The 72089-nt window shown below is 46.5% G+C and overlaps 2 protein-coding genes across 2 annotated transcripts; both read right to left on the reverse strand.

Annotated features, from left to right (window-relative positions):
• Positions 1-32089: 32089 nt before the first annotated feature.
• On the reverse strand, positions 32090-32889 carry LOC123141873 (uncharacterized). The gene has a single exon (XM_044560941.1). The coding sequence runs from the start codon at positions 32639-32641 to the stop codon at positions 32312-32314; it is 330 nt and encodes a 109-aa protein (XP_044416876.1). The 5' UTR covers positions 32642-32889; the 3' UTR covers positions 32090-32311.
• Positions 32890-38629: 5740 nt separating this feature from the next.
• On the reverse strand, positions 38630-39381 carry LOC123141874 (uncharacterized). Its single transcript, XM_044560942.1, has one exon. It carries the CDS (start codon positions 39210-39212, stop codon positions 38889-38891), a length of 324 nt encoding a protein of 107 aa, XP_044416877.1. The 5' UTR covers positions 39213-39381; the 3' UTR covers positions 38630-38888.
• Between the last annotated feature and the right edge of the window lie 32708 nt (positions 39382-72089).

Below are 72089 nucleotides of genomic sequence, written 5' to 3' on the forward strand. Positions count from 1 at the left end.
GTGGGTATAAACCCAGCGCTACTATTATCAACCCACCGACACATGTATAAACATAGCGCACGGAGGCCCAATCCCACACCCACACTCTCTCGATTTCACTTCTCCCTCCCACCTGCGACGCCCTTCCTCGCCCACCGCAACTGTCGGCCTCGCAGCTCGACGTCTCCCTCAAATCCGGCGACCTCCTCTTCCACCGTAGCCCCTCCTTCCTCCTCCTCCTCCTCCGCTGCTGGAAGGAGAGGAAGATCCAGCAGAGCGCCGCCCATGACGATGGCCAAGTCTCTGATGGACGCAACCCATGGCGTCATCTAGGGTTTCGGCTCCAATTTCGGTGGCCACTGGTGAGTTGCTGCACCTACTCCTCTCTATCTCTCTCTTCCTCTTATAATCCTTGTCTCTTTTTTTGTAGCAGTAGCAAAGGAGAGGTGTGGAGAAGAGTTGGATGGGGAAGCACCCTCTCCATGGACGACTTCATCCCCTCTAGGATCAGCATCGGCCATGGATGAAGAGGACGATGACACCTAGCAGCAGCAGCCATGGCTGGAACTTATTTTTTTTCCTAATTAGTTAGCAGTAGCGAGGGTCCAGAACCACGCTACTACTAGTTAGTAGTAGCGCGGGTGGTATCCACACTACTACTAACGGACGTAGTAGTAGCACGGGTGGCACCCGCGCTGCTACTACCAGTTAGCTGTAAGACCGTATCAGTAGCGCGGGCACCCGCGCTGCTACTACCAGTTAGCTGTAACACCGTATCAGTAGCGCGGGCACCCGCGCTACTGATATACCTAAAACCCGCGCTACTGCTAGGCTTTTCCCTAGTAGTGTTATCTTAATTCTCTCTCTAACACACCCTTGATTGGAAATGTCCATGCATGCTTTAGTTATTAGTATAGTTGATTTCACGGTTACGCAAGAATGCTAAAGAAGACCATAAGGCCATGAACCGGTAATGTTAATTTTACTATGAAAGTATTGGAGTTCCCTAAAAAATAGAAGTATTGGAGTACTAATTCTTTTTCTACAATTCAAATTAATATATTATCATTAATGCCTCGCGTACTTGCTCTGGTATTTAGTCACAAGATCATATATTAATTCACGCTCACCAACTCCTTCAAAGATAGATGGAGAAAATATTTATGTCCTTATTTTGTACACCTTCTAACATACATATAAGTATTGAGACCTCCATTGGTTGGATAGGGTAAGATGGGAGCACATTGCAAACTTAGATCTAGTTAGAAAGGTAGAGCCGGGCAAGGATCTCCTAGTTTGCACTACTAGAGAAACTAAAGCTTCTACATATGATGGTTTAGAACTAATGTTGGGAATGAGGGGAGCCAGAAAATATTCTCTTTGGATGAGCCCACGATATGGGGAAGCACCTCCTGATCATGAAATCCATTATCAACTCGTCACAAAATAGTCTTAGCACCATCACTTTATGTGTGATACCTTATTGGTGTGTAACCATTCTGAACTATTTATGTCTTCTCTGGTTGCGGGTGGTGAGTGCCATCAAGAAGATGGTGATAACTTCTCCGCTCGTGAGTTGGAGCTCTTTTACATCACTCTTTTGCTCATCAACCCTAGATATGAGTATCAAGCCATTTTGACCATCCATACGTAAGGGTAACTTGGTCATTTTTGATAGGGTATATTAGAAATTTCATGTTATTCCAATACACCCCACTACTCCACAAGTGCCCCTAAACAAATTAATAGCTTGCAATTGTTTGCCCTTGCGTAGCATCGATTGACTAGTGCTTCCGATGCTAATGTCGAGCCACCACCATCCTTCACCAGCATTGACTCGCATCACGGCCACCTCTAAATCAAGTGCATGCAAATATTTAGGGAGAATGCATGCGTATTTTCTTTACTTACATAACAAAAGTAAAGCAGGGCAACAATTTATGTTGTGACACCCAAAAATCCAGTACCTGAAAGTGGCTCTGAAGAAAATCATCTCCAAGAACGATACAAAAAGTACGATGTCAGTTCTCTAATATATTTAATTAATGCAAAATGAAGATGACATGGACATTGCTTCAGTTGACAATCTGCACACTTTATCAGTGCATGAGCTTATAGTTATTGTAGTTTTCTGAAGGAGAGGTTTTGCCTAAGCTTGTAGATATAGTACGATTGAACCAATATTGTAACAAGAGAACTAATGAATCAAGACGTTCGAAATGGATTATCTGATTGCAGTGAATTGCATGTTAACATGAAAGTTTTCATTTATTGTTTTCACGGTGCAAAAAGTTTTCATATTTTTCTCCAATATGCAGACAATCTGTGCATCCTTATATAATGTAAAAAGACAGAGTAGCAAAGATTTCTATCGTGTTCAATATTCCAGAATGTATTCTATTTGGCACTTGATTTTAACACGCTATGTGAGTTCCCGCAAAAAAGAACATATAGAACATGTTATGCAGTTTTGTTGACACCATTATTTGTCATTTTGCTTAATCATATTGATTTGGTGTTCAACTAAATAAATTTTATAGCACATCGTATTTTATCATTTGGATGCTAGAAATTGTAAGATGTATGTAGCATGTGTGTACGAAATTGTGTAGTGTATGCGAAAGATGTATGGAATATATATTGTGAAATGTATCTTATGATGCCCATGTTTGACTCAAGGTACGTGTTGTGCATTTTGCAAGCTATCATTGCGTGAATGCCATCATATCCAGTTGGACCTCACTTAGCTCATGATAAACACACTACCTATCATTTAGCAACAAATATCACATCAACTTCAGGTTGTTCTTTTCATCACCTTAAGTAGTGTATCTTAATACTTCATTGTGGTAAATCATGTGGAAGAATTGTAAAATATAACATTTGTTGTTATTGTATATGCTTATTGTTTCGGGTTTAAAAAAAGCATGCCCACAGATTTTAAAATGTTGATTTAATTATAAAAGGTGTCCACGCAATTAAAAAGATCATACAACTAAGAAAACGATTCATGAATTTAAATAAAGTTTGCATAAGTGCTCACTCATTAACAAGAATGTTTATGTAAAATTTCAAAATTGTTCTCTCATTTTAATAAAATATGGTCACACATAAAAGGCATGCATATAATTTTATAGAAGAGTTCAAATTTTTTAATGTTCACATAATTTAGAAAAGTTTCGCATATTATCGAAGAAATGTGCACATGTTTAGGAAGTGTTCATATATTTTTCTTAAAAGTCATACATTTTGAAAAACTTAGTGTAAATTTAAAAAGTATTCACATATTTTTGACAAAAAAATTACGTAATGTTTGAAGATGCTCAGTCATTTTAAGAGATGTTACAAAGGTATCACACATTTTATAAACAAATCATGCAAATTCCAAAAAAAAGAAAAATTAATAAAAATGCAAAAAAATAAAAAGGGAATGATAAAAAGAAACTTAATAAGGTAAAACAGAAAAAATGAAACATGGAAAACGAAATAATTGCGGTCTAGAGAAAACTAGAGACAAGTTTTTCTTAGAATCACATGGTCATTTCGCTCTATAACAAGGGGTGCAATAGAGGGATCTCATGGCTGAAGAATCCACAAGAATTGACCATGTTCGAGGGACAAAGCACTCTTTAGAATATTGTGAGCAAGAACTAGAGGCAACTAATACCTCCAGAGGATAAAAGGAAGGAAAAATGCCACTACTGGGGCACAACCTAAGTCGGGAACACTAGAGGAGTGTGTGGCGTATGTTTCACAATAAGCTGGATATAGCCTTTGCATCAAAACATGACCGTCATAATAAGTAATGCACACACACTCCTTTAATTGACAGGAATTATATAAGATTTTTTTAAGATTTGGACCCTTAGGTATCTTTCCAATGATGCGGATCCCTAGGAACTTTTCCACATGACTCATCTGTGCTCCATTTTGCACGAAAAATTCCATGCACTCAAATCTCTTAGTAAAGTTCTGTTTTTTCTCCATGATATTGAATAATCTTCAATCCAAATTCCATTAGCTTTGTGATACTAGGATGCAAGAGTATAAGGCGCTCTAGTCCTGCATTTTTCCTGCTTCCGTGTTTTGAGGATCCACTACCAATCACTTCACCCCACGCGCGTTTGCATCTTACACATGCTTTGATGCTCATGTCGATGTATATCTTGCATAGAGCTAATCACACGACACGCATTTCAGCACAGGATCATATGCTCTATGTCCATATGAAACACTCAAGAATGTGGTGTGTGTCTCCATGATGGTTGTCGTTATTGTTGCAATCTTGAACATGGAGGAGCAGCATGTGGGAGATCTGGCCCATTCGTGGTCATAAGTGGGGAGGAGGGAGATTCATCATCAATGATATGCAAGCGTATTGCCAACTTGGATTGATGATGTGACGCCCCCGATTCAATCGTACACTAATCATACACGCAAACGTGTACGATCAAGATCAGGGACTCACGGGAAGATATCACAACACAACTCTAAAATAAAATAAGTCATACAAGCATCATAATACAAGCCAGGGGCCTCAAGGGCTAGAATACAAGTGCTCGATCATAGACGAGTCAGCGGAAGCAACAATATCTGAGTACAGACATAAGTTAAACAAGTTGCCATAAGATGGCTAGCACAAACTGGGATACAGATCGAAAGAGGCACATGCCTCCTGCCTGGGATCCTCCTAAACTACTCCTGGTCGTCGGCGGCAGCCTGCATGTACTAGTAGGCACCCTCGTTGCAGTAGGAGTCGTCGAAGGTGGCGTCTGACTCCTGGGCTCCAGCATCTGGTTGCGACAACCGAGAAGGACTGAAAGGGGGGAAAGAAGGAGAAAAGCAACCATGAGTACTCATCCAAAGTACTCGCAAGCAAGGATCTACACTACATATGCATGGGTACCTGTGTAAAGGGGTAATATCGGTGGACTAAACTGCAGAATGCCAGAATAAGAGGGGGATAGCTAGTCTTGTCGAAGACTACGCTTCTGGCAGCCTCCATCTTGCAGATGTAGAAGAGAGTAGATGGTAAGTTCACCAAGTAGCATCGCATAGCATAACCTACCCGGCGATTCTCTCCTCGTTGCCCTGTGAGAGAGTGATCACCGGGTTGTATCTGGCATTTGAAAGGGTGTGTTCTATTAATATCCGGTTCTAGTTGTCATAAGGTCGAGGTACAACTCCGGGTCGTCCTGTTACCGAAGATCACGGCTATTCGAATAGATTAACTTCCCTGCAGGGGTGCACAACATTACCCAACACGCTCGATCCCCTTTGGCCGGACACACTTTTCTTGGTCATGCCCGACCTTGGAAGATCAACACGTTGCAGCCCCACCTAGGCACAACAGAGAGGTCAGCACGCCGGTCTAAATCCTATGGCGCAGGGGTCTGGGCCCATCGCCCATTGCACACCTGCATGTTGCGAGGGCGGCCGGAAGCAGACCTAGCCTCCCTAATACAAGAGCAGGCGTTCCAGTCCAATCCGGCGCGCGCCGCTCAGTCGCTGACGTCAAGAAGGCTTCGGCTGATACCACGACGTCGAGTGCCCATAACTGTTCCCGTGTAGTTGGTTTGTGTGTATAGGCTAGTGGCCAGACTTAGATCAAATACCAAGATCTCGTTAAGCGTGTTAATTGATGTAACCGCAGACGCCGACCAGGGCCAGGCCCACCTCTCACCCAGGTGGTCTGAACCTGCCCTGTCGCTCCGCCACAAAGTAACAGTAGGGGGCCGTCGAGAACCCAGGCCCACCTCTACTGGGATGGAGCCACCTGTCCTTTCAGCCCCCACATCGGAATCACTTGCGGGTACTCTACGAGCCGACCCGACTTTAGTCACCACATGTATCATATAATATGTATGTAAGTATATACACGTGATCACCTCCCGAGTGATCACGACCCGGTAGTATAGCATGCCAGACGGACAAGAATGTAGGGCCACTAATGGAATACTAGCATCCTATACTAAGCATTTAGGATTGCAGGTAAGGGTAACAACTGTAGCAACAATGGCAGGCTATGTGGCAGAATAGGATTAACCGAAAGCAGTAACATGCTACACTACTCTAATGCAAGCTGTAGAGAGAAGGAATAGGCGATATCTGGTGATCAAGGGGGGGGGGGGCTTTCCTGGTTGCTCTGGCAAGAAGGACGGGTCGTCAACACCGTAGTCGAACTTGGGGCCGCCGGCAGCCTCAGGGTCTACCGGAAAGAAGCAACGGAGGGGGAACACAATAAATAACAGAGCAATCAAAGCATCACAAAGCGTAACATGGCAATACGCGGTGCTAGAGATGACCTAACGCAGTAGGAGGTGATACCGGCGAAGGGGGGAAACATCCGGGAAAGTATCCCCGGTGTTCCGCGTTTTCGAACTGACGGACCGGAGGGGAAAAGTTGCGTGTTCGCTATGCTAGGGATGTGTGGCGGACGAACGGGCTACGCATTTGGATTCTTCTCGTCGTTCTGAGCAACTTTCATGTACAAAGTATTTTCATCCGAGCAACGGATTATTTTATATTAATTTTCAAAATTTTAATTCATTTTTAGAATTAACAGAATTAATTTAATTAGAAAATGTAATTATGACGTCAGCATGATGTCAGGGTGATGTCAGCAGTTAACTACTCAGTTAACCTAGTCACACTAACGTGTGGGTCCCATTGTCATTGTCTAAGACTAACTAAATAGGTTTAATTAGTTTAGTTAATTGATTAGTTTACTTAAACAAAATTAATTAATTAATTAATATTTTTATTTTATTATTATTATTTTTAACCGTTCAGGGGGCGGGGCCCCACTTGTCATAGGCCCCAGGGGCCTTAACGAGCGTGCGGGCTACGGGCGTGTGGGCGCTGGCGCCCAGCCCGAACGGGCATCGATGCTGGAGCGGGCGCCTGCAGCGGGCGCCGGGCGGCGGAGGAGCAGCGAGGCACTGCGGTGGTGGAGCAGCGCGGGGCCGGTGTCAGAGAAGGCGGGCAGTGGCAGGGCAGCGGGCGCGCTGGAGCAGACGAGCAGTGGAGCGGCGAGCAGGGGGGCAGGCGGCGCGTGGCGACAGCGCGGTGGAGCGGGGTGAAGGGCGCGGGCAGGTGCGGTCGCGCGCGGTGGCGCGACGACGAACCAGCAGAGGCGAGGCATGGAGAGCGATGACGGCATGGCACGCGTGGCTGCGGGCGCGGCCTTCGTCACAGCAGGGCGCCGTGCATGGCGGCTAGGCGCGAGCAGAGGGGCCCGCGCAGGTGCCGGCGAGGCAAGGGCAAGAGGGGGTGGAGCGGCGAGCGAGGCCGTGGCGGATGGGATAGCGCACCAGGGAGGCGGCCAGGGTCGGGTGAGCGTGGATTCGGGCGCGCGGTCGTGTCGCGCGCGCCGCGTACGGCGCCTGGCAAAGAGGAAAAGGAGGAAGGGCGGCAGCTTACCGGGCCCTGCAGATGTGCGTACGTGGGCTCGGGGAGGAGGATGAGAACGGGCGAGGTCGAGGCGGCGGTGTTCCGGGGAGGTGGTCCGGCGAGGAGGAGGATGGGGACGAGCGACGGTGGGAGGAGATCCGGCGAGGAGCCAGGGCGTCCATCCAGCGGCGAGGTGGCGTGGTGTGAGGGATCGGCTCGATCCGCGTGAGGCATGGGTCCCGAGCTCCAATGCGTCCACGTAGTCGATGAAGACGACGGAGGCGGTGCTCCCGGCGCAGTCTGAGGCGGCGGGGAGGACGCCGGGCGCGAGGAAAGCGGGGTCGGGGCGTCGAGCGCGACCCGATCCAGATCTGGATCGGGGGGGAGAAGAGGGGATCGTGGGGGGGGATGTTAGAAATATGCCCTAGAGGCAATAATAAATTGGTTATTATTATATTTCCTTGTTCATGATAATCGTTTATTATCCATGCTAAAATTGTATTGATAGGAAACTCAGATACATGTGTGGATAAATAGACAACACCATGTCCCTAGTAAGCCTCTAGTTGACTAGCTCGTTGATCAATAGATGGTTACGGTTTCCTGACCAAGGACATTGGATGTCGTTGATAACGGGATCACATCATTAGGAGAATGATGTGATGGACAAGACCCAATCCTAAGCCTAGCACAAGATCGTGTAGTTCGTCTGCTAAAGCTTTTCTAATGTCAAGTATCATTTCCTTAGACCATGAGATTGTGCAACTCCCGGATACCGTAGGAATGCTTTGGGTGTGACAAACGTCACAACGTAACTGGGTGGCTATAAAGGTGCACTGCATGTATCTCCGAAAGTGTCTGTTGGGTTGGCACGAATCGAGATTGGGATTTGTCACTCCGTGTAAACGGAGAGGTATCTCTGGGCCCACTCGGTAGGACATCATCATAATGTGCACAATGTGACCAAGGAGTTGATCACGGGATGATGTGTTACGGAACGAGTAAGGAGACTTGCCGGTAACGAGATTGAACAAGGTATCGGGATACCGACGATCAAATCTCGGGCAAGTACTATACCGGTAGACAAAGGGAATTGTATACGGGATTGATTGAATCCTTAACATCGTGGCTCATCCGATGAGATCATCATGGAACATGTGGGAGCCAACATGGGTATCCAGATCCCGCTGTTGGTTATTGGCCGGAGATATGTCTCGGTCATGACTGCATGGTTCCCGAGCCCGTAGGGTCTACACACTTAAGGTTCGATGATGCTAGGGTTATAGGGAAAGTATGTACGCGGTTACCGAATGTTGTTCGGAGTCCCGGATGAGATCCCGGACGTCACGAGGAGTTCCCGAGGTAAAGATTGATATATAGGAAGTGAGGATTTGGCCACCGGAAGTGTTCCGGGCATCACCGGTAATGTACCGGGACCACCGGAAGGGTCCGGGGGTCCACCGGGAGAGGCCACCAGCCCCAGAGGCTTGCGTGGGCCAATAGTGGGAAGGGACCAGCCCCTAGGTGGGCTGGGGCGCCCCCCACCAAGGCCCAAGGCGCCTCAAGAGAGGATGGGGGCAAACCCTAGGGCAGATGGGCCCTAAGGCCCACCCCAGGTGCGCCTCCCCCTCTCCCCCCTTTGGCCGCCACCCTAGATGGGATCTGGGGCTGCCGCACCCCTTGGGGTGGGAACCCTAGAGGGGGCGCAGCCCCCTCCCCTCCCCCTATATATAGTTGAGGTCTAGGGGCTGCCCAACATGCGAGTTATTCTCTCCCAGGCGCAGCCATACCTCTCTCCCTCCTCGTCTCTCGTAGTGCTTGGCGAAGCCCTGCTGGAGTTCCGCGCTCCTCCACCACCACCACGCCGTCGTGCTGCTGCTGGACGGAGTCTTCCCCAACTTCTCCTTCTCCCCTTGCTGGATCAAGGCGTGGGAGACGTCACCGGGTTGCACGTGTGGTGAACGCGGAGGTGCCGTGGTTCGGCGCTTAGATCGGAATCAACCGCGATCTGAATCGCTACGAGTACGACTCCTTCATCCGCGTTCTTGCAACGCTTCCACTTAGGGATCTACAATGGTATGTAGATGCACTCCCCTTTCCCTCGGTGCTAGATTACTCCATAGATTCATCTTGGTGATGCATAGAAAATTTTAAATTTCTACTACGATCCCCAACAGGGGAGTGGGCGTGACCGGTTAGGGTTTCGTCGCCCCGAGGGGGTTGTAGGCGCCGGCTGGGCCAGCCTGGTTGGCCCCGAAGCCAGCTGAGCCGTGGCCTAGGGCGGGGGGGGGGGGGTGTTCTCCTTTTACCTTTTTCTTATTGACATTTTGTTTTTCTTAATTTTTTTCCTTTACTGTTTTATTGTTAGATTCTCTTTATTTTAGTTTTATAATTATAATCTTAGTTCCTAAAATAGTATTACTACTTATTCTAATGCCACATATCTCAGGCACCCAAATAAGTTAGTTTAATATTTTATATTTATAAAAGGCATTTAATTATTGGTTTTGGCTGATGTTCTATTTAATTTGGAGTATTTAAACATTTCATAAAAATGTGGTTTCACCATCATAATCATCTATGATTTATTTGCTATAATTTGAACATTTTAGATTTGACATTTGAAAACTATTATCGTTTGACTTTTATTCAAATTTGAATTTGGTTCGGTTCTGAACTAACGCGAGATTAACAACAGTAACCGCGGTGATGTGCCATCATTAACAGGGAATCACTGTAGCTTAAATATCCGGGCGTCACAATTCTCCTCCACTACAAGAAATCTCGTCCCGAGATTTAAGAGGGGGAGTGACGGGGAAGGGATTTGGTTACGAAATTCTAACAAGCGTTCTCGATCTTGGTTGCTCTTCTCGAAGCGATCGATCCATTACGTTGAGGTCTTCATTTCTCTGCTTCAGGTCATCATGATGAAGTCGACATCCTTTCTTCGGGAACTACATCGTACTTACGAAATAATAATAATAAAAAGAGGGCTATTCCGGGAGAACAAACCTCGGCAATGTTGACTATCTGGCCGATAACATCAGGGAAGGTGACGGAAAGTAACTCCCAAATTGAAACTTAAGAAAATATCGAGAGCAAAGTAAGGAGATCTCATGGGAACTTTCGAGCGGGCAGGCAATCGTTCGATGCCTGTAACAGGGCGTGAAAGGGGCTCAAAGCAACGGGAAAAAGTATTGTGTCTGGTACCAGAATTGATGATCTCTCGAAAGGTGGCTCGTGAATTACATACGCGGCCACGCGTGAGGACTAACTATGGAAACATGGGGTGTATAGGAGATTCAGGTTTCGATCCTGTGGAAGTGTGGGTTATGGGCCCGCCATTTGGGTTAAAAGTAGAAAGGGCGCTGACATCTGGCATGATCATGCAAGCAAGGCATGTCAGAGAATAGTCTGTCAGTTATGTTGGCGACAACATTGGTACCAAGGGCGAGGGACGAAGAGAATCATTTTCCGGCTCACTGAAACGAGGCGGACCAATAGGCAAAGTTCTCGTCCATCGGTGGTTACCGAAATGTCATCAACAACAGTAACACGGTCTTACTGACAAGGTTGTACACCAGGGTGTTTACATAAGCAGCGAATCATTACTGCTTAGATCATACAAACACCGAGAAAGGTTAAACAAGACAATGGAAAGGAAATGTGATTATCAGATTAAACAGAACAATGGAAAGGAAAATGTGTTTAAACACATATTTCAGGGGGTATATCCTTCCCAAGGACAAGCAGAGCATGATATCCATGACAGGATAGAAAGTAGAAAACCATTTAGGTAATGGGAGACGAATTTCATGACATTACCCATATAATGGTGTTAGGATAATTGATAAAGAAAATTTAGCATTGTGCTTCAAATGTTCTTATTGAAGATCGGAGTACCACAGACATGCTTCGAGATAGCATTGGCAAGGTCTTTAAGCAAAGGTCAAATTTCGGATACATGACGGACCCATCAGGAACAACTTGTATAATAAGTCTTACAATTTCCTCATGGAGAATGGCTAACCTTACAAAAAGAATACCATAGCAATAGGTCCTCCGGCCAGGTGTGCTAGGCATGACACCACCTTACTGGGTCATATAAAGACAATTGTTATAACTCTTGGAAATAGGGAAAATTTTGTTTTTGCCACTCTAGATTTCGCCAATTTTCCTTATGCCACTCTAGATTTTGACATTTCACTTTTGTCATTCTTAGTTTTTGACAATTATCACAATTGCCATTCCCGTGGCAAAAGCAAAATTTTCAGAGTGGCAATTGTGATAATTGTCAAAAGCTAAGAGTGGCAAAAATGAAATAAAATTATTTTGCTTTTCCCACAGAATGGCAATTGTGATAATTGTCAAACACTAAGAATGGCAAAAGTGAAAGGTCAAAATCTAGAGTGGCATAAGGAAAATTGGCGAAATCTAGAGTGGCAAAAACAAAATTTTCCTTTGGAAATATGTTCCAACCATCATATCTGACCAAGATTCATATCTGATTGGTGTCAGGATACCTCAGACTCAGGAGGCCTGAGAAGGAAAGGTGCAACACAAATTGTCGAGATGACATTGCAAAATTCTCGGGGAATGAACTATGGAAGCGAGTTCCGAAACAAGAGTTCATCGTTAAACCAAGGAGAGAGTGAGGAGTTGGCTGATAGACTCACCGAAATTCATTGAGATTTCCAAAAAGATGGGTTTCCACAATTATGTGAACAAGGAGATAACATTTGTCAGATCAAATGGTATAAGATAATGATGTGTGTTCAAGGAAAACATACACAATTAAACATTGGTTGAAAGGTGCGCCCGAAATATGGGCCAAGTAGCAAGATCAATGTTGGAATGGTGATTCAATAACCAAAAGACTTAGAATGAAACTATCGACCATTCACTTCAAAGCAATAGGGTTGCTAGAAGTTTTGAAATCACACATCATAGTTAAATGGCCGGTATCCCGGTTAGAAACAACATGGGGACCAAGATATGAACGGAGATGATGAGAAGTATTACTATATCAAAAATTATTAAGAGGTGGAGCAATCCTTGCAACATCCTTGACATAAAGGATAGTAATACTTCAAGGTAGAACATAATACAACTGGATAGCAAGTTGCGTCCATAACATGAACAAGTTTCTGATGAAAGGAAGGTAAAGACGTTGTCGATGGTAACTCAAATTACCAAGGGACGAGGATGGCACTTACCATCGTGAATTTGATTGATATCCTGGAAGATCTCCGAATGCTGATGATGATCATGCCACATTTGTCGAGAGATTTCATGAAGATGTAATCGATCGGCAATGACATCAAGTTAAAAGAACGATGAAGCGAAAGGTTACTGGAACCATGGCTACGACACAAACTCGAAATCAAGTTTGCTGTTCAAGGAGAAATGATATGACGAGGAAGATTGACGTAAGATTAGCTCACCGTCTAAATTTGTGCTCCGGGAAGAAGGACCAGGTAGCACAATTAAAATTAGCACGCTCATGAAGTAACCGATCGGGCTAGGAGTGACGTGATGGAGTATTAAACATCTCAACAAAAAAGTACCGGGAGTATTGAATCACAATGTTGATTCGATTCACTAATTGGTGTTCTCGGTTGACGACAACCCAGAACCCGTGGAGTGACTATGATGGGGAAAGCTACTACTTCATCATAAATTCATAACATGTAGTGCAATGGGGGTGATATCCTCGAGATAACAGGGGGTAATACTCGAAGGTAGATCAAAATAGAGGTTGGTCAGGCGTACTGATCTGAGAAGGCAAGTATTTTACTCGTCTGAGAAATGGGACCAAAGAAAGACAATATGGTTGAAACCATGATTGCAAAAGACCAAATCCCAGATATGATATGAACCTATACCAAGGGAATAATTAATTTAAGAGAAGTTTCCATGATAAGATCTGCATCGTGTCCATGGGCATGAACACAAAGTTCAAGGTCGACTCCCACTTCTCCAATGCATAATCATTCAATCACCTCTCGTATTTCGAAAATGACATTAGTTTTTGAAAGTTTTACCTGGTGCAATACTAGATAAGTATGGCCCGTGAAATCTTTCGGGTTCACACAAATTAGGGAAGGCGTTGGTTCAACCCATCGGGGCATCTTAGGAACAAATACCACAAACTTTGGAGTAAATAGTACAAGCTCGAAAGTAGAGTATGGTTATCAAAGCAGAGGATACAAATTGTCAAAGGCATTATATATCAGGGAAAGAACTTCTCGAGGTTTTTGTATACGGAGGACACTGTCGAATGATATTTCAACAAAGGATCCAATGGTCCATAGCGAAGCTCATGTGAGTATCGGCACACAACCAGAGGAAGAAACAATGCGAAAGCATTGGATGATAGAAGCAACTGGCTAATTCAAAGCTCACATGTAAAGGAGTTATGATTTCCAAATCAAAGGATTGGAAGCAAACGCTGTGATTAAGGATGGATAAATTGAGTAACCTTAGGGGTAACATCGACAACAATTTAATTGGTCGAGATTCAGCTCATGTTTAAAATGACGTCTGAGCCGAAAGGATTAATTCTAGGATCTGATTAAGGATTGCGAGCATTCGCAACATATTGAATCAATGGACTCAAAATGGGAGTGACAAAGGCTGCCAATAAGATTACTATACTTATGGGATTAATCATAATGCAAGCAAGCAAGAATTTCAAGAGCAATAGGTTGCTGAGGGTTTTCGAAAGATCGAAGGGTATTTTGAAGACTTGTGTGAAATACGTGAATCAACTGGGGATGAGCGGATACTCGGTAAGTGTGAGAATTATCCGTAGGGGTATTCAGGTGGCTTAGAACTGCAAGGCAATAAGCTCAAAGGATTCTCGGAACAACAGATACTCAGATAGTATTTCGGGGCATCTTGTAATAACAAGATCAACGGGGAATGATTGTATGAATGGCAAGTGTATGCAGTTTTCATAGGGGTTGACGGTGGAAGGAAATCGCAAATGCAATCGCACAAAGACTCGAGAGAACATCATAGAGTAACTTTGGAATCTTCTAGTGCAGCAGGCGATCATCTGAAGTGAGGGGCTCTCCGGAAGAAAGTATTTTCGAGAACCTAAAGTTAGTTTTGTTTTTAGCAAACTCATTTAACCCGAATAGAAGAGAGCTCAGAGTCCCAGAGTATAGACGAGGAATAAAAGATCCTAATGTCACCCAATGGCGACGTGGGCCCGTAAGCCACACAGCCATGTTAGTAAAAGTTTTTTTAATGACTAGACTCTACTTCGGCCAAGGAGTTGGAATGGGGGATTCCTACAGGCAGTCGGCTCTGATACCAACTTGTGACGCCCCTGATTCAATCGTACACTAATCATACACGCAATCGTGTACGATCAAGATCAGGGACTCACGGGAAGATATCACAACACAACTCTAAAATAAAATAAGTCATACAAGCATCATAATACAAGCCAGGGGCCTCGAGGGCTCGAATACAAGTGCTCGACCATAGACGAGTCAGCGGAAGCAAAAATATTTGAGTACAGACACAAGTTAAACAAGTTGCCATAAGATGGCTAGCACAAACTGGGATACAGATCGAAAGAGACGCAGGCCTCCTTCCTGGGATCCTCCTAAACTACTCCTGGTCGTCAGCGGCGGCCTGCACGTAGTAGTAGGCACCCTCGTTGCAGTAGGAGTCATCGAAGGTGGCGTCTAACTCCTGGGCTCCAGCATCTGGTTGCGACAACCGAGAAGGATGGAAAGGGGGAAAAGAAGGAGAAAAGCAACCGTGAGTACTCATCCAAAGTACTAGCAAGCAAGGATCTACACTACATATGCATGGGTATCTGTGTGAAGGGGCAATATCGGTGGACTGAACCGCGGAATGCCAGAATAAGAGGGGGATAGCTAGTCCTGTTGAAAACTACGCTTCTGGCAGCCTCCATCTTGCAACATGTAGAAGAGAGTAGATGGTAAGTTCACCAAGTAGCATCGCATAGCATAAACTACCCGGCGATTCTCTCCTCGTCGCCCTGTGAGAGAGTGATCACCGAGTTGTATCTGGCACTTGAAAGGGTGTGTTTTATTAATATCCGGTTCTAGTTGTCATAAGGTCAAGGTACAACTCCGGGTCGTCCTGTTACCGAAGATCACGGCTATTCGAATGGATTAACTTCCCTGAACGGGTGCACCACATTACCCAACACGCTCGATCCCCTTTGGCCGGCCACACTTTTCTGGGTCATGCCCGGCCTTGGAAGATCAACACGTCGCAGCCCCACCTAGCCACAACAGAGAGGTCAGCATGCTGGTCTAACTCCTATGGAGCAGGGGTCTGGGCCCATCGCCATTGCACACCTGCATGTTGCGAGGGCGGCCGAAAGCAGACCTAGCCTCCCTAATACAAGAGCAGGTGTTCCAGTCCAATCCGGCGCGCGCCGCTCTGTCGCTGACGTCAAGAAGGCTTCGGCTGATACCACGACATCGAGTGCCCATAACTATTCCCGTGTAGTTGGTTAGTGCGTATAGGCCAGTGGCCAGACTCAGATCAAATACCAAGATCTCGTTAAGCATGTTAATTGATGTAACCGCAGACGCCGACCAGGGACGGGCCCACCTCTCACCCAGGTGGTCTCAACCTGCCCTGTCGCTCCGCCACAAAGTAATAGTCGGGGGCCGTCGGGAACCCATGCCCACCTCTACCGGATTGGAGCCACCTGTCCTTTCAGCCCCCACATCGGAATCACTTGCGGGTACTCTACGAGCCGACCCGACTTTAGTCACCACATGTATCATATAATATGTATGTAAGTATATACCCGTGATCACCTCCCGAGTGATCACGGCCCGGTAGTATAGCATGCCAGACGGACAAGAATTTAGGGCCACTGATGGAATACTAGCATCCTATGCTAAGCATTTAGGATTGCAGGTAAGGGTAACAACTGTACCAACAATGACAGGCTATGTAGCAGAATAGGATTAACCGAAAGTAGTAACATGCTACACTACTCTAATGCAAGCAGTAGAGAGAAGGAATAGGCGATATCTGGTGATCAAGGGGGGGCTTGCCTGGTTGCGCTGGCAAGAAGGACGAGTCGTCAACACCGTAGTCGAACTGGGGGCCGCCGGCAGCCTCGGGGTCTACCAAAAAGAAGTAACGGAGGGGGAACACAATAAATAACAGAGCAATCAAAGCATTACAAAGTGTAACATGGCAATACGCGGTGCTAGAGGTGACCTAACGCAGTAGTAGGTGATGCCGGCGAAGGGGGGAAACATCCGGGAAAGTATCCCCGGTGTTTCGCGTTTTTGAACAAACGGACCGGAGGGGAAAAGTTGCGTGTTTGCTATGCTAGGATTGTGTGGCGGACGAACGGGCTACGTATTCGGATTCGTCTCGTCGTTCTGAGCAACTTTCATGTACAAAGTATTTTCATCCGAGCTACGGATTATTTTATATTAATTTTTAAAGTTTTAATTCATTTTTAGAATTAACAGAATTAATTTAATTAGAAAATGTAATTATGACGTCAGCATGATGTCAGGGTGATGTCAGTAGTCAACTAGTCAGTTAACCTAGTCAAACTGACGTGTGGGTCCCACTGTCATTGTCTAAGACTAACTAAATAGGTTTAATTAGTTTAGTTAATTGATTACTTTACTTAAACAAAATTAATTAAGTTAATTAATTAATTAATCAATTAATATTTTTGTTTTATTGTTATTATTTTTAAACGTTCAGGGGGCGGGGCCCCACTTGTCATAGGCCCCAGGGGCCTTAGCGAGCGTGCGGGCTACGGGCGTGCGGGCGCAGGGGCGTTGGTGCCCAGCGGAAAAAAATCCTATACGACCGGGTCGTACGGACCCGATCGTGAGACCCAGTCGAGCGTGCGCCAACTGGCCGTCCGAATCTCAATGCAACAACAGTCTCCTTCCCCACTTTATTTCTAAATTAGTACGATTCTAATCTCTCCAACGCCTCGAAAATCCAGCCGCCGGTCATGCCATTCTCGTCGCCACCGCCTGACGGCACGATGCACCCGCAACACCTTCCCCTGGGAGCCTTGCCGCCGACGGTGCCGGGCGCGGTGGTGCCAATCAGCGGCGGCCATGGCGTGCTCCCGTTCGGGTTGGGCATGGGCACCATGGATAAGGGCAGGTGGTGTTCGGGCAACCGCTGGAGATCCGCACCAGAGTGGTACGGTAATCCTGTTCTGGAGGTCATGTTACTTGACAATGACGAACCTACGAACTTTGAGGAAGCGATGATGAGCCCAGATTCCGCGAAATGGCTTGAGGCCATGAAATCTGAGATGGGATCCATGTATGAGAACAACGTGTGGACTTCGGTTGACTTGCCCGATGATCGGCAAGTCATAGAAAATAAATGGATCTTCAAGAGGAAGACGGACGCTGATAGTAGTGTTACTCTCTACAAAGCTAGACTTGTCGAAAAATGTTTTGACAAAGTTCAAGGTGTTGACTACGATGAGATTTTCTCACTCGTAGCGATGCTTAAGTCTGTCCGAATCATGTTAGCAAATTGCCACATTTTATGAGATCTGGCAAATGGATGTCAAAACTACATTCCTTAATGGATTTCTGAAAGAAGAGTTGTATATGATGCAACCAGAAGGTTTTGTCGATCCTAAAGGTGCTAACAAAATGTGCAAGCTCCAACGATCCATCTATGGACTGGTGCAAGCATCTCAGAGTTGGAATATACGCTTTGATGAGTTGATCAAAGCATATAGTTTTATACAGACTTGCGGTGAAGCTTGTATTTACTAGAAAGTGAATGGGAGCACTACATCATTTCTGATAAATATATGTGAATGACATATTGTTGATCGGAAATAATGTAGAATTTTCTGGAAAGCATAAAGGAGTATTTGAAAGGAGTTTTTCAAAGAAAGACCTCGGTGAAGCTACTTAGATATTGAGCATCAAGATCTATAGAGATAGATCAAGATGCTTGATAAGTTTTTTCAATGAGTACATACCTTGACAAGATTTTGAAGTAGTTCAAAATGGAACAATCAAATAAAGAATTCTTGCGTGTGTTACAAGGTGTGAAATTGAGTAAGACTCAAAGCCCGACCACGGCAGAAGATAGAAAGAGAATGAAAGTCATTCCCTATGCCTCAGCCATAGGTTCTATAAAGTATGCCATGCTGTGTACCAGATCTATTGTATACCCTACACTGAGTTTGGCAAGGGAGTACAATAGTGATCTAGGAGTAGATCACTGAACAACGGTCAAAATTATCCTTAGTGGAATAAGGATATGTTTCTCGATTATGGAGGTGACAAAAGGTTCGTCGTAAAGGGTTACGTCGATGCAAGTTTTGACACTGATCCAGGTGACTCTAAGTCTCAATCTGGATACATATTGAAAGTAGGAGCAATTAGCTAAAGTAGCTCCGTGCAGAGCATTGTAGACATAGAAATTTGCAAAATAAATACGGATCTGAATTTGGCAGACCCGTTGACTAAAGTTATCTCGCAAGCAAAACATGATCACACCTTCGTACTCTTTGGGTGTTAATCACATGGCGATGTGAACTAGATTACTAACTCTAGTAAACCCTTTGAGTGTTGGCCACATGGCGATGTGAACTATGGATATTAATCACATGGTGATGTGAACTATTAGTGTTAAATCACATGCCGATGTGAACTAGATTATTGACTCTAGTGCAAGTGGGAGACTGAAGGAAATATGCCCTAGAGGCAATAATAAAGTTGTTATTTATATTTCCTTATATCAAGATAAATGTTTATTATTCATGCTAGAATTGTATTTAGACAAACTTACTAGCTCTACTTACATGTGTGACTACTTAGACAAACAGAGTGTCACTAGTATGCCTCTACTTACTAGCTCGTTGAATCAAAGATGGTTAAGTTTCCTAGCCATAGACATGAGTTGTCATTTGATTAACGGGATCACATCATTAGAGAATGATGTGATTGACTTGACCCATTCCGTTTGCTTAGCACTTGATCGTTTAGTATGTTGCTATTGCTTTCTTCATGACTTATACATGTTCCTATGACTATGAGATTATGCAAGTCCTGAATACCAGAGGAACACCTTGTGTGCTATCAAACGTCACAACGTAACTGGGTGATTATAAAGATGCTCTACAGGTGTCTCCGAAGGTGTTTGTTGGGTTGGCATAGATCGAGATTAGGATTTGTCACTCCGAGCATCGGAGAGGTATCTCTGGGCCCTCTCCGTAATGCACATCACTATAAGCCTTGCAAGCAATGTAACCAATGAGTTAGTTGCGGGATGATGCATTACCGAACGAGTAAAGAGACTTGCCGCTAACGAGATTGAACTAGGTATTGAGATACCGACGATCGAATCTCGGGCAAGTAACATACCGATGACAAAGGGAACAACGTATATTGTTATGCGGTTTGACCGATAAAGATCTTCGTATAATATGTAGGAGCCAATATGAGCATCCAGGTTCCGCTATTGTTTATTGACCAGAGATGAGTCTCGGTCATGTCTACATAGTTCTCGAACCCGTAGGGTCCGCATGCTTAACGTTCGGTGACGATCGATATTATGAGTTTATGTGTTTTGATATACCGAAGGTTGTTCGGAGTCCCGGATGAGATCAGGGACATGACGAGGAGTCTCGAAATGTTCGAGACGTAATGATCGATATATTGGAAGGCTATATTCGGACCATCGGAAAGGTTCTGAGTGGTTCGGGTATTTATCGGAGTACCGGAGAGTTACGGGAATTCGCCGGGGAGTATATGGGCCTTATTGGGCTTTAGGGGAGAGAGAGAGGCAGGCTGCGCGCCCCCCCAAGGCCTAGTCCGAATTGGACTAGGGGGAGGGGCGGCGCCCCCTCCTTCCTTCTCTTCTCTCTTCCCCTTCCTTCTCTCCTACTCCTACTACTTGGAAGGGGGGGAATCCTACTCCCGGTGGGAGTAGGACTCCCCAGGGCGCGCCATAGTAGAGGGCCGGCCCTCCCCCTCCTCCACTCCTTTATATACGGGGGAGGGGGGCACCCCATAGACACACAAGTTGATCATTGATCTCTCTTAGCCGTGTGCGGTGCCCCCTCCACCATAATCCACCTCGGTCATATCGTAGCGGTGCTTAGGCGAAGCCCTGCATGGGTAACTTCATCAACACCGTCATCACGCCGTCGTGCTGATGAAGCTCTTCCCCGAAGCTCTACTGGATCGTGAGTTCGCGGGACGTCACCGAGCTGAACGTGTGCTGAACACGGAGGTGCCGTACGTTCGGTACTGAGGATCGGTTGATCGTGAAGACGTACGACTACATCAACCACGTTGTCATAAAGCATCTGCTTTCGGTCTACGAGGGTACGTAGACAACACTCTCCCCTCTCGTTGCTATGCATCACCATGATCTTGCGTGTGCGTAGGAATTTTTTTGAAAGTACTACGTTCCCCAACACCCTATGCATGCATCCCCGCATACGCCGTATCTCCCTTGTGCTTGCCTCAGGTTGGCTCCACGGAAACAACCGACTAGAGTGTTCCTAACGAGCCAGGCGCTAGGGTGATTTAAGTTCCATGCGTGTGTGGGCCGGCGGCTCGTGTGAGCTGTTGGGGATCGTTGCAGAAATTAAAAAATTTCTACACACCACCAGGATCAATCTATGGAGTTTACTAGCAACGAGAGGGGAGTGCATCTTCATACCTTTGAAGATCGTGACACGGAAGCGTTACAAGAACGGGGATGAGGGAGTCGTACTCGTAGCAATTCAGATCGCGGTTGATTCCGATCTAAGCGTCGAACAACAGCGCCTCCGCGTTCAACACACGTGCAGCCCGGTGACGTCTCCCACGCCTTGATCCAGCAAGGAGAGAGGGAGAGGTTGGGGAAGACTCCGTTCAGCAGCACCACGATAGCGTGGTGGTGTTGGAGCAGCGTGGTACTCCGGCAAGGCTTCGCCAAGCTTCGCGGGAGGAGGAGGAGGTGTTGGGGAGGGGGAGGGCTGCGCCTTGGATGTGGTGCGACTGCCCTCCCACCCCCCTCTATTTATAGGGGCAAGGGAGAGGGGCCCGGCCCCCTCTAGATGGATCTAGAGGGGGGCGGCGGCCAAGGGGGGAGGCTTGCCCCCCAAGCCAAGGGGGGCGCCCATTTTACGGTTTCCCCCAAACCGTAGGCGCATGGGCCCTAGGGGGGTTTGGCGCCCAGCCCACCTAGGGGCTGGTTCCCCTCCATATTCAGCCCATAGGGCCCTCCGGGGAAGGTGGACCCTCCCGGTGGACCCCCGGAACCCTTTCGGTGGTCCCGGTACAATACCGATAGACCCCCGAACACTTCCGACGACCGAATAAGGACTTCACATATATAAATCTTCATCTCCGGACCATTCTGGAACTCCTCGTGACGTCCGGGATCTCATCCGGGACTCCGAACAACATTCGGTAACCACGCACAAACTTTCCCTATAACCCTAGCGTCATCGAACCGTAAGTGTGTAGACCCTACGGGTTCGGGAGTCATGCAGACATGACCGAGACATCTCTCCGGCCAATAACCAACAGCAGGATCTGGATACCCATGTTGGCTCCCACATGTTCCACGACGATCTCATCGGATGAACCACGATGTCGAGGATTCAATCAATCCCGTATACAATTCCCTTTGTCAATCGGAACGTTACTTGCCCGAGATTCGATCGTCGGTATACCGATACCTTGTTCAATCTCCTTACGGCAAGTCTCTTTACTCGTTCCGTAACACATCATCCCGTGACCAACCCCTAAGTCACATTGAGCTCATTATGATGATGTCTTACCGAGTGGGCCCAGAGATACCTCTCCGTCATACGGAGTGACAAAGCCCAGTCTCGATTCGTGCCAACCCAACAGATACTTTTAGGGATACCCGTAGTGTACCTTTATAGCCACCCAGTTACGTTGTGACGTTTGGCACACCCAAAGCATTCCTACGGTATCCGGGAGTTGCACAATCTCATGGTCTAAGGAAATGATACTTGACATTAGAAAAGCTTTAGCAGACGAACTACACGATCTTGTGCTATGCTTAGGGTTGGGTCTTGTCCATCAGACCATTCTCCTAATGATGTAATCCCGTTATCAACGACATCCAATGTCCATGGTCAGGAAACCGTAACCATCTATTGATCAATGAGCTAGTCAACTAGAGGCTCACTAGGGACATGTTGTGGTCTATGTATTCACACATGTATTATGATTTCCGGATAACACAATTATAGCATGAACAATAGACAATTATCATGAACAAGGAAATATAATAATAACCATTTTATTATTGCCTCTAGGGCATATTTCCAACAGTCTCCCACTTGCACTAGAGTCAATAATCTAGTTACGTTGTGATGAATCGAACACCCATAGAGTTCTGGTGTTGATCATGTTTTACTCGTGGAAGAGGTTTAGTCAATGGATCTGCGACATTCAGGTCCGTATGCACTTTACAAATATCTATGTCTCCACCTTGAACATTTTCACGAATGGAGTTGAAGCGACGCTTGATATGCCTGGTCTTCTTGTGAAACCTGGGCTCCTTGGCCAGGGCAATAGCACCAGTGTTGTCACAGAAGAGAGTCATCGGGCCCGATGTATTGGGAATAACTCCTAGGTCGGTAATGAACTCCTTCATCCAGATTGCTTCATGTGCTGCCTCCGAGGCTGCCATGTACTCCGCTTCACATGTAGATCCCGCCATGACGCTTTGCTTGCAACTGCACCAGCTGACTGCCCCACCATTCAAAATATACACGTATCCGGTTTGTGACTTAGAGTCATCCAGATCTGTGTCGATGCTAGCGTCGACGTAACCCTTTACGACGAGCTCTTCGTCACCTCCATAAGCGAGAAACATATCCTTAGTCCTTTTCAGGTACTTCAGGATATTCTTGACCGTTGTCCAGTGTTCCATGCCGGGATTACTTTGGTACCTTCCTACCAAACTTACGGCAAGGTTTACATCAGGTCTGGTACACAGCATGGCATACATAATAGACCCTATGGCCGAGGCATAGGGGATGACAGTCATCTTTTCTCTATCTTCTGCCGTGGTCGGGCATTGAGCCGTGCTCAATCTCACACCTTGCAATACAGGCAAGAACCCCTTCTTGGACTGATCCATATTGAACTTCTTCAATATCTTTTCAAGGTACGTGCTTTGTGAAAGACCAATGAGGCGTCTCGATCTATCTCTATAGATCTTGATGCCTAATATATAAGCAGCTTCTCCAAGGTCCTTCATTGAAAAACACTTATTCAAGTAGGCCTTTATGCTTTCCAAGAATTCTATATCATTTCCCATCAATAGTATGTCATCCACATATAATATGAGAAACGCGACAGAGCTCCCACTCACTTTCTTGTAAACACAGGCTTCTCCATAAGTGTGCGTAAACCCAAACGCTTTGATCATCTCATCAAAGCGAATGTTCCAACTCTGAGATGCTTGCACCAGCCCATAGATTGAGCGTTGGAGCTTGCACACCTTGTCAGCATTCTTAGGATTGACAAAACCTTCTGGCTGCATCATATACAATTCTTCCTTAAGGAAACCATTAAGGAATGCCGTTTTGACATCCATTTGCCATATCTCATAATCATAGAACGCGACAATTGCTAACATGATTCGGACGGACTTCAGCTTCGCTACGGGTGAGAAAGTCTCATCGTAGTCAACCCCTTGAACTTGTTGATAACCCTTAGCGACAAGTCGAGCCTTATAGATGGTCACATTAGCATCCGCGTTTGTCTTCTTCTTAAAGATCCATTTATTTTCTATGGCTCGCCGATCATCGGCCAAGTCAGTCAAAGTCCATACTTCGTTTTCATACATGGATCCTATCTCGGATTTCATGGCTTCAAGCCATTTGTCGGAATCCGGGCCCGCCATCGCTTCTTCATAGTTCGAAGATTCACCATTGTCTAACAACATGATTTCCAGGACAGGGTTACCGTACCACTCTGGTGCGGAACGTGTCCTTGTGGACCTACGAAGTTCAGTAGTAACTTGATCCGAAGTTCCTTCATCATCATCATTAACTTCCTCTCCAGTTGGTGCAGGCACCGCAGAAACATTTTCCTGCACTGCGCTACTCTCCGGTTCGAGAGGCGGTACTTCATCAATTTCCACTTTCCTCCCACTTACTTCTTTCGAGAGAAACTCTTTCTCTAGAAAGGATCCATTTTTGGCAACAAAGATCTTGCCTTCGGATCTGAGGTAGAAGGTATACCCAATAGTTTCCTTAGGTATCCTATGAAGACGCATTTTTCCGACTTGGGTTCGAGCTTTTCAGGTTGAAGTTTCTTGACATAAGCATCGCATCCCCAAACTTTCAGAAACGACAGCTTAGGTTTCTTCCCAAACCATAATTCATACGGTGTCGTCTCAACGGATTTCGACGGAGCCCTATTTAAAGTGAATGCGGCAGTCTCTAAAGCATATCCCCAAAATGATAGCGGTAGGTCGGTAAGAGACATCATAGATCGCACCATATCCAACAGAGTGCGATTACGACGTTCGGACACACCATTACGCTAAGGTGTTCCAGGCGGCGTGAGTTGTGAAACAATTCCACATTTCCTTAAGTGCGTGCCAAATTCATGACTCAAATATTCTCCCCCATGATCTGATCATAAGAACTTTATTTTCCTGTCACGTTGATTCTCAACCTCACTCTGAAATTCCTTGAACTTTTCAAAGGTCTCAGACTTGTGTTTCATTAAGTAGACATACCCATATCTACTTAAGTCATCAGTGAGGGTGAGAACATAACGATAACCACCGCGAGCCTCAACGCTCATTGGACCGCACACATCAGTATGTATGATTTCAATAAGTTGGTTGCTCGCTCCATTGTTCCGGAGAACGGAGTCTTGGTCATTTTGCCCATGAGGCATGGTTCGCACGTGTCAAATGAATCATAATCAAGAGACTCCAAAAGTCCATCTGCATGGAGTTTCTTCATGCGTTTGACACCAATGTGACCAAGGCGGCAGTGCCACAAGTATGTGGGACTATTATTATCAACCTTACATCTTTTGGCATTCACACTATGAATATGTGTAACATCACGTTCGAGATTCAATAAGAATAAACCATTGACCAGCGGGGCATGACCATAAAACATATCTCTCATATAAATAGAACAACCATTATTCTCAGATTTAAATGAGTAGCCATCTCGCATTAAACGAGATCCAGATACAATGTTCATGCTCAAAGCTGGCACTAAATAACAGTTATTGAGGTTTAAAACTAATCCCGTAGGTAAATGTAGAGGTAGCGTGCCGACGGCGATCACATCGACCTTGGAACCATTCCCGATGCGCACCGTCACCTCGTCCTTCGCCAGTCTCCGCTTATTCCGCAGCTCATGTTTTGAGTTAAAAATATGAGCAACCGCACCGGTATCAAATACCCAGGAGCTACTACGAGCGCTGGTTAGGTACACATCAATAACATGTATATCACATATACCTTTGGTATTGCCGGCCTTCTTATCCGCTAAGTACTTGGGGCAGTTCCGCTTCCAGTGACCGTTTCCCTTGCAATAAAAGCACTCAGTCTCAGGCTTGGGTCCATGCTTTGGCTTCTTCCCGGCAACTGGCTTACCGGGCGCGGCAACTCCCTTGCCGTCCTTCTTGAAGTTCTTCTTACCCTTGCCTTTCTTGAACTTAGTGGTTTTATTGACCATCAACACTTGATGTTCCTTTTTGATCTCCACCTCCGCTGATTTCAGCATTGAATATACCTCAGGAATGGTCTTTTCCATCCCCTGCATATTGAAGTTCATCACAAAGCTCTTGTAGCTAGGTGGGAGCGACTGAAGGATTCTGTCAACGACCGCGTCATCCGGGAGATTAACTCCCAGCTGAGATAAGCGGTTGTGCAACCCAGACATTTTGAGTATGTGCTCGCTGACAGAACTATTCTCCTCCATCTTACAACTGTAGAACTTGTCGGAGACTTCATATCTCTCGACCCGGGCATGAGCTTGGAAAACCATTTTCAGCTCTTGGAACATCTCATATGCTCCGTGCTGCTCAAAACGCTTTTGGAGCCCCGGTTCTAAGCTGTAAAGCATGCCGCACTGAACCAGGGAGTAATCATCACTACGCGACTGCCAGGCGTTCATAACGTCTTGAGTTGCTGGGAAAACAGGTGCATCACCTAGCGGTGCTTCAAGGACATATGCTTTCTTGGCAGCTATGAGGATAATCCTCAGGTTACGGACCCAGTCCGTGTAGTTGCTACCATCGTCTTTCAGCTTGGTTTTCTCTAGGAACGCGTTGAAGTTGAGGGCAACATTAGCGTGGGCCATTTGATCTACAAGACATATTGCAAAGTTTTAGACTATGTTCATGATAATTAAGTTCATCTAATCAAATTATTTAATGAACTCCCACTCAGATAGACATCCCTCTAGTCATCTAAGTGATACATGATCCGAGTCAACTAGGCCGTGTTCGATCATCACGTGAGACGGACTAGTCATCATCGGTGAACATCTTCATGTTGATCGTATCTTCTATACGACTCATGTTCGACCTTTCGGTCTTCCGTGTTCCGAGGCCATGTCTGTACATGCTAGGCTCGTCAAGTCAACCTAAGTGTATTGCGTGTGTAAATCTGGCTTACACCCGTTGTATGCGAACGTTAGAACCTATCACACCCGATCATCACGTGGTGCTTCGGAACAACGGACCTTAGCAACGGTGCACAGTTAGGGGGAACACAATTCTTGATATTTTAACGAGGGATCATCTTATTTATGCTACCGTCGTTCTAAGCAAATAAGATGTAAAAAACATGATAAACATCACATGCAATCAAATAGTGACATGATATGGCCAATATCATTTTGCTCCTTTTGATCTCCATCTTCGGGGCGCCATGATCATCATCGTCACCGGCATGACACCATGATCTCCATCATCATGATCTCCATCATCATGTCTTCATGAAGTTGTCTCGCCAATCATTACTTCTATTATTATGGCTAACGGTTAGCAATAAAGTAAAGTAATTACATGGCGTTTTTAGTGACACGCAGGTCACACAATAAATCAAGACAACTCCTATGGCTCCTGCCGGTTGTCATACTCATCGACATGCAAGTCGTGATTCCTATTACAAGAACATGATCAATCTCATACATCACATATATCATTCATCACATCCTTTTGGCCATATCACATCACATGGCATATGCTGCAAAAACAAGTTAGACGTCCTCTAATTGTTGTTGCAATTTTTTTACGTGGCTGCTATAGGTTTCTTAGCAAGAACGTTTCTTACCTACGCCAAAACCACAACGTGATATGCCAATTTCTATTTACCCTTCATAATGACCCTTTTCATCGAATCCGATCCGACTAAAGTGGGAGAGACAGACACCCGCTAGCCACCTTATGCAACTAGTGCATGTCAGTCGGTGGAACCTGTCTCACGTAAGCGTACGTGTAAGGTCGGTCCGGGCTGCTTCATCCCACGATGCCGCCGAATCAAGATAACACTAGTAACGGCAAGTAAATTGACAAAATCGACGCCCACAACAACTTGTGTTCTACTCGTGCATAGGAACTACGCATAGAGCTAGCTCATGATACCACTGTTGGGGATCGTTGCAGAAATTAAAAAATTTCTACGCATCACCAGGATCAATGTATGGAGTTTACTAGAAACGAGAGGGGAGTGCATCTTCATACCTTTGAAGATCGCGACATGGAAGCGTTACAAGAACGCGGATGAGGGAGTCGTACTCGTAGCGATTCAGATCGCGGTTGATTCAGATCTAAGCGTCGAACAACGGCGCCTCCGCGTTCAACACACGTGCAGCCCGGTGTTGTCTCCCACGCCTTGATCGAGCAAGGAGAGAGGGAGAGGTTGGGGAAGACTCCGTCCAGCAGCAGCACGACGGCGTGGTGGTGTTGGAGCAGCGTGGTACTCCGGCAGGGCTTCGCCAAGCTTCGCGGGAGGAGGAGGAGGTGTTGGGGAGGGGGAGGGCTGCGCCTTGGATGTGGTGCGGCTGCCCTCCCACCCCCTCTATTTATAGGGGCAAGGGAGAGGGGGCCGGACCCCTCCAGATGGATCTAGAGGGGGGCGGTGGCCAAGGGGGGAGGCTTGCCCCCCAAGCCAAGGGGGGCGCCCCCTTTAGGGTTTCCCCCAAACCGTAGGCGCATGGGCCCTAGGGGGTTTGGCGCCCAGCCCACCTAGGGGCTGGTTCCCCTCTATATTCAGCCCATAGGGCCCTCTGGGGCAAGTGGACCCTCCCGGTGGACCCCCGGAACCCTTTCGGTGGTCCCGGTACAATACCGATAGACCCCCGAACACTTCCGGCGACCGAATAAGGACTTCCCATATTTAAATCTTTGTCTCCGGACCATTCTGGAACTCCTCGTGACGTCCGGCATCTCATCCGGGACTCCGAACAACATTCGGTAACCACGCACAAACTTTCCCTATAACCCTAGCGTCATCGAACCTTAAGTGTGTAGACCCTACGGGTTCGGGAGTCATGCAGACATGACCGAGACATCTCTCCGGCCAATAACCAACAGCGAGATCTGGATACCCATGTTGGCTCCCACATGTTCCACGATGATCTCATCGGATGAACCACGATGTCGAGGATTCAATCAATCCCGTATACAATTCCCTTTGTTAATCGGTACGTTACTTGCCCGAGATTCGATCGTCGGTATACCGATACCTTGTTCAATCTCCTTACGGCAAGTCTCTTTACTCGTTCCGTAACACATCATCCCGTGACCAACCCCTTAGTCACATTGAGCTCATTACGATGATGTCTTACCGAGTGGGCCCAGAGATACCTCTCTGTCATACGGAGTGACAAATCCCAGTCTCGACTCGTGCCAACCCAACAGATACTTTCGGGGATACCCGTAGTGTACCTTTATAGCCACCCAGTTACGTTGTGACGTTTGGCACACCCAAAGCATTCCTACGGTATCCGGGAGTTGCACAATCTCATGGTCTAAGGAAATGATACTTGACATGAGAAAAGCTTTAGCAGACGAACTACACGATCTTGTGCTATGCTTAGGATTGGGTCTTGTCCATCACATCATTCTCCTAATGATGTAATCCCGTTATCAACGACATCCAATGTCCATGGTCAGGAAACCGTAACCATCTATTGATCAACGAGCTAGTCAACTAGAGGCTCACTAGGGACATGTTGTGGTCTATGTATTCACACATGTATTACGATTTCCGGATAACACAATTATAGCATGAACAATAGACAATTATCATGAACACGGAAATATAATAATAACCATTTTATTATTGCCTCTAGGGCATATTTCCAACATGAGCAACCAATTTTTTTATCCGATAGGCCTTTTTTGGCGGGGGGAGGGGCTTCAAGGAACCAAGCACGCCCTATTGCTACTCCGCTGCATTACCATGCAGTAGTTCCATGGGACCAACTGGTGACTCGGCAGAAGCCCATACACATGATGTAAGACCAAAAAATGATGCAAGGATATCTCCCCTTTTGTTAATATACATTATTGCTAGATGGAGACAGTAATATTTAAATTATGTATGTTATCTTAATTCTCTCTCTAACACACCCTTGATTGGAAATTTCCATGCATGCTTTAGTTATTAGTATAGTTGGTTTCACGGTTAGGCAAGAATGGTAAAGAACATCACAAGGCCATGAACTGGTAATGTTAATATTACTATGAAAGTATTAGAGTTCCCTAAAAAATAGAAGTATTGGAGTACTAATTCTTTTTCTACAATTCAAATCAATATATTATCATTAATGCCTCATGTACTTGCTCTGGTATTTAGTCACAAGATCATATATTAATTCACACTCACCTACTCCTTCAAAGACAGATAGAGAAAATATTTATGTCCTTATTTTGTACACCTTCTAACATACATATAAGTATTACGACCTCCATTTGCTGCATAGGCTAAGATGGGAGCACATTGCAAACTTAGATCTAGTTACAAAGGTAGAGCCGGCCAAGCATCTTCTAGTTTGCACTACTAGAGAAACTAAAGCTTCCACATATGGTGATTTAGAACTAATGTTGGGAATGAGGGGAGCCAGAAAACATTCTCTTTGGATGAGCCCACGATATGGGGAAGCACCTCCTGATCATGAAATCCATTATCAACTTGTCACATAATAGTCTTAGCACCATCACTTTATGCGTGATACCGTATTGGCGTGTAACCATTCTGAACTATCTATGTCTTCCATTGTTGCGGGTGGTGAGTCTTCCCTGGTTGCGGGTGGTGAGTCTTCCCTGGTTGCGGGTGGTGAGTGCCACCAAGAAGATGATGATAACTTCTCCGCTCGTGAGTTGGAGCTCTTTTACATCACTCTATTGCTCCTCAACCGTAGATATGAGTAGCAGGACCATCCATACGTAAGGGTAACTTGGTCATTTTCGACAGGGTATATTAGAAATTTCATGTTATTCCAATTCATCCCACTACTCCACAAGTGCCTCTAAACAAATTAATAGCTTGCAATTGTTTGCCCTGCGTAGCATCCATTGACTAGTGCTTCCAATGCCAATGTCGAGCCACCACCATCCTTCACCAGCATTGACTCGCATCACGACCACATCTTAAATCAAGTGCATGCAAATATTTAGGGAGAATGCATGCGTATTTGCTTTACTTACATAACAGAAGTAAAAGCAAGGCAACAATTTATGTTGTGACACCAAAAAATCCAATATCTGAAAGTGGCTCTGAAGAAAATCATCTCCACGAACGATACAAAAAGTACGATGTGCGGTTTTCTAATATATTTACTTAATGCAAAATTAAGATGAGATGGACATTGCTTCAGTTAACAATCTGCACACTATCGGTGCACGAGCTTATCGTTATTGTAGTTTTCTGAAGGACAGGCTTTGCACATGTCCGTAGGACTGGAACCCAGAGCCGCAGTCATCACTGTTGAAGTATTGAATCAATCTGCAACGTGTGACAACAGATCTCGACGTTGTCCAAGTATGACGAGAAATCCTAACCCCGTCGTCCCAAGGAGACGATAAAAATCTATGTCAGAACTACAACTACGTCGACCTAATCCTGCCGATGAAGTTGAGGACGATCAGTGCCTGAAAGACCAGCTCGAAGATGAAGCACTGCCATTTGCCTAAGCGTCGCCCTTGCGGGGACTAAATACCCATAACCCAAACTACAAGCCGGAGCCGAGGCACCGGGATTCCATCTGCCAACGGACACCGAAGCAGTAGTCAGGGGAGGCAAATTCAAGGGTACACCGGCGAAGCCTGAAGGGGACTGTGTTTGTAGGTAAGCCCACTTAAATTACCAGTAGATGTGTACCTCGGGAGTTATGAGTGAATGATCGTATAGTTACGGCTCTCTTTGATTCACAAGATTCTTTCAACACCGGAGTAAAAAATTGTACGACTAGTGCCATGTCCTCTTGAATTCTGTAGAATCGAAAACCTACACAAATTTGGATGAAGGAGTGCTTCATAGCATAGGAAAAATGGTGAAATTCTTAAGAAATGGCTTGAGTGGATGGAAATTTTCCTCCAAAATACTCCCTCCGTCCCATAATATAAGAACGTTTTTGACACTAGACTAGTGTCAAAAACGTTCTTATATTATGAGACGGAGGGAGTAGAATGCAATGGAATTCAAAGGAAAAGTTCCAAAGAATTGCAATCATGTGAATCAAACTGCAACGCATGAAAAGATTCCTAAGGATTTAAATCCTCTAAATTTCTACAAAATTCCTGTGAATCAAAGGAGCTCTAAACATGTTTTGTGCATAACTAGTAGAACGTCTTGAAGGAGACGTGTACATCCACAGTAATGAACATGTTGCGTACACACTCATGTGCTATGTTCTGCCTAATTGCAATTCTGATTCCCTCCGGGAGACCTATGAACATCAGTTGTGGTCTCCGCGGCGCCCGTGTGCGTTCGGAAGCTTCTGCTGCTGGACGATGAGTCGCGCCGGGAGCTGCCGGCCGGTGCCAGAGCCTCCGCAGCTGCGGCACCGCTTGCGGCCGGAGCCGGAGCACGTCCCGCAGCCGACGTCGCCGTCGGACCAACGGCTGCAGAGGCACTCCTCCCGGCCGGTGCCGCGGCACGTGGAGCAACGGGGCCGTGCGTCCCACCTGGACGCCGCCGGCAGCCCGTCGCCCGTCGTCCGGTTCGCCGTCGCCACGCCCGCCAGCATCCCGAGCCCCGCCGCCGCGATCACCATGGGCGCCACCATCTTCACAGAAGAACCAATCCAAGAACCTTTCTTGCCGTATACACTTGCCTGGTGCTCGTAAGAGTGGAAGAAAAGATTTGGATGGGTGCCTGTGGACGGGGTGCGTCGGTTGATTTTATAGGACTTTTTCGGGTGGTGGGCGCTGGGCTCGTTTAGTCTGGCAGCTTGGAGGGTAGCCGAGGCGCGGAAGGGATGGAGTGTCGCCTATACTCTGCTCAGCGATTCTGTTTCGGTTTCGTGCGTGCGTACTGCAAGCCATGGCTACTTGCTGGCTGCTGCACGTGGATTTACGTGCTCCTTTGCCGTCTCCACGCTACGGGACGAATTCGCAGCTAGGCACAGGGTTTGTCCTCTGCATTCTTATGAATTCCGTTAACGATTACTCCTAGTTGCAACATACTGTTTGGTATACGTCGCGGACAGGATGGAAGCGCGTATGCATGTCTCAACCGTCGACCAAAACCTCACTAACAGCCAAACTATAGCACAAACGCCACGCCGCCGCGGCATCCTAAATTCCCCAAGTGCTATATTTTTCGCTGTCGTATATGCATTGAGCTGTAATGGGGTCATTGCTTACTGGGTTCCTTCCCGCGTTGATTTAATGGGTACCGCTAGGGATCATCCCTTGCTATTGTAGTTTTCTGCAGGAAAGGCTTTGCCTAAGCTTGTAGGTATAGTACCATTGAACCAATGAAATCAAAAGGTTCTAAATATATTTTCTGATTGCAGTGAGTTGCATGTTAAGATGAAAGTTCTTATTTACTGTTTTCACAGTAAAAACTCTTTCATAATTTTCCCCAATATATGCAGACGATTTATGCATCCTTGTATAATGCAGAAAGCCAGAGTAGCAAAGATTTCTGTCGTATTCAATATTTCAGAATGTATTCTATCTGGCACTTGATTTTAACATGCTATGCGATTTCCCCGCAAAAAAGAACATGCTATATGGTTCAGGTGGCATCATATTTTGTCATTCGCTTAATCATACTGATCTGGTGTTCAAATAAACAAAGTTTATAGCACACGGTATATGATCATTCGGATGCTTGAAAGTGTACGGTGTATGTGAAATATCTGTATGAAATTGTGCAATGTATGAATTCCGCAATGTGTAAGGAATCTATATTGTGAAATGTGCTCATGTATTAGCAGAAGAATTGTAGAACATTTGTTGCTCTTGTGTATGCTTATGGTTTCTGGTTAAAAATAGCATGTCCGCATATTTTGAAATGTTGATTTAATTATAAAAGGTCTTCGGGTTTTTATTAAAATACTAATGTGATTTTGAAAGGTGTTCACACAATTAAAAGGATCATATAGCTAAGAAAAGCATTTACGTATTTTTTAAAATGTTTACTCATTTGTTTTAAATATGTAATTTCAAAAATTGTTCTCACATTCTAAAAAGCGAAAAAAAATTGTTTTTGCATATTTTCCTCATGCCACTCTAGCTTTTGACATTTCACTTTTGCAACTCTTAGTTTTTTGACAATACATCACAATTGCCATTTCATGGCAAAAGCAAAAAAAATCAGAGTGGTAATTATGATACAATATCAAAAGGTAAGAGTGGCAAAAGTGAAATCAAATTATTTTGCTTTCGCCATAGAATGGCAATTGTGATACATTATCAAAATCTAAGGGTGGCAAAAGTGAAACGTCAAATTTAAAATGGCAATTGTGATACATTATCATGCCATTATAAGAAAAATATTTTAAAAAGAAAGTAGAAAAAACTTAATACGGTGAAAACGAAAAAAAAGAAACATGGAAAACCGGGTAAATACAATCTAGGAAAAACCAAAGACTACTTTTTAGGGGATCACACGGTCATTTTATTGCTCTATGGAAAGGGGTACAGTAAAGGGATCCCATGGCCGAAGAAGCCACAAGAAACGACCATGTTGGAGGGACACATCACTCTTTAGAAGATTGTGAGTAGGAACCAGAGACAACTAATACCTTCAGATAAAAAAAGGAAGTAAAAACGACTGCTACTAGGCCACGGCCAAGCCGGAAACACTAGAGGAGAGTGTGGTGTATGTTTCACAATAAGCTAGATATAGCCTTTGCGCGATAACATGGTGGTCATGCTAAATACTGCACACACACACACACTCCTTTGAGTCGAAGGAATTCTGTAGGGAATTTTGTAGGATTTGAACCCTTAGGAATTTTTCCTATGGTGGCAATCCCTAGGTACTTTTCTACATGACTCATCTGAGCTCCATTTTGAAGGAAAATTTTTGTCCACTCAAGTATCTTAGTAGAATTCTATTGTTAATCAATGGGCAAATCAACTTAATTAATTGAGGTTATCATGGCGTTTCAGTCCATGCATAGCCCGAGGCAACGCCTTTGTGAGTTGGCAATGCACTGGAACCAGTGCGGTCAAAATTCACGGTGCAACACGCAATCAATCTGGTTGTGATGCTCTACATGATTCTGTTGCCATGTGTTGTTTTGCCCACGTCGTGTGGGCCTAGCCCGGGCGACAGGGGGCTGCATGCTGGCCCCCGACTTTCGGTCCCGTGAAGACGAAGGTCCCATGGATCTATCTCATGTGGGCCACGACATCCCTACCAACCGGCGAGTATGGGCTAGCTGGTCGTAAACTACAAATCCATGCCCCCCCAGGTGGCATGCAAATCTTCGTAAAAAAACTGAGGCTGGGGAAGCATATCTTCAGCATGGGCGTGGTTGTCTCACTACCACAGGTAGTTCGAGAATGGTCGTGCCCCGGCGAGCTACGACATCCGGGAGTTATCCATACAATTTCTCCGCCTCTTGGCAACGTGGCGGGACGGCAAAGAAGACACGTGGCATCCAACTGTGCTTCCTATGAGCTGACCCATTTGGTCAGTTTGCCTACAATGGCAGACGGCAAAGAGTAAACGAGTTTGCCGTCAGCGGCGGACGGCAAAGGCCTGCCATGTAGTGACGTCTAGATGACATCATACGGCGGACGGCAAAGACAGTAGAAAGTTTGCCGTCCGCTGGCAGACGGCAAAGGCACTAGAAAGTTTGCCGTCCGCGACGGACGGCAAAGGCCTGCCGTTAGCCACTTAATGGACTGAGAGCACAATTATTGCCGTCCGCGGCAGACGGCAAAGGGCCTTTGCCGTCAGCCGCCAGGAAGCAGACGGCAAAGTAGCTGTTTACCGTAGCCTACTTTGCCGGAGCCTTTTGCCGTCCGCGGCTGACGGCAAAAGCCTTTGCCGTCCGCCGTTCATGCCTTTGCCGTCCGCCATGGCAGACGGCAAAATAGCTGATTCCTGTAGTGTAATTGAGGTTATCATGGCGTTTCAGTCCATGCATAGCCCGAGGCAACGCCTTTGTGAGTTGGCAATGCACTGGAACCAGTGCGGTCAAAATTCACGGTGCAACACGCAATCAATTTGGTTGTGATGCTCTACATGATTCTGTTGCCATGTGTTCTTTTGCCCACGTCGTGTGGGCCTAGCCCGGGCGACAGGGGGCTGCATGCTAGCCCCCGACTTTCGGTCCCGTGAAGACGAAGGTCCCATGGATCTATCTCATGTGGGCCACGACATCCCTACCAACGGGCGAGTATGGGCTAGCTGGTCGTAAACTACAAATCCATGCCCTCCCCCCAGGTGGCATGCAAATCTTCGTAAAAAAACTGAGGCTGGGGAAGCATATCTTTAGCATGGGCGTGGTTGTCTCACTACCACAGGTAGTTCGAGAATGGTCGTGCCCCGGCGAGCTACGACATCCGGGAGTTATCCATACAATTTCTCCGCCTCTTGGCAACGTGGCGGTATGAAGATCTTTGTGAAGACGCTCGCTGGCAAGACCATCACCCTTAAGGAAAATCCCTTCAACACTATCGACAACGTCAAGGCCAAGAGCTCCGCGGGGATGGGTTCCCTCATGGGAACCCCCATTCTGTCATCTACCTCTCGCGGACAACCCAGCCCCGCCAACAACTAGTTATTGTCGAGCACGACGATGGGACAAGTTGAAGGCTATAGTTGCCTAGGCCTGCCCTAACCAGGCGTAGCACAGCGCGAGTTGGCGGGCACGCACTGCCTCTCTTGGAGGGAAAGTCACGTGCACAATGGCGCCCTACGTGCTTTCAACTACATGCATGCCACTTGTTGGCGCACGCTACAGTGGTGGGCTCTAAGTCAACAAGGCGGCCCCGATGGGACGTGTATATGCTCCCGGCAATGCAGTTCGGCGCCACATGTTACACGCAGTTAATATGACAGATGCTCCACTATACAACCACCCCATTTACTACTTTGTAGCTATGTGGCAATCCCATGCCACTATAAAAGGAGGTCCAAGCTACCTAGTTCATAGCTAGACCCTTTGAAGGTTGGACACTAGATAGGTTAGGCACTCTGCTAGTCTACGCCCACGACTCCAAGCACGTTTCCTAGTCCCAGCAAGCCCTGACCAGGGAAAACATCGCTTGTAACCAGTTGTTCATCGCATCCAGTGAGAATATCATAGTAGGACATAGGGTATGATGCTTCACGGCAGCCTGAACTTGGGTAAAATCACCATGTCGTAGTGGTAGGATGCGTGCATCTCTTTGCCCCTGGCTGAACCAAAAAAGAAAAAAACTTTGTTTTTGCCACTCTAGTTCTTGCCCACTTTGCTAACGCCACTCTCGAATTTGACATCTCACTTTTGCCACTCTCAGGTTTTGACAATATTTCGCAATTGCCATTTTATGGAAAAAGCAAAATTTCTAGAGTGACAACTGTGATCATTGTCAAAAGCTAAGAGTGGCAAAAGTGAAATGAAAAAAAATGCTTTTGCCACAGAATGACATTTGTGAAACATTGTCAAAGGATAACAATGGCAAAAGTGAGATGTCAAAACCTAGAGTGGTGTTGTGTTTGCACACACGACGGTGATAAGTTCAAATACGGAAAACGCATTTTCTCAATAGAAAATGTCTCACAGATCAATGATCATCCTCAATTGCCAAAGTAGTGTATAAATTAGAGTTCCACATGACATGCACATGATTTGGACTACAATGTATGTTTTAAAACAAGTGGGAAACATTTAATATCAGAATGTTCTTCAATACCTCGACTACTCACAAAATAAGCTTCGTTGACCAGTAAGGGTCTTTTTTTTTGCAAACGGGACACAAATCTATTATAGATGTTGACCGGAAGTACAAGCATCCAAAACATAATAGAAACTGCATCGACCTCTGCTCACTGGACCATTGAAAGACCACTACGGCCGGTAGAGCAAGTCGTCGAGAAGCCATTGCCACTGCTCCCCTACTAGAGCCGACACAACCTTGTAGACGATAGCCAGGAAGTCTTTGTGCACGTGCCCCATAGGACTGTCACCCTAGAGCCGTAGTCGCCACTATTGAAGCATTGAATCAATTTGCTATGTTTGACATCAGATCTCGTTGTCGTCCACGTAGGACGAGAAACTCTAACCTCGTCTCCCTAAGGATACGTCAAAAATCTATGTCAGAACTTCTCTGACTTCGTCCCAGAGGTGAAGTCGAGGACGATCAGAGCCTGAAAGACCAGATTTGCCTGAGTGTCACCCTTACGGGGACTAAAAAACCCTAACGCAAACTACTAGCCAGAGCCGAGGCACCGGGATCTCCCCTGTCAATGAGCGTCAAAGCAGCAGGCAGGGGAGGCGAATCCATAGACCTCATTGACAGATTTCCGGGGGGGGGGGGGGGGGTTGGGGGGTACGATTTCCTAGCGACAACCGCTTCAGTTACTAGATCTATACCTCAGGAGTTGCGAGTACTTGAGCACTAATGTTAAGGCTCTCTTTGATGCGCAAGATTCAAATAAAAAATTATATGACTAAAGTGTCATGTCCTTTTGAATCCTATTGAATTAAAAAAACTACATGAATTTGGATGAAGGAGCTCTTGATAGCATAGGGAAAACGATGGAATTCTTAAAAATGGATTGAGCGGATGGAAATTTTCCTCCAAAATAGAATGCAAATCCAAAGTAAAAATTCCAAATAATTGCAATCATGTAACTGCCAACGCAGGAAAGATCCCTGAGGATATAAATCCTCTAAAATTTCTATAAAATTCCTTTGAATCAAAGGAGCTCTAAAAATGTTTTATGCACAACTAGTACGTCTTGAAGGAGACGTGTACATCCACAGGAATGAACATGTTGCCTGTACACTCATGCTCATGTGTTGTGTTCTGCCTAATTGCACTTCCGATTTACTCCGGGAAACCGACGAGTATCAATCAGTTTTAGTCTCCGCGTCGCCCGGGCGCGGTCGGCAGCTTCTGCTGCTGGGCGATGAGTCGCACCGGGAGCTGCCGGCCGGTGCCAGAGCCTCCGCAGCTGCGGCACCGCTTGCGGCCGGAGCCGGAGCACGTCCCGCAGCCGACGTCGCCATCGGACCAACGGCTGCAGAGGCACTCCTCCCGGCCGGTGCCGCTGCAGGTGGAGCAGCGGGGCCGCGCGTCCCACCTGGACGCCGCCGGCAGCCCGTCCCCGGTCGTCCGGTTCGCCATCGCCACGCCCGCCAGCATCCCGAGCCCCGCCGACGCGATCACCATGGGCGCCACCATCTTCGCAGAAGAACCAATCCAAGAACCTCCCTTCTTTTCTTGCTGCGCAGATTGCTGGCTTGCTACCGGAGACGGACAAGGAACAGCAGGGGAGGGGGACGAGCAGGAGTTGAACTCGTTGGCTTTCTCCTCGCCTGTGGACGTGGAAGTGGAAGAGAAGACAGAAGACTTCGATGGGTTGTTGCCTGTGGACGTGGTGCGTTTTATAGGATTTTTTCCGTGTGGTGGATGCTGGGCTCGTTCGGTTCGGCGGTTTGGAGCGTAGCCGAGGCGCGGAAGGGGAGGCGTGCCCGCCTCGCTACCTTTGCTTGCCTGCTTGGCATACCGCAAGCCGCTTGGCTACTTGCTGGCTGCTGCATGTGGATTTACGTCTTCCTTTGCCTTTTCCACGCTACGGGACGAACTGGCAGCTAGGCGCAGGATTTGTCCTCTGCATTCTTATGAATTCCGTTAGCGATTACTTGCAAAATACTTCCTCCATTCCTAAATATAAGTCTTTTTAGACATTTCAAATGGATTACAACATACGGATGTATGTAGACATATTTTAGAGTGTAGATTCACTCATTTTGCTTCGTATGTAGTTATTTGTTGGAATCTTTAAAAAAAACTTATATTTGGGAACGGAGGGAGTACTACGCAGTATTCGGTATACATACGTCGCGGACAGGATGAAAGCGCGTTGGATGTGCTCATGTCTCAACCGTCGACCAAAGGCTCACTAAAAGCCAAACTATAGCACGAACGCCAAGTCCCGCCGCATCCTAAAATCTGCAAGTGCTATCATTTCCGCTGTCATATATACATTGAGCTATAGTAGGGTCATTGCCGACTGGGTTCCTCCCGGCGTTAATTAATTTGCTTACAGCATCTCCAACCCTTTGGCCCCCAGTGCACCCGGCGAAGGGCGTTAGGCGTTTCCGGCGATGGTTTTTTCGGCCTGGGGGGGGGGGGGGTCGAGTTTCCAGCCGCGCCTTCAGGTTTCGGCCCCCAAACACAACAAAATTCAAAGTTCACTTTTCCGCTAAAAAAATGACACAAGTTCGACGATCATCATGCCACGGGTCGACGATCGAACATAGCCAAAGTCCGGCGATCAAAAGGGTAGGAACGATAGACATGGAACTCAAACGGTGGCTCCTCTGCCGTAGGGCTGGCCGAGGTCGGCGTCGGCGTCGGCGTTGTGGGCACAACTTCGGTGCTCGGCGTTGGCGTTGACGTAGGCGTAGGCGTAGGCGTGGGCGTAGGGGCAGTGGTCGCCGCCGGTCCCGACATCTGGTTCAAGATGAGGCCGCGTTCCGCTAGGTACCACGCCTTCACCTGCTCGTCCATCGTCGACATGTCTGCCCCCATCAGGAACGCCAGGTCGGTGTTCCTCTTCTTCGCGGCGGCGTTGGTCCTGAGAAGGTCGAGCTTGACGTCCTGCTTCGTCATCAACGTCGACCACCTCGCCTCAGATTTCTCCTCCCTCTTGGCGGCGTTCCTCTTGGCGTCGGCGATGCACTGTTCAATCGACGATTGCAGCCATTCGGCAGCGGGTGTCGCGTCCCTTGCCGCCTTGGCTCTTTTGTTACCATCAGGACACCCTTCTGCCGCCGTCGAGGCAGGTGCGTCCTGGTTGTAGACATCGTCCTTGGCCTTGGTGAGAGCGAGCCGGCACTCTGTCCATTTCTCGCACGACTCGGTCCTGGTGAACACATGAAGGGATTTGAACTCTTGGTCGTTGTTGTCCTGGCGAAACATGTCGAACATCCGAACCATCTGCACAGTCGAAGAACAAGTGTCGGCGAAGTACACGGTGAAGAACTGGGCCGGCGAGCGATGGCCATACCTGACGCTCGACGTTGGCGCCGCTTTCCGGGCGAGCCATGACCTCCCTCTTGAATCCCATGCCACGTGTTGCAAGCCTGCTGGATGGTCGCCCAACGGTTTGCCATGGCCTTCTCGCCGCGATCCATGTGGATGTTGGCGACGTCGGGGTCGACCAACTTGCGCTCGTCGAACGCCGTCTTGATCCTTCTCCAGTACGTGTCGGTGTTCTGATTCGCGCCGGTGATCGGGTCGACGCTGACGGTCTTCCAGGCTTCGGCAAGGCACTCGTCTTCCTTGGCCGTCCACTTGACGCGGGGCTCGCCCGGCCTGGCGTTGGCCGCCCGCTTCTTCTTTCTCCCTTTGGGCGCTGGATCCGTCGGTTCTTCCTCCTCCACCTCCTCCTCGGCGTCGTCGAGCTCGTCCTCCATGTCGACGGCGGTGTTTAGCATTTCACCTTGCGTGCGGAACCTGGGGCATGAAGCGGCGGTGACCGAGCCGCTCGTGATTATCTCATCCATGTCGGCGTCGGTGCTGCTGAACTGTGGTGTCGAGCCATGTGCGAAGGGTAGGGCCCCACGGCGCAGAGTCGGCGCAGGCAAGCCTGAGTACGTCGGCGACGAGTAGCTATACTTGGTGTTGAGGCTGGCGGTGAACGCGGGGGAGGGAGTTGAAGACGGGAGGGGACGCGCGCGGGTCGGGGTTGAAGACAGGGAGAAGCACGCAGGGCCGCACCATGCAGGAAGGTGATGTTGGGGTTGAAGCCGCCATGCGCGTCGCCGTCAATGTAGCCAGGCGATGGTGCGTACCCTCACAGTGGCGGTGAGAAGTTGACCGATGACACCACGCTCTGCTGGCTCCCCACGCGCCTTGTGGGTACTGGCCGGCCTGTTGAGGTGGAAGGTTCGCCATCCCCGCGCGAGACGCCTCCTCCTACTCCGCCGCCGCGTCCCTGGCCTTCTTCATGTTGAGCATGTTCTGCCGATCGGTGGCGACCACCGCCCGGTGATCAACCTCGGCCTTCCACTGGGCGTTCATCAAGCCCGGGGGCCTTGGCATCGGTGCTTTCGGCTTCCTCTGCTTTGGCTGGACGGAATCGGTGGCTAGGCGAGGGGCGCATATTTTTTTAGCGGCATGGCGGGCGGATCCAGGGAGAATAGTGGGAGCGGCGGGGGAGAAGGGGGTCGACAAAGGGAAAATGGAGGGAAAGGGGGAAAACTGCGGGAAAATCAGCCGGTGTCGCCGACAGCATTGGCCCACGTGCCTTTTTCACTTCAGCCGGTGCCCCCAGGCGACCCCCGGTGTGCTGGGTTCGGCTTGGGTTCGCCGGTTGTAATTTCGGCCCAAACCAGCGAGAAATAAGGACCTGGGCGCAGCTAGGTCATTTTTTCTGCGCCGGCGCTAAAAAGGCGCCCTGGGGGGCTGTTGGGGGCGACTAGAGATGCTCTTACAAGTTAAACAATCGTGGTCGCTATATCTGTTTTTTCTTTGAGGAACCGGCGGGAGCTCTGCCATTTCATTTTAAGGAACATGATGGATTTGGCTTTCGGACGCGCCCACGTCACGGAGGCTGTTCGGTAATAGGCGCTATATTTTGATACTAGATGTCCGCTTTCGCGACTCCGCGCACCCTACTGCTCCATTGTGCAGATCCACGCAGTCCTACGCACACCGGCGAGTTCCTTTACCTACCAGTAACCTCCAGAGGTGGTTGGCCCTTGCCTCACCTTGCTCTCCGGTCGTTTTTGGAGAGGGGCATTGGTTTGGTGTTGGGGGCGACACCAATGAGATCTGGATCACAGGCAAGTTATGTGCCGCTCTTGATATCTGCCAATGGTTTCTCAGGGTCGTGACTAAGGAGCCTTGGATTAGGAGATCATCGACCTAATGGCAAATTGTACTCGGCTGGAGCAGGAAAGGACGAGAACGGTGACGGATGCACGACACAGCTTGGCTGTAAGGGCCATGTCAAAAACTAATCAACAGGAGAGAGCCAGACTGTTCTCGCTACGCTCGGAGTTAACAGTGGATTTGATTCTATCATGGGCTACGGAAGAGGCAGAGTCAACATCACGCGTGCAGAGGAGAAGGTAGTTATTTTCCTGGGTGATTCCCGATTAGAAGTCATTGTCATTGATTTTGATGGCGCTCGCGGTAGAGTAACGTGCCAATCTCGTTCATATCTGGCAGTTTCTGATGGGGAGTCGATTTCATCCAGGGCAGGTGTCCGCAGACACCGATCCAGCTCTGATGTTGTAGATGCGTTGGGGTTCAGTGTTGATGTTAGGCATGCGGTGGATGCGTCATGCCTGAAGGTAGGTTTTGCCTTTGGTTCTCATTTGTTGGTGCTCTAGGATTTGGGGAGGATTTCATTTCACAGTTGAGCTACCATAGCGGAGAAGAGGATGTTGACTAGGGTCAACCGAAGTAAGGGGCCCCGCGTGGTAAGGGCCCTAGCTGTTAGTGGGCATGTAGAGGAGGTACAAATAGATTTCTTTGGGCAACTGTGGGGATCTTGCCCTGTACCTACCCCTAAACACCTCAAAGAGAGAGAGAGAGAGAGAGAGAGAGAGAGAGAGAGAGAGAGAGAGAGAGAGAGAGAGAGAGAGAGAGAGAGAGAGTCCAAAGATGCTAGTTTGGATGCGTTGTGATCTCCTTGTTGCGAGAAGATTTGGGGTTAGTGACTGTTTTCCGACTGTTGATCAGGATTGCAAGCTTGTATCTGCGATTGATTGCAGTTGTCGTAGTTCCCTTTAGGCCGGTGAAGAGAGACCTAGCATCTTTGAGATTCTACCTGTTTAGGAGATGGCTGAGAAATTGTGGTAGAGGTGGCGGGAGGGAAGGAAACACACTGTCGCAAGCTCCTCCTCCCCATTTTGAGTACCCACATGGGTTGTCACCGTTTGAATATTCTCTGTCGATGTATGGATACCCAAAGGTTCCACCATGGGCGAGGGGTGGGGGGTACCCAGGCCACTTCCCCCAATTCCCACCCCTCTAGTGCTTCCTCCAAACAATTAATGGATTGCTCCTGCCCAACAACATCATGTGGTGCATAGTTTTGAATATAAATCTCATATTGGAGAGGGTAGATCTACTCGTTTCTAGGAAGATATCTGGTTTGGGAATGCCCCTTTAGCCAGCTAGCTATGGGATTTGTATTGTCTACTGAATACTAGAAACAAAATTGTCTCTGGTCTATGGGATGGAGAACAGCTTAAGTGCAGCTCCAGGAGCACTTTTTCCCCTGACCTAAATGAGAAATGGTTCGATCTTGAGTCCATAGTTAGGTATGTGGAGTAAAAAAGATCAAGAAGATTCCTTGACTTGTCAGTTTGGGTCAAAAGAAATATACTTATCTAAAGCTTTATATTCTATAGTGAATCTTAGGGGAGCTCAAGCCATTTTCCTTCTTGTGTTTGGAATTAAAAAGACTTCCATGTCGTCAAGTTCTGAAATGAAGTCATGAAGTGAAAAAGTCCATGTCAACACGTAGGAGTGGCTACACTAGAGTTTTTGAAGTTGAATTCTGGGATGTTAGATTGCTTCCATCTCGTCAAGTCCTGAAATGAAAAAGGCTTTGAGCATATCACTCCTCCTCTGCGCACACGGCTTGCTCCCCTTGTACTAGTTATTTTTTGGTTTTGGTTGTCGAAGTGATCTTGCTTGGTGGTCATTTTAATGTACTCCATACAATCGAAATTAACTGAAGCAACCTCTTACAATGTAAAGTGGAGATTGTATAGAGGTTGCGTCATTTAATTCGGAGGCTCGTCATTTAATTCAGATCGGAGGGTTGTTTAGGCTGGTTTTGATGTGTGTTTGTAGTTGCAGCTTATGCTACCAAACTTGTCGGATTTTGTTCCGCTTTAGCTTTGGTTTTCCTTTCGAGGGGTAGATTGGATAGCCTGTAGTCAAACTCTGTATGGTGGTTTTGTTTTCCTATGAGAAATGGAACCGAGGGAGCGGGGCTCCTGTTGATCGAAAAAAAAAATTTGATACTACATAATACCTTGCACGATATTGTGCAAAATTATAGCAATGGATTTATCAAAAAAAGTATGGGAATAATATTATTTACATTCTCTCTCTATATATAGAGGTTGGATGCATACGATACTGACTTGTGACCTTCAACTTCAGTGAGATGATTTGCTGGAAAAAATGATGATGTGGAAGGCTCGCATGTGCTTGATGATGTCGAGACTCGTGTAATAAAATGTAGAATGTGTATGGCTTGCATGTGATAGAAAAATAGGTAGTGTGTTGTTATTATGTCAGAATAGAGGATATCAAACTGGCTCGACATTTATATTATTGTTGGATGACATTTGAAGCACACCTACTACGTGAGAAAAACAAACAACGACCCTATTGTGTTGCATTCACTTTTTTCTCAGATATATAACTATGTCGTCTTTCTAAGCTTCATATATAGTTAGATGCAATGAGTTCATGGTATATACTTATACTTAGATAGTCACACCCAAGACACAAGCAAATATTATCTATGATTGCACCGCCAAAGAAGTGGGAACTTCCTAAAATATGATTGTTTGTACTATATCATGCGAATGAGAGGTATTAGGAAGTGTCCTCTATGGACTAGTTGGGCGACAAAATCATCTCCTTCATTTTGTGCGGTAAAAATCTGATTTCTCCTAGTATTATTTGGGGTATTACGCATCATGGTTTTATCAAGAGCGAACTGCGTCATATCTGGGAAGGCGTTGGGTTCGACTGGACACCACCATCAGGTTAGGCTGCAAAGCAGTCAAAACTCACTTCTATCATAATGAAATTTGATCCTAGTTCCTCCTATACCAACTCGTTTTTTGTGTGGAACATGACATATTTATTGGTACCCCTGACTTAGCTCATGACACGCAGAAGATTTATTTCTCTTATTTAGTTATAAATGTTTGATTTCATTTAAAATGTGGAGGGCATGTATGTGCTTGATATGAAGAGCTTGTATGTGTTAGAAAAATGGATGATGTGTTGCGACTTTTAAAAAATAAAGGATATTCCACCTAATTGTTGGACATTCCCATTATTGAGAGATCACATTTGGAGCTCACCTAATACACATTGAAAAGGGGGATAGAAAAAGACAACGACCCTCCAAGGTGCCAGTCACCTTTTTCTCAAAAATATAATTTCTCAGATATGTTCACCTTCCTGACCTTGATATATACTTAAATGCAAGGGGAGCACAATGCAACCTACACATATATATACTAGGGCAGCGACGCTGATCAACCTCCTCCCTTGCGATATCATGGGTCCCCTCTCCTTCCTCTCGTCTCTTCAGCTATAAGAGGTACCGATGGTGGTAGGGTGAGATTTTTAGTTTAGATTTTAGTCCCCAGTGCTCGGTGATGAAGCGATGGCACCGCCATCAGCACGGAAAATCCACCCCACTTCATCATCGTTCCAATGGTACTTCTTGGCATCATTAGGAGGTGTGTGGAGGGTAGTGTGTCTCCAGATCTGGTTCTCTAGGTTGGGATTTTTTTTTCTCGTCAGATTTATCTCGGTGACGTTGTCCTGCGGAGCGGATGACATGCATGTGCATATTGGTCCTTAGACTCCAGTTCCAATCGACAATGGTTGGCCAGGCCCACCCTCATCGTGGAGCATGTGAGAGTTTGTGTTTCCCTACTCTGTCTAGTTGGACCAGGAGCTTTGTATAGGCCGTCTTCGCGTTTTCTTCTCCGACAGAGCGATTTTCTACACAGATCACGGTTGTTAATGTCTTTTGATCTACATCAACAACTTCTCGGTCGCTGATTCTATAGGCTCCTAAATTTAAACAAGTTTTTACCACTAAGACGGAGGCCCACATGCACCAAAGGGCTTTTCTCACGCGCCTCAATGATGGATGCAGGAGATACCAAAGTATAATCAGTGAAGAGTAGAGTGCTTTCGTCCCAGGACACGTCTAATCATGGATAACGTGCTGGTGGCGTTTGAGAGTGTTCACGCAATGAAATGGATAAAAAAGGAAGATTTTTTCCTGTGCGGTGAAACTTGACATGATGAAAGCCTATGACCGTGTCGAGTGACATTATTCGGATGCCATCTTGATTAGACTAGGTTTTTGCATCAGCTTTGTTCATTTAATTATCATATGTGAGGTTCTCAATAAGGGTGAACGGTGAACTGATGCCTTTCTTTACCCCCACCCCCCTCAAAAGTACTACGGCAGGGCGATCCCATATCTCCATATTTATTTTTATTATGTCCAGAGGGGTTTTCATCCTTGTTGAACCATTACAATGGAGGTATTGTGGATAGGGGATTCCGTGTGAACTCCCGGGCACCATGGATCACTCATCTACTATTTGTTGATGATAGTCTAACTTTCATCAAGGAAAGTACCCAGAGTGCGACAAGACTTAATGAAATCCTGAGAATTTATGCTCAAGGTTCTAGTGTGACGCCCCCGGTTTGACCGTACACTAATCATGCACGCAAATGTGTACGATCAAGATCAGGGACTCACGGGAAGATATCACAACACAACTCTACAACATAAATAAGTCATACAAGCATCATAATACAAGCCAGGGGCCTCGAGGGCTCGAATACAAGTGCTCGATCACAGACGAGTCAGCGGAAGCAACAATATCTGAGTACAGACATAAGTTAAACAAGTTTTCCTTAAGAAGGCTAGCACAAACTGGGATACAGATCGAACGAGGCGCAGGCCTCCTGCCTGGGATCCTCCTAACTACTCCTGGTCGTCGTCAGCGGGCTGCACGTAGTAGTAGGCACCTCCAGTTTCGTAGGTGTCGCCATCGACGGTGGCGTCTGGCTCCTGGACTCCAGCATCTGGTTGTGACAACCAGATAGAAAGGAAAGGGGGAAAAGAGGGAGAGAAGCAACCGTGAGTACTCATCCAAAGTACTCGCAAGCAAGGAGCTACACTACATATGCATGGGTATATGTGTCAAGGGGCATATCAGTGGACTGAACTACAGAATGCCAGAATAAAAGGGGGATAGCTAGTCCTGTCGAAGACTACGCTTCTGGCCATCTCCATCTTGCAGCATGTAGAAAAGAGTAGATTGAAGTCCTCCAAGTAGCATCGCATAGCATAATCCTACCCGGCGATCCCCTCCTCGTCGCCCTGTTAGAGAGCGATCACCGGGTTGTATCTGGCACTTGGAAGGGTGTATTTTATTCAGTATCCGGTTCTAGTTGTCATAAGGTCAAGGTACAACTCCGGGTCGTCCTTTTACCGAGGGACACGGCTATTCGAATAGATAAACTTCCCTGCAGGGGTGCACCACATAACCCAACACGCTCGATCCCATTTGGCCGGACACACTTTTCTGGGTCATGCCCGGCCTCGTAAGATCAATGCGTCGCAGCCCCACCTAAGCACAACAGACAGGTCAGCACGCCGGTCTAACCCTATGCGCGCAGGGGTCTGGGCCCATCGCCCTATGCACACCTGCACGTTGCGAACGCGGCCGCGAGCAGACCTGGCAACCCACACGATCACGGCGGTTACGTCAAAGCGGTCCAACACGGCGCGCGCCACTCAGTCGCTGACGTCACGAAGGCTTCGGCTGATACCACGACGCCGGGATACCCATAACTACTCCCGAGTAGATGGTTAGTGCGTATAGACCAAATGGCCAGACTCAGATCAAATACCAAGATTTCGTTAAGCGTGTTAAGTATCCGCGAACGCCGACCAGGGCCAGGCCCACCTCTCACCTAGGCGGTCTCAACCTGCCCTGTCGCTCCGCCACAAAGATCCACTTGCGGGTACTCCTACGAGCCGACCCGACTTTAGTCACCACATGTGTCATGTATATAGTATATAAGTATATACCCGTGATCACCGCCCAGGTGATCACGGCCCGATAGTATAGCACAGCAGACGGACAAGAATGTAGGGCCACTGATGGAAAACTAGCATCCTATACTAAGCATGTAGGATTGCAGGTAAAGGTAACCACAGTAGTAGCAGGGATAGGCTATGCATCAGGATAGGATATCGGAAAGCAGTAACATGCTACACTACTCTAATGCAAGCAGTATAGAGAAGAATAGGCGATATCTGGTGATCAGGGGGGGGTTGCCTGGTTGCTCTGGCAAGTAGGAGGGGTCGTCATCTCCGTAGTCGAACTGGGCAGCAGCAGTGTCGGTCTCGTAGTCTACCTAAGAGAAGAGGGGGGAAGAAACAGTAAATACAATGCAAACATAAGCATGACGATGCGTGACATGACAATGAGCGGTGCTAGGTGTGTCCTAACCCGACAGTAGGTGGTACCGGCGAAGGGGGAAACATCCGGGAAAGTATCCCCGGTGTTTCGTGTTTTCGGACAGACGAACCGAAGGTGAAAAGTTGCGGGTTCGATAGGTTAGGGGTGTGTGCTGGACGAACGGGTTGCGTATCCGGATTTGTCTCGTCGTTCTGAGCAACTTTCATGTACAAAGTATTTCCATCCGAGTTACGGATTAAAAGATATGATTTTCTAAATATTTTAATAATTTCTGGAATTTAATTAATTATTTAATTTAATTCGCAATTTGGATTTATGACATCAGCATGATGTCATCCTGACATCAGCAGTCAACGTTGACCGTTGACCTGGTCAACCTGACAGGTGGGTCCCACCTGTTAGGGGCTGTTAGCTAATTAACTACTGTTTAGTTAAATTAATTAACTAATTAGGTTAATTTAAACAAGATTAATTAACTTAATTAATTTTAGTTAATTAATTAATTAATTAATTAATTATATTTATAATTTGTTTTATTTTTATTATTATTATTATTTTTATTTTCTATATTTATTTATTTATTAATTTTTATTAATTAATTTATTATTATTATTATTTTAATCATTTCATTTTTTCTTTTCGTTCTGTGGGCTGGGCCCCATATGTCATAGGGCCAGGGGGTTCGGGGCCAGGGGCAGTGGCTCAGGGGGGCGAGGCCCACCTGGCAGTGGCCCAGGGGGCCAAAGCGGGGGCGCGGGTGGCCGGTGCGGGCGAAGGGTGCCCGCACGCCCGAGGCGACCAGGGGAGGAGGCGCGGCCGCTGTGGCTGCCGGAGCAGGGCGGCACGACGAGGCCAGGCGAGCACTGGGGCGGCGCCGGAGGGCGCGGGGAGAGACGGTCGACGTCAGGCGGAGCACAGCCGCGCGTGGAGAGGGGGGGCGAGTGGCCGTGGCCGAGCCACTCGGGCACGGCCCCGACGCTCTGGTCGCGGCGGTGGCGGACGAGCGTGGTGCGGGCGCGGGCACGGCGCGGTGAGCGCGCATCGGACGCGGCCGGAACGCGCCAACCGCGGGCGAGATCGGCGGGGACCGCGGCGACGAGCGCGAGTGCACGAGGGAGAGGGAGGGAACGAGGCGGGGCGGAGTGCAGTGGCCGGACGCGGCCACGGCGGGCGCGTGCGGGCACGCACCGGCGGGGCGTGGGGAAGAGGAGAAGGAGGGGGGTCCTCACGGGGGGGCGGGGTCTGGGCAGTGAGCGCGGGGAGGAGCGACGGGGACGACCGGCGCAGGGGAGGAGTGGGAAGCAGGCCGGTGGGGGAGTGCTCCGGCGTGGCGGCGTGGTCTCCTGCGACGACGGCCGACGGCGAGGCACGGTGGTCTCCTCGATCCCGATCCAAATCGGGGGAGAGGGGGGATATTTCGTGGGGGGGGGAGTGTCGGTGGGTACTGTGGGAGTGGGGGGAGGAGTGGATAAGGGAGTGGGGCGTCGGTGGGCCGGCCGGCTGGGCCTGGGGTTGGCCAGTTGGGCCAGGGACCAATGGGGGGTTTCTTCCCTTTTTTTCTCTTTTGTATTTTTTTTTCATTATTTCTTTTCTGTTTTAATTCATTTAAAAGTATTTAGGCATTTTATAAAAATGTGTTTACTTCACCATAATTACCGATGCAATAATTGACATAGCCTGAACATTTTTATTTTAATATTTGAAAACTTTTGTCGTTTGACTTATTTAGGATTTAAATTTGAAACGGTTTTGATTTAACCCGAGATTAATTACAGTGACAGAGGTGACGTGCCATCATTAACGTGATATTACTGTAGCATGATTATCCGGGCGTTACAAATCTCCTCCACTACAAGAAATCTCGTCCCGAGATTTAGGAGGTAGAAGGGAGTGCGGGGTATTCATCACGCAGGCAATCCTCGCGTTCCCAAGTGGCCTCATCTTCAGAATGGTGCGACCACTGGACCTTGAGAAACTTGATCGCCTTCTGACGTGTGCGGCGTTCAGCTTGGTCGAGAATGCGGACCGGATGCTCCTTATAGGAGAGGTCCTGCTGCAATTCGAGCACTTCATGATCCACTGCTCGGATTGGGTCCTTGAAGCAACGGCGGAGCTGTGACACATGGAACACATCGTGAACGTGAGAAAGGTTCGGCGGTAGCTCCAGTTGGTATGCCACTTTTCCACGCCTTTCCAGTGAATGGCCCAATATAGCGAGGAGCTAGTTTGTCCTTGATCCCGAAGCGGTGAGCACCCTTCATAGGTGTGACTCGAAGATAAGCCTTTTCGCCAGGTTGGTAGACCATGTCTTTATGATGACGGTCATACTGACTCTTCTGACGTGACTGAGCAGTCTTGAGATTCTCACGAATAATGCGGACTTGTTCTTCGGCATCTTGGATAATATCCGGACCAAAGAGTGGACATTCCCCAGTTTCTGACCAGTTCAGAGGGGTTCGGCACTTTCGTCCATATAACACTTCGAAGGGGGCCATCTTCAGACTAGCTTGATAGTTATTATTATAAGAGAACTCAGCATACGGGAGAGATTCCTCCCATTTCTTGCCGAAGGAAATAACACAAGCTCGAAGCATGTCTTCGAGAACTTGGTTGACGCGTTCAACTTGCCCTTGCGACTGAGGATGAAACGCAGTACTGAATGACAGATGAGTTCCCATGGCTTCTTGGAAACTTGCCCAGAATCTTGAAGTGAATAAGTTGCCACGGTCTGAACTGATAACCAATGGAATACCGTGGAGTGAAACAATCCTGGACATATAGAGCGTTGCCAACTGGCTAGCAGTGATCGTTTCTTTGACCGCCAGAAAATGTGCAACTTTGGAAAGCCGGTCAATGACAACAAGAATAGCATCATTACCTTTCTGTGATTTGGGAAATCCAGTGACGAAGTCCATCTCAACATGGTCCCATTTCCATTCAGGAATAGAGATAGGTTGCAGAGTTCCAGCAGGCCTTTGATGTTCTGCTTTGATACGACGGCAAACGTCACACTCAGCAACATAACGAGCAATGTCTTGCTTCATATTAGACCACCAGAATCTCTGACGGATGTCTTGGTACATCTTTGTACTACCAGGATGGATACATAGAGGCGTATCATGAGCTTCTTTCATAACTTCCTGTGTCATATCCAGGTTTTTCTCTGCACATGGCACCACTAGGCGGCCCTTGAAGTATAAGGTGCCATCTTCAGCAATAGTGAAGAATGAGGGCTTTCCTTCTGCGAGGTAGCGCTTAATCTTGTGGGCTTCAGAGTCATACTTCTGTAGCCTTTTGATGCTATCCACGACATCTGGTTTAGCAACTAGGGTATTGAGGGAACCCTGGGTAACAACGTGGAGGTTCACCTTGCCAAAATCATTAGGAGGGGGAGCGAGTGCACCTGGAGGGACAATATGGAGGTTCAGCTTCCTGAATTCTTCAACAAGCGAGGGCTGAACTTTGTGAACCTGGAGGTGGTTGCAGTAAGACTTGCGGCTCAAGGCATCAGCCATTACATTAGCCTTGCCTGGCGTATAGGAAATACCCAAGTCAAAGTCTGCAACAAGCTCCATCCATCTCTGCTGACGGAGGTTCAGGTCTGGCTGAGTAAACAGATACTTCAGACTTTGGTGGTCGGTGAAGATCTCGCAACGATTACCAAGAAGGTAATGTCACCACTGCTTCAGCGCATGAATGACAGCAGCAAGTTCGAGGTCGTGAACTGGGTAGTTCTCTTCGTGAGGGCGCAATTGCCGAGAGGCATAAGCAATCACTTTGCGGTCTTGCATTAGGACACAGCCTAATCCTTGACGGGAAGCGTCGCAGTAAATGACGAAGTCCTTCTTAGTATCAGGTGGAGCTAGAACTGGGGCAGAAGTCAACTTGTCTTTGAGTGCCTGGAAACTTTCCTGACATTTGTCTGTCCATTGGAACTTGACGCCCTTATGTAACAGGTTAGTCAGAGGCCTGGCAATCTTGGAGAAGTTCTCGACGAATTGACGGCAATAGTTGGCGAGACCGAGAAAACTTCTGACTTGCTTAACGTTCTTGGGAGGAGTCCAATCAAGAATAGCCTGAACTCGCTCGGGGTTGACGGCAATACCATCCTTAGATATGACATGCCCAAGATAGGTTACTTCCGGTAGCCAGAATTCACATTTGGAGAACTTGGCATATAGTTGATGCTCTTGTAGCTTTTCCAGCACAAGTCGAAGATGTTCAGCATGTTCTTCTTCGTTCTTGGAAAATACCAGGATATCATCTAGATAAACCACGACGAACTTGTCGAGGTAATCCATGAATATATAGTTCATCAGACGAGAGAAGGTGGCTGGAGCATTGGTTAAACCGAAAGACATGACGGTGTACTCGTATGAACCATAGCGAGTCACGAAGGCGGTCTTTGGGATATCCTCTTCGCGAACACGGATCTGGTGGTAACCCAACCTCAAGTCGAGCTTAGAGAACACTGACGAACCCGCCAGTTGATCATACAGATCATTGATCCGAGGAAGAGGGTATTTATTCTGAATGGTAGCTTGGTTTATAGGACGGTAGTCCTGAACTAATCGGTTTGTCCCATCCTTCTTCTTGACAAAGAGAGAAGGTGCTCCCCAAGGAGAGCAACTTGGGCGAATGAATCCTTTGCGAAGAGAATTGTCGATTTCCTCCTTAAGCTCAAGGAGTTCATGCGGCGGCATTTTGTAGGGTCGCTTGGCTATAGGAGTGGTGCCTGGTTTCAAGTCGATGATGAATTCGACAGCTCTAGCAGGGGGAATCCCTGGAAGTTCTTCAGGAAAGACGCCGAGGAATTCACGCACGACGGGAATGTTTTCAATGCCCTCGAGTGGTGCAGTGTTCAATGCATTCAATGCATAGAGCCTTGCCTCGGCATTTTGTACCAGATAGGCTTGGTAAGTAACTATTTCATCTGAAGGGTGAAGTAGATGGACGGTCTTAGTGGCGCATACTATAGAAGCAGTATGCGCTTTCAACCAATCCATCCCCAAAATGAGGTCGATGTTAGACGACTTCAGGATAATGGGGGAGGCATAGAATTCCAGCCCTTCGATTTCCACGGGGACATCGATGCCAACCAGGGAGGTTTGACACTGTCCCACGGGGGTTTTGACCAATACCGCTCACATTTAACGTCGTGCTTGTATGCAAAATCTTCTGACATGAATGAATGCGATGTACCTGTATCAAATAAAACGGATGCTGGTACTGAATTTACGAGGAGTGTACCCATCACAGTAGCAGGCTGGTCTTGAGCTTCGTTGAGATCAACGTGGTTGGCATGAGCACGACCATAAGACTTAGCATTGTTGTTGCGGGGCTGGTTGTTACCACGGCCAGTTGCTGGAAGGGCCAGTTGATTCTGGTTCTGGTTGCATTCTCTAGCACGGTGCCCTGGTTGACCACACCTGAAGCACAAGCCATTATTGGGAGTGGGAACAGGGGCTTGGGACGGTGGGGCTGGAAGTCTTGACTGTCTAGATGGTGGTGGAGGCAGACGAGGTGCAGCATAGGTCTGCCTTGGGGCAGATGCATTTGGACGGTACATGTTGTTCGGGATCCATATCTTACGCTTCTGTGAGGGCGAGCCCGAAGATGAGCCCGTGTCACGGTTGCGCCTGTGAGAGCTCTGGTATTCCTGCAGGCCAGTTTCGACATTGATGGCCTTGTTCACCAAGGTGGCGAAATCAGCAAAGTCATGCACTAGAAGTGCGAGCTTGATGTCAGCTTGAAGGCCATCACGGAACTTCTCCTGTCTGCGTGCATCAGTTGCAATGTCCTCTTCAGCATAGCGAGACAAGTCCAGAAACTCCCGCTGATAAGCTTCAACAGTTTTGTTGCCTTGGGTGAGGTTGCGGAACTCACGCTTCTTCCGGTCCATGACTCCTTGAGGAATGAAGCGGGCACGGAAAGCAGCTAGGAAGTCTGGCCAGGTGATGAGTGTTCCAGCTGGCAGAGTACGCCTGTGGCCGTCCCACCATTGAGCTGCGGGTCCCTTCAGAAAGAAGGAAGCAAAGTTGACGTAGCTGGCAGGGGCTACATTGGCAGACTCCACCTCATAGGTGATGTCACGGAGCCAGTCATCAGCATCCAGAGGCTGAGTTGAGCTGTGGTACACAGTTGGATTGAGGCGCATGAATTCCTGCAGAGTTACTGGGGTTGGTTGCTGGTCCATATTGGGGCGAGGAAACTGAGCCATCATATTTTCCATGAATTGGCGGTTCAGTTCGAACTGTTGGATCATACCAGCCATGTACTCAGGTGGTGGTGGGGCATTGCCACCACTACCACGACCACCTAGTCTAACCATCCTGCTAATACATAACAAGGGTTCAGCATTGAGAAATTTGCAAAGACAAGAATCATTCATGACGAAACATGCATAATGAAAGGAGCACGATAGCTACTACATAGTAGTCGGCATAACTTACAAAAGGGGTCATGCATAGAGTTCAGTACACAGAGTTCAGTACATAGACTAAAACATCATAGACGGCACACAGGCTCGCGGCGAATGCATCTAACACTACAAGCAAGCCTACATCAGTCCCAAGAGGTACTGTGGAGGTAATCGTAGCCCGACAGCTGGTAGTGAGGCAACGGATAGCCCTCCACGTCAGCAGACTGGGGGCCGCGGGTACTCAGGTGTAGAGTCCGACGCTCAGGTGGCAGAAGAGGACCAAGTGCGGGAGAGCAGCCTCCCACCTCTGGCCAACCGACACCGTGGGGCATCACGGTCCTGGCTGGGTAGATCGCAGTACGCGGTAGCTGTCCAGATCGGACAAAGGGGTGCAGCAGCGTCAGAGCACGGTAAAGGTGCTGACGGGTGGTGTACATCTCGTGGCGAAGAGCTCGGTTAGCTCGATCCAGCCCATCAGCATGCAGAACCAGGTTCTGATGGTAGAAGGGCTCTCGGGTGACAGTGGAGTAGGCAGCAGTATAGTATCCCTCCGCACCAACATCAGATGCGATAGCAATGTGCCTGAAAGGGGAGGTGTCCAACTCCCGATACTCTCCACGAAGACGTGTCAGAGCAGCATAGGCAGCATCGTGGACAGACATATCGATGGTCACACCAACACCATGAGCGGTGTGCAGCACAGTAGTGGAGTCATACTCCCGCGAGTAGAGGTGGACGATGGCACGGTACTGCTCCTGGTTAAAGTCCTGGTACTCCTCGTAGACGGTGTACTCAGGGTGTCAGCGATAACCCAGATAGGTCATCATCTCAGCTAGCACAGCCGGTGATCCCGAGGCACCAATGGCCGTCGTGTGACGCACGACCTGCCTCGTGGGTTCCATCTGAAAGCAAAGACGTTTCAAAGGAGTCAAATGACAGTGTGTGAATTGTTCAAAATACTATTCTAAGAAATAACTATGGCTTATCCAACTTTGGGGTGAATGCGGTCACGGGATCCTAGTGTTAGAGTTAGTAAATTCGTTTAACCCGAGTAGAAGAGAGTTCAGAGTCCCAGAGTAAAGGTCGGGGAGTAAAAGATCCTAGTACCACGCAATGGCGACGTGGGCCCGTAAGACACACAGCCATGTTAGTAAAAGTTTTTGTAATGTCTAGACTCGACTTCGGCCAAGGAGTGTGGAAAGGGGGATTCCTACAGGCAGTCGGCTTTGATACCAAACTGTGACGCCCCCGGTTTGACCGTACACTAATCATGCACGCAAATTTGTACGATCAAGATCAGGGACTCACGGGAAGATATCACAACACAACTCTACAACATAAATAAGTCATACAAGCATCATAATACAAGCCAGGGGCCTCGAGGGCTCGAATACAAGTGCTCGATCACAGACGAGTCAGCGGAAGCAACAGTATCTGAGTACAGACATAAGTTAAACAAGTTTGCCTTAAGAAGGCTAGCACAAACTGGGATACAGATCGAACGAGGCGCATGCCTCCTGCCTGGGATCCTCCTAACTACTCCTGGTCGTCGTCAGCGGGCTGCACGTAGTAGTAGGCACCTCCAGTGTCGTAGGTGTCGCCATCGACGGTGGCGTCTGGCTCCTGGACTCCAGCATCTGGTTGTGACAACCTGATAGAAAGGAAAGGGGGAAAAGAGGGAGAGAAGCAACCGTGAGTACTCATCCAAAGTACTCGCAAGCAAGGAGCTACACTACATATGCATGGGTATATGTGTAAAGGGGCATATCAGTGGACTGAACTGCAGAATGCCAGAATAAAAGGGGGATAGCTAGTCCTATCAAAGACTACGCTTCTGGCCATCTCCATCTTGCAGCATGTAGAAAAGAGTAGATTGAAGTCCTCCAAGTAGCATCGCATAGCATAATCCTACCCGGCGATCCCCTCCTCGTCGCCCTGTTAGAGAGCGATCACCGGGTTGTATCTGGCACTTGGAAGGGTGTATTTTATTCAGTATCCGGTTCTAGTTGTCATAAGGTCAAGGTACAACTCCGGGTCGTCCTTTTACCGAGGGACACGGCTATTCGAATAGATAAACTTCCCTGCAGGGGTGCACCACATAACCCAACACGCTCGATCCCATTTGGCCGGACACACTTTTCTGGGTCATGCCTGGCCTCGTAAGATCAACGCGTCGCACATTATATCCAATAACTAGTAAAGTACACATCAATAACATGTATATCCAATATACCTTTGTTCACTTTGCCATCCTTCTTATCCGCCAAGTATCTAGGGCAGTTCTACTTCCAGTGACCATTTCCTTTGCAGTAGAAGCACTCAATTTCAGGCTTGGGTCTAGCTTTGGGCTTCTTCACGGGAGCAGCAACTTGCTTGCCGTTCTTTTTGAAGTTCCCCTTCTTCCCTTTGTCCTTTTTCTTGAAACTAGTGGTCTTGTTAAACCATCAACACTTGATGTTTTTGTTGATTTCTACCTTCGCCGATTTCAGCATCACGAAGAGCTTGGGAATCGTTTTCGTTATCCCTTGCATATTATAGTTCATCACGAAGTTCTAGTAACTTGGTGATAGTGACTAGAGAACTCTGTCAATCACTATCTTATCTGGAAGATTAACTCCCACTTGATTCAAGTGATTGTAGTACTCAGACATTCTGAGCACATGCTCACTAGCTGAGCTATTCTCCTCCATCTTGTAGGCAAAGTACTTGTCAAAGGTCTCATACCTTTCGACATGGGCATGAGTTTGAAATACTAATTTCAACTCTTGGAACATCGTATATGCTCCGTGGCGTTGAAAATATTTTTGAAGTCCCGGTTCTAAGCCGTAAAGCATGGTGCACTAAACTTATCAAGTAGTCATCATACCGAGCTTTTGTCAAAACGTTCATAACGTCTGTATCTGCTCCTGCAATAGTTCTGTCACCTAGCGGTGCATCAAACACATAATACTTCTGTGCAGCAATGAGGATAATCCTCAGATCATGGATCCAATCCGCATCATTGCTACTAACATCTTTCAACTTAGTTTTCTCTAGGAACATATCAAAAATAAAACAGGGGAGCTAAACGCGAGCTATTTATCTACAACATAGATATGCTAATACTACCAGGACTAAGTTCATGATAAATTTAAATTCAATTAATCATATTACTTAAGAACTCCCACTTAGATAGACATCCCTCTAATCATCTAAGTGATCATGTGATCCAAATCAACTAAACCATGCCCGATCATCACGTGAGATGGAGTAGTTTTCAATGGTGAACATCACTATGTTGATCATATCTACTATATGATTCACGCTCGACCTTTCGGTCTTAGTGTTCCGAGGCCATATCTGCATATGCTAGGCTCGTCAAGTTTAACCTGAGTATTCTGCGTGTGCAAAACTGGCTTGCACCCGTTGTAGATGAAGGTAGAGCTTATGACACCCGATCATCACGTGGTGTCTCGGCACGACGAACTTTGGCAACGGTGCATACTCAGGGAGAACACTTCTATCTTGGAATTTAGTGAGAGATCATCTTATAATGCTATCGTCAATCAAAGCATAATAAGATGCATAAAAGATAAACATCACATGCAATCAATATAAGTGATATGATATGGCCATCATCATCTTGTGCTTGTGACCTCCATCTCCGAAGCACCGTCATGATCACCATCGTCACCGGCGCGACACCTTGATCTCCATCATAGCATCGTTGTCGTCTCGCCAACTATTGCTTCTACGACTATCGCTACCGCTTAGTGATAAAGTAAAGCAATTACAGGGCGATTGCATTGCATACAATAAAGCGACAACCATATGGCTCCTGCCAGTTGCCGATAACTCGGTTACAAAACATGATCATCTCATACAACAAAATATAGCATCATGCCTTGACCATATCACATCACAACATGCCCTGCAAAAACAAGTTAGACGTCCTCTACTTTGTTGTTGCAAGTTTTACGTGGCTGCTACGGGTTGAGCAAGAACCGTTCTTACCTACGCATCAAAACCACAACGATATTTCGTCAAGTTAGTGTTGTTTTAACCTTCACAAGGACCGGGCGTAGCCACACTCGGTTCAACTAAAGTTGGAGAAACAGACACCCGCAAGCCACCTGTGTGCAAAGCACGTCGGTAGAACCAGTCTCGCGTAAGCGTACGCGTAATGTCGGTCCGGGCCGCTTCATCCGACAATACCGCCGAACCAAAGTATGACATGCTGGTAAGCAGTATGACTTGTATCGCCCACAACTCACTTGTGTTCTACTCGTGCATATAACATCTACGCATAAACCTGGCTCGGATGCCACTGTTGGGGAACGTAGTAATTTCAAAAAATTCCTACGCACACGCAAGATCATGGTGATGTATAGCAACGAGAGGGGAGAGTGTGTCCACATACCCTCGTAGACCGTTAAGAGGAAGCGTTATGGCAACGCGGTTGATGTAGTCGTACGTCTTCACGATCCGACCGATCCAAGTACCGAACGTACGGCACCTCCGAGTTCAGCACACGTTCAGCTTGATGACGTCCCACGAACACCGATCCAGCAGAGCTTCGCGGGAGAGTTCCGTCAGCACGACGGCGTGATGATGGTGCTACCGACGCAGGGCTTCGCCTAAGCACCGCTACGATATGATCGAGGTGGATTATGGTGGAGGGGGGCACCGCACACGGCTTGGAACAATCAACTTGTGTGTCTTTGGGTGCCCCCCCCCGCCCCCGTATATAAAGGAGCAAGGGGGGAGGCCGGCCGGCCCTTGGGGCGCGCCAAGGAGGTGGGAGTCCTCCTCCTAGTAGGAGTAGGACTCCCCTTTTCTAGTCCAACTAGGAAGAGGGAAGGGGGAAGGAAAGAGAGGGAGAGGGAGAGGGAAAGAGGGGCCGCGCCCCTCTCCCCTAGTCCAATTCGGACTCCTCATAGGAGGGGGCGTGCCACCTCCTGGGCTGCTGCCCTCTCTCTCCCCTCAGGCCCACTAAGGCACAATACTTCCCCGGGGGGTCCGGTAACCCCTCCGGCACTCCGGTTTTCTCCGAAACAACCCGGAACACTTCCGGTGTCCGAATATAGCCATCCAATATATCGATCTTTATGTCTCGGCCATTTCGAGACTCCTCGTCATGTCCGTGATCACATCCGGGACTCCGAACTACCTTCGGTACATCAAATCACATAAACTCATAATACCGATCGTCACCTAACGTTAAGCGTGCGGACCCTACGGGTTCGAGAACTATGTAGACATGACCGAGACACGTTTCCGGTCAATAACCAATAGCGGAACCTGGATGCTCATATTGGCTCCCACATATTCTACGAAGATCTTTATCGGTCAAACCGCATAACAACATACGTTGTTCCCTTTGTCATCGGTATGTTACTGGCCCGAGATTCGATCGTCGGTATCTCAATACCTAGTTCAATCTCATTACCGGTACAGCATCCCGCAACTAACTCATTAGTTGCATTGCTTGCAAGGCTTATAGTGATGTGTATTACAGAGAGGGCCCAGAGATACCTCTCCGACAATCGGAGTGACAAATCCTAATCTCGAAATACGCCAACTCAACAAGTACCTTCGGAGACACCTGTAGAGCACCTTTATAATCACCCAGTTACGTTGTGACATTTGGTAGCACACAAAGTGTTCCTCCGGTAAACGGGAGTTGCATAATCTCATAGTCATAGGAACATGTATAAGTCATGAAGAAAGCAATAGCAACATACTAAACGATCAAGTGCTAAGCTAACGGAATGGGTCAAGTCAATCACATCATTCTCTAATTATGTGATCCCGTTAATCAAATGACAACTCATGTCTATGGCTAGGAAACTTAACCATCTTTGATTCAACGAGCTAGTCAAGTAGAGGCATACTAGTGACACTATGTTTGTCTATGTATTCACACATGTACTAAGTTTCCGGTTAATACAATTCTAGCATGAATAATAAGCATTTATCATGAAATAAGGAAATAAATAATAACTTTTATTATTGCCTCTAGGGCATATTTCCTTCACCTAGAGGTCCTCTCTGCAAACGAGGTGATGCACGTGATGAACAGTCTTTACGTGAACCTGCTAGGCTTCTTGGGCGTGTATGGGAAGACAAAAGATACACCGGAGGCACGGGAGGACCGGCAACGTGTGCACGAAAAAGATGGCATGTCTCCAAAGCAGTATAAAGGTCTTGCCAGCTACGCTCTTACCAAAGAAGATTGGCTGCTCAGTATGAAGGTCCCGTCTGGCTTCTCGTCGAATATAAAGGGAATAATAAATATGGCAGAGAAAAAGTTCCAGAACCTAAAGTCTCATGACTGCCACGTGATTATGATGCAACTGCTTCCGGTTGCATTGAGGGGGCTTCTACCGGAAAACGTTCGATTAGCCATTGTGAAGCTATGTGCATTCCTCAATGCAATCTCTCAGAAGGTGATCGATCCAGAAATCTTACCAAGGTTAAGGAGTGATGTGGTGCAATGTCTTGTTAGTTTCGAGCTGGTGTTCCCACCAGCATTCTTCAATATCATGACGCACGTCCTAGTTCATCTAGTCGACGAGATTGTCGTTCTGGGCCCTGTATTTCTACACAATATGTTCCCCTTTGAGAGGTTCATGGGAGTCTTAAAGAAGGGTAGAAATATGATCATAACCGCGCTAGGCCAGAAGGAAGCATCTCCATGGGCCATCAAATAGAGGATGTCATTGGTTTTTGTGTTGACTTCATTCCTGACCTTAAGAAGATTGGTCTCCCTCAATTGCGGTATGAGGGGAGACTGACTGGAAAAGGCACGCTAGGAGGGGACTCAATAATATGTAGGGACGGGCATTCTTGGTCTCAAGCACACTACATAGTTCTACAGAATTCTATCTTGGTGACCCCGTATGTCGATGAACACAGGAATATTCTGCGCTCCAAACACCAGAGCAGTGTGACGACTGGATTACATGTGAACACATTAGGACTTTCGGCAGTTGGTTGCAAACACGTCTCATGGGTGACAACACTGTTTCTGATGAGCTGTACTCGTTGGCCAGGGGACCATCTTTGACTGTATTGACTTACAAAGGGTACGAGATAAATGGGAATACATTTTACACGATCGTCCAAGATCAAAAGAGCACCAACCAAAACAGCGGTGTCCGCTTTGATGCAGCAACCAAGAGGGGAAAGGACACATATTATGGTTACATAGTGGACATATGGGAACTTGACTATGGACATGATTTTAAGGTCCCTTTGTTTCAGTGCAAATGGGTCAATCTGTCAGGAGGCGGGGTACAGGTAGACCCACAGTACGGAATGACAACAGTGGATCTGAACAATCTTGGGTACATAGACGAACCATTCGTCCTAGCCAATGATGTGGCACAGGTTTTCTATGTGAAAGACATGTCTACCAAACCGAGAAAAAGAAAAGATAAGGAAACGAATACATCATATGATGAGCCAAAGCGCCACATAGTTCTTTCAGGAAAAAGAGACATCGTGGGATTGGAGGGCAAGACAGACATGTCTGAAGATTATGAAAAATTTCATGAAATTCCTCCCCTCAAAGTCAAGGCTGACCCAAGCACCCTGTTAAATGATGAAGATTATCCATGGTTACGGCGCAATAAGCAAAGGACACAAGCGAATAAAAGTGAAGACTTTCTCTCCACAACTATTATGATGATGCCTTTGATCTAGAATATCACTGCAGTTACATGTGAAGAAATGAAATGCCTTTCGTAACAGATGAGTTTTCGTATGAAACCCTGATACTTCGAAAGAGATTGTCCGTTTTGTACACGAAGTGCATCCAGCTTTTTCCCTAACCCTCTCAACTTTTTAGCACATGCTATGTGGGTGAAATGGATACCATGCCAACTTTCAACCTTTTCAGAGTTCATTTGTGGTGCTTTTCAATTTCAGGGTCATTTAGCTTAAAAAATCAGTAAATGCATAAAAAATACCAAATAAAGTCAGAAAGGGTTGAAAATTGATGATGTGGCTTTGAATGGTTCATTTTGAACACACAAAAAGTCTGGAGTTCAAATAAGTTCAATAAAATGAAATACCTTTGTAACAAATGAGTTTTTATCCGAAACCCTGATACTTCGAAAGAGATTGTCCGTTTTGTACACCAAGTGCATCCAGTTTATGTTCATGACGAGCTTGTGTAATTAATGGTTCCTTCATTTGCTTACTAGCTAGCGTGTCGAGTTCTCTCTATACGTATAGTAGCTAGCGTCGACCAAGCATGAAGATAAGAGAGGTCACTTCTCTCTATTAGCTTGCTAACACAATATGAAACCCATAAATTAACCCTCCAAAACCCCTAACCCCCTCCCCACCCTTTCAAACAAACAAAAACCCCAGCTCCTGCCAGCTGCTGACGCGTGGATGCCTTTTGATCCCGGTTGGTGTTACCAACCGGGACTAAAGGTGCTCCTGCCTGGGCGCCCGCAGTGGCCACGTGAAGCCCCTTCTGTCCCGGTTCGTAAGCGAACCAGGACTAAAGGTTTTGGGCTTTAGTCCCAATCCTTTAGTCCCGGTTCCTGAACCGGGGCTAATAGGCCTCTGGAACCAGGACAAATGGGTCGTTTTCTACTAGTGAAGGAAGAGCATGCAGCTCTACGAGAAGGGACGGTAACAAGTACCTCAAAGAGTGAAGGGAAGATGTGGACTAGGCTATGGAAGCTCAGCGTGATGCCTAAGGACGGAGTTTTTTGGTGGCGAGTCGTCCGAGGAATCCTTCCTGACTTTGCAACCTTGAAACGTCGCCATAAAAGTTAGTAAGTGCAAACTATATCTGGCTGGAGACGAAGATCTCATGCATGCCCTCCTACATTGCTCACATGCACGGAGGTTTTGGGATGAAGCACAAATGTGGTTTGATTTTTTACTCCCTCGGCTGCACCCTGCTACGTGGAGCAGGGATATTCTATGTGATGAACGGTTCTCGGATCAATTTAGGGAAAAGATCATATCTGTAATGTGGTCAATATGGCATTCGAGGCATAGATGGACGCATGACGAAGAAGAGATCTATCCTGCATCAGCCATGCGGCGCATCAAAAAGCATTAGCGATGTTGGATATCCCACTATAACACGCTAATCTACTTCCTAGACATGGATGGCGACCTCCTAAAGCTGGCCAAATTACCATTACTTACGACGACGCTTTGAACGGTGAGCTGGGAGTAAGGGGAGATGGTGGTGTGGCAAGATCTGCGTCATCATTCCTTGGAGCGTGGAATAAGCCGTACGCTGGTGTATCAGATCCGTTGATCATGGAGGTGTTAGCCCTGCGAGATGCTGTCAAGCTTGCTAATATCCGTGGATTCACGCAGGTTCTCATGGAGACCGACTATCTACAATTAGTTGAGCTTTGGTATACCCAGATGGCATCACGTTCGGTGGTGGCACCACTGCTAGATGAAATAGGATAGCTTTCCTTTTAGTTTAATTCTTTTGTAATTCAACACATTCATAGATCGGCCAACTTACCAGCTCACTTGTGTGTAAAGTGTGCTTGCACAGTAAGTGTGACTAGGAGTTGGATCGACGAGACCCCGAGCTTCCTGGTTAGTTCCCTCTTGACGGATTGTAACAGGAACGCATTAGTTAAATAAATATCTCAAGTTTCCCGCAAAAGAAAAAAGAGAAGACGTTGACACATCAAAGGATGTTTCTTGCATGGGTATGTACTATTTAATATATGAACTTTAGCCTTCCAAACAAAGAACTATATCTTGGGAACGAGCGTCACTAGGAAGTGGTTTCCTTGTACTAGTTGGCAGAGTCGTGCCTTAGAAAATCTGGGCCCGGTGTGAAACCATAAGTTAGGCCCCATTTGTAGGAACTCAATTAATATATATTTTTATGAATCTTTGTGGTAGTACAATTTTTAGAAAAACAAAGTAACTATTATCCAGCTTTTGAGGTTGAAGTAGCCATCGTTCCTCATTCTTTCCTTACATTTTTCATATCCTGAATCTATTTTCTATATCTACAAGTAAAAAACATCTTAATTTTTTTTGATACAAGTAGGTGGCATGAACTCAAGAAAAACAACAAACGAACTAAAAAGTAGATGGGCGAAAAGGAATGATATAACCATCCACCGTCGACTTTTGACGCACGCATACCATGAGGCGATAGCGGTTGGGGCTCCGATTGCTCTGCTCAGCGGCCAAACAGCGAAATATGACTTCACTTTTAAAGAGGTCTATTGAACTGAAAAATCACTCGGAAATAAAATTAATTCATTTTCAACAACGATTCTTCGGAAAAGTTGTATCTCGCCGCTAGCAAGACGGAAGGAGTCGTCACCCACAACGTTCACCCTGTTAACCCGACCCACCAAAGTCATCTGTGCTTGCATTTGGGAAGCTTCTATATAGAATTTTTCGCAAAAAAAACTACTATGTATAATGCACAATCATTTTTGGAACTCTCTGTCCGGTTTTAGGAAGATTCTGACGTTTCTTTTCTTTTCTTATTTTCCCTGTGTGTCTTTTAGTGGTTTTTTATTTCCTTTTTTTATTTTGTCCATAATTAAAGAAATTTTTTACTCCTCCCGGTTTTATTGTAGGAACATTTCCTTACATGCCATGAAAATTTAATAAAACTTGCGCGAAAAAGTTTGAAATTTTCATGAATGTTTCCGTGAGACACGTGAACATTTTTTAGTGTAATGAACAATTTGTTAAATGGAATTATTTTAGAACTTACAAAAATTAAAAAATGAATTAAAAAATGCACAAATAAACGGAAGATTATTTTTTGAAATTTCATGTAGTTTTTCAAAACTTGTAACCATTCATGAAAAGGTTACGGACATTGTTTATATGTCATGGACATTTTTAAAAACTGATCTATCTTTTAACACTTTCATAAACATTTTTTAAAATTATGTAAAAAAAATTCAATATGGTAACAAACATTCATTTATATATCATAAACAGTTCTTAAAGATCGCATGATTTTCCTAAATTCCCATGACTATATTAAAAAAACTTGAACAATTTTTAAATTGTCTGAAATTTTTGTTAAACAGTAAAAAAAAGTAAATATGTCATAAAAATAATAATAATAAATGCCCGATTTTTTAGGTGCATGATTTTTGGGTAATTATACTTGTTGAATTTGTGATAATTTTTTCAAATATTTGATGCACGTTATATCATGTTTAGAATATTTTGAAATATATATAGATAGGGTAAATAAAAAAGCAAAGATACGAAGATTGCACCTACTACCGCTCGATCTTTGTGCAAAAGAAAAAAAGACTACACGTGATCAATAGTGTCATAATGAACTGGCAACAAGGTTACTCAGAGTTGGGTTTGACCCATGAGCAATAGAGTGTAGGTGAGACTGATTTTGGACTCGCATCGGGCGAGACATAAACGCGCTCTCGATGGCGACATGTGAGAATAAAGAGAAAATGGAGTCAAGGTCGTATTAAAAAAATGGTGCTGAGAGGCAGTTTCTAGTGGTTTAATAAGTAGAGATTAAAATTGTCGCACCGGGGAGTCCAGGAAGGGAGAGAACATGAAGAATGTGATACCTTTGTAGACAAGAGATTCCTCCCGTACATTAATCACTATCTTGGCCTAAATTGTCGCACCGGGGTGCTGACGTATAATCGACTGCTTGTTATCCAATGGGAGAGAAATCTGAGATGGGTTGTCGCCTTGGTCTTTCTCAGTGGCTTTGTTGCACTTTAACTGGTATTAATTTTCTCCTTATAGTTCAACACCTTATTGTTTATTAATTTCCTCTATTAGTAATAATACTTATGGGAGAGCTCCTATTGGACGCTCGTGGGCGTTAAATAGGGGAGACTCCGCCCAGGGCAAATGGGTCGACCCACTTTGCCCGTCACCAGTTTTTTTAATATATTTTTCACAGTGGTTTTTTAGTCAGGTTTTCACCCAAAAAATGGGAAGCTCTTTTTCGGAGCTAGATATTTAAATCTAGTAAAAGTAAAATAAAATTTAGAATTTTTTAATATGTGTTTAAAAGAAGTTTCAGTGTAAATTAAGAAACTCCGTGTATATTAAAAAATGTTTACTGTATATTACAAAATGTTCATGGTAGAATTTAAAAAGTTCATCACATGTTAATAAATCCTCAATATATATTAAAAAAATATTCATCATATATTAAAAAATCAATGTTCCTTTGAAATTTTTCAACGTACACTACCAAATATGTTTGAAATATGTTCACAGTATATTAATATTAAACAAACTACAGACAATAAAATATTTAAAAATAAAAAACATTAAAAATAAAAGAAAACCAAATCTCAGAAGAGAAAAAGGAAAAATGAAAAATATAAAAAGAAAACAAAAACCACACAAGAAAACAATCTTTCAATTAACAAAGAAAGAAAAAAACGGACAACAAGAAACACAAAAAACTGAAAGAAAAAATACAAAGCACAGCGCACTGTGTGGAGAGCCACTTCTATTTGCCAGCCAAGAGCGGCACATAGGATCTGCCTCTCTTGCGAGCTAGAAAGAGCCTTCGCAGTGGACCGACCCAGTGAACCACCATGGTATGGATTCATTTACGTGTGTTCTATTTTTCCTTCTTATTTTTTCTTTTCTGTGTGTGTGTGTGTGTGTGTGTGTGTGTGTGTGTGTGTGTGGGCGCGCGCGTGCGTGTGTGCATTTATTGAGGTATTCTAAAAAGAATATAATTGGTAAAATATTTATATTTTGCTAATAAGTTCTCCAAAAAATGTTTCATCACGTATTAAAAATGTAAATAGCCTATTTAAAAAATGTTTATCAGATATTTAGAAATGTTGTAAAATTATTATAATTGGTCATCAAGAATTTTAAAAATGATTGCCATGTATTTTTTTACCGTTGTTTTGAAAAATGTCTATGTGTACAAAAACGTGTTCACCGTGTATCTAGAAAATATTCATCGTCTTTTAAAAAATGTTGATCGTGTATAAAATAACTGACAACACATTTGAAAACTAGTAATGGATATTTTGAAATTGTTCTTGTATTTTAAGAATGGGTTCACAGATGTTTAAAAACATATTTATGTAATTAAATATATTTTTTGCTTTTAAAAATTCTTCTTATAATTAAGTGAAATATTTATTTATTATAGAAAAATTGTATATGCAATTTCAAAAGAGAATGGAGCATATAAGAAAAATTTACATTTAAATTGAAATTAATGTTCATACATTTTCGAGAAATTCATGTACTTTTTGAAAAGGTTTATGTTTAGAGTAAGGGTATGATAAATGGGAATTTGAAATTTGAAAAAAAATTGATGTAGTTTTAAACAATGTTTATGTAGCTTATGAGTTGTTATTGGATAAAAATAGAAGGACATGACAAAAGTGATGTTAAAAAGGAGAAAAAGGAATAACACATAAAAATGAACAATAACAGAAGAAAAGGAAAACGTAAAATTGAACATAAAACTAATAGAGCAGTAAGAAAACAACCCTGGAAAAAACAGACACAAAAATTAAATGGAACAGGAACAACAAAACCACCAAAACCGTCTAGTGCCCCGCTACTAGGTCGGCTCAAGTTTACTCATTCGGTGAGTAGACGCTTGCTCTACCTTGCAATAAGTGTTGTAGTAGAGGAAGAAGGGGAGGTACCAGAGCTTCTGAACATGGCGGTCGATGCTGGAGCGGAGGTTGCTCATGGCGGCACCATCGTCGTGTCCTCTGCGTGCTCCTGTTGTCGCTCTAATCTCGAGGCAACGGCTCTACGGCGGCGACCTTACCTAGGCGGCAGCGCAGGAGGGAGATGGGAGTTAGGGGAAACCCTAGGGAAGCTCTCGGGGTTTTATATGGAGGGGGTGATGGCGGGTACCAAATGGCCGCTGGCTCCTCTCATGGCGTCGCACACCGCGTCTTTAGGGAAGATGACGAATAGTGACGGATGTAACGTTTCGCTAGGTTGGCTGGGCCAACCGAGTTAACTGAAACAAGGAAAGAAAGGGAGAGAGGAGTTGGGACTGTCGAGCTTTCGAAATGTGCTAGAAAGGCGGGTGGGCCGGTTAGTGTTGTTGCCAAAAATGACTTCCCAATTTAAAAGCCGGAAAATAAAAAAGAGAATGGAAAAATTATTTGGAGAGTCAAATAATTTCCAAATGGGCTGGAATTTTGCATGTGCCTATTTTGATATATTTTTCATAGTTTCACTAAGAATTCCTGAAGTTTTGATTTGAATTTGAAATAGAGAAAAGCAAGAATAAGATTTGAACTAGAAGTGTGATCTAGAAATGTGCCAAGAATATGAAACTTTGGGGAAGGTCTTATAATGGGCTGAAAAGATCATATACTAATTTTTGAGGCCTCCCTTGAAGAGGAAGACCAGAAGGAAATTGATTTGATCAAAATCCAAAAGAAAGAAAAAGCATTTTAATAAAATAGCAAAAGGCCTCAGAAATATATTTTAGAAATTATCGAAAGTTTTCAACTAGTTTGACAATTTTATTGGCATGATGACATGATAAGCAAAAATAAGATAACAATCATTTTTTTAATTTGGGGGAACCCGAGTGTGTTACATAGATGCAGGAAGTAGAAAACAAGTTCTCCCCTCCCACACCAGCAAAATAACCCACATGTGTGGGAGGTCCTACACTACAAAAAAAAGACACATCCGTGACATTTTGGGCCGAACAATTTTTTTTCTGTCATGCTTATGACACTTGTATGACGATAATTGTGACAAAACCCGGTATTAACATAGATGTGGTGGGCTCCTACTTTTATGACAAAAAATCATGACAGAAAATGGGCTTTTCGTCCTGGGCGGGCCGGAGACGCAGCTGCATGACATTCTTTGGGCCGTCCATGACGGAAAAAACCGTGGTAGAAGCGAGGGCGAGGAAAATATCGGGGAGTTCCCGGTTACGGTGGGTGGTCGGGGGCCGAGCGATGTGTGTTTCTCTCGTACACGTACGCGCGTGGGTGCGAGGCGTTGGGCTCTAACTGAACCCGAGCGAGGCGTTCACATACTGAATCCGAGCGATTGCACTGCAGGCTACGCGTTACTGAACCCGAGCGATCGATCGATGGCTATTAACTGAACCCGATCGAGCGATTCCTTCGCTACTGCTGCTAACTGAAGCCGATCGATGCTGCCTCTGGATGAACAGTGAGCGTTGTTGGGGGGGGTTGGATGAACAGTTCCTGATGTGGGGTTGGATGAACCGGACCCCGTGGTAGTAGAGGCCGTTGCCGCTGGATGAACAGGACCCCGATCGATCGAGCCGGTTGGGGGTGGATGAACAGGACCCCGTGGAGGGCTGGATGAACAGGACCCCGTGGAGGGCTGGATGAACAGTAGCCCGTGGATGGGTGGTTGAACAGGCCCCCGTGGAGAGGGCTGGTTGAACAGGACCCCGTGGAGAGGGCTGGTTGAACAGTAGCCCATGGATGAACAGTCGCAGGTGGAGGTTAGAGGAGGTTGATGGTGGATGAACAGTAGCCCGTGGAGGCAGTCGATGGTGGAGATAAACAGTATCCCGTGGAGTCCCGTTTTGCGGTACGCCACACCCCGATGAACAGGACCCCCGTTTCGACTGTAGCGCTCCAACACAAGTCCGTTTCCTCCGTTTTGCGGTACGCCACACCCCTCCCGATCAACAGGACCCTGTTTCGACCGTAGGAAGTCCAAGAGAAGTCCGTTTTCTCCGTTTTGCGGTACGCTAGACCCCTCCCGATGAACAGGATCCCGTTTCGACCGTGGACGGTCGAACACAAGGCCGTTTCCTCCGTTCTGCGGTATGCCAGGCCTCGTTTCGATCGGCTGTTCCGTCCAAGCCGGTTGGCTCCCGATGAACACGACGTATTCCGTTGCCTCCCGATGAACATGACGCATTTCGTTGCCTCCCGATGAACACGACGACGACGCAGTTTCTCCGTTCCGACCCAGCCATGTACACGAGACATGGCCGTACGTATGCGCGAGTAGGCGTTCGAGACCCCGCCCGTATGTACGTACGTGGCTGTATTTTTTGGCGTGTGACTGTATGTACGTGTACACGGTTTAGATGGGACAGCCTGAACTGCTACGTGGGGGGCTCTACTATGACATGTGCCACTACTTACTCGGTCACGGTTCATCATTGTAGAGCGACCGATCGACCAGTATGTACGTACGCGTTCCAACAAGACAGACAACGGTACGTACGCTTCGACCGGGTAGGTACCAGCTGTCAGGGAGGATAAGGACACACTTCCTTGCATGCGAAGATATAGCTGCTGGGTCCTTGCTGTCAGGGGGGAATTTTTTTTGCCCGTAATAAGGACGCACTTCCTTGCGTGCGAAGATGTAGCTGGTGGGTCCCAGCTGTCAGGGGGAGAAAACATTATTTTTCAGGGGAAAAAGGATGCAGTTGCATGCATGCGTCCATGG

The sequence above is a fragment of the Triticum aestivum genome, chromosome 6D (assembly GCF_018294505.1).
Source record: "Triticum aestivum cultivar Chinese Spring chromosome 6D, IWGSC CS RefSeq v2.1, whole genome shotgun sequence".
Taxonomy (NCBI): Eukaryota; Viridiplantae; Streptophyta; class Magnoliopsida; order Poales; family Poaceae; genus Triticum; species Triticum aestivum.

Bases quoted from the DNA above. Each gene is read 5' to 3' on its own strand.
- LOC123141873 (XM_044560941.1), bottom strand. From the start codon at position 32,641: ATGGTGGCGCCCATGGTGATCGCGGCGGCGGGGCTCGGGATGCTGGCG.
- LOC123141874 (XM_044560942.1), bottom strand. From the start codon at position 39,212: ATGGTGGCGCCCATGGTGATCGCGTCGGCGGGGCTCGGGATGCTGGCG.